The sequence below is a fragment of the Procambarus clarkii genome, chromosome 14 (assembly GCF_040958095.1).
Source record: "Procambarus clarkii isolate CNS0578487 chromosome 14, FALCON_Pclarkii_2.0, whole genome shotgun sequence".
In the NCBI taxonomy this organism is placed as follows: Eukaryota; Metazoa; Arthropoda; class Malacostraca; order Decapoda; family Cambaridae; genus Procambarus; species Procambarus clarkii.
The window spans coordinates 24,546,085-24,618,173 of NC_091163.1; the positions used below are offsets into that span (position 1 = coordinate 24,546,085).

A 72,089-nucleotide genomic window follows, 5' to 3' on the forward strand; every position below is an offset into this window, starting at 1 on the left:
GTTCGAGTCACTTCTGGGGTGTGAGTTTTCAGTTGCATATTGTACTGGGGACCATTCAGGCTTGTTCGCATTTGTGTTCCTCACGTGTGCCCCAAAGAATGAGGTGATTTGGTAAAATTCTATGCCCAAGATTACTATCCGAGTGCCGGCGGTGGGGTGGTTCAAATAGCCTCGGCTATCACCTCATTTTGTCCGGTCGTGATGGTCAAGTGGATTAAGGCGTCTTGTACATACCAGTTGCGAGGCTCCTGGGAGTATGGGTTCGAGTCACTTCTGGGGTGTGAGTTTTCAGTTATATATATATATATATATATATATATATATATATATATATATATGTCGTACCTAGTAGCCAGAACTCACTTTTTGGCCTATTATTCAAGGCCCGATTTGCCTAATAAGCCAAGTTTTCCTGAATTAATATATTTTTTCTAATTTTTTTCCTATGAAATGTTAAAGCTACCCATTTCATTATGTATGAGGTCAATTTTTTTTTATTGGAGTTAAAATTAACGTAGATATATGACCGAACCTAACCAACCCTACCTAACCTAACCTAACCTATCTTTATAGGTTAGGTTTGGTTAGGTAGCCGAAAAAGTTAGGTTAGGTTAGGTAGGTTAGGTAGTCGAAAAACAATTAATTCATGAAAACTTGGCTTATTAGGCAAATCGGGCCTTGCATAGTAGGCTGAGAAGTACGTTCTGGCTACAGAACGTACAGGCTATATATATATATATATATATATATATATATTAGTATATTTTGGTAGCAGTCTTTCCTGTAGACATATATTATTAAATATGACCGAAAAAGTAAGATTAATAATTCTAACACGAATTTTCTCGATCATTCTTATGTTTCTTTTCACTGTTGATGGTAACTGAAAAATCAATTCTCCAAAATTCATTTTTATTTCTAGTCTGAGGCGACACTTGAGCACTTTTCGTAAAACTTATTACATTTTCAAAGAATTTAGTTTACACACACACAACTGAACTATAACTGAATAGAGCTTAAACATCTTTGATTTTTTATACCTGCATTTGGCTGAGGTGATATGTTACAACAGTTTTGGATAAGGTGAAAACAAACTTTCAACACAAGCCAGGACACGAAACAATGGGTATTGAAGGTAAGAATGGAAGTAATTGCAGAGGGCCTATTGGCCCATATTTCTTGATGCCTCTCTATTGAAGCAGAGTCTTGAAGTGGGTAGAATATAGTTGCGCATTAATTGGCTGTTGATTGCTGGTGTTGACTTCTTGATGTGTAGTGCCTCGCTGATGTCAAGCCGCCTGCTATGGCTGTATCTATCGATGATTTCTGTGTTGTTTGCTAAGATTTCTCTGGTGATGGTTTGGTTGTGGGAAGAGATTATATGTTCCTTAATGGAGCCCTGTTGCTTATGCATCGTTAAACGCCTGGAAAGAGATGTTGTTGTCTCGCCTATATACTGAGTTTTTTGAGGCTTACAGTCCCCAAGAGGGCATTTGAAGGCATAGACAACGTTGGTCTCTTTTAAAGCGTTCTGCTTTGTGTCTGGAGAGTTTCTCATGAGTAGGTTGGCCCTTTTTTTGGTTTTATAGTAAATCGTCAGTTGTATCTTCTGATTTTTGTCTGTAGGGATAACGTTTCTATTAACAATATCTTTCAGGACCCTTTCCTCCGTTTTATAAGCTATGGAAAAGAAATTCCTGTAAAATAGTCTAATAGGGGGTATAGGTGTTGAGTTAGTTGTCTCTTCAGAGGTTGCATGGCGTTTCACTTTCCTTCTTATGATGTCTTCAACGAAACCATTGGAGAAGCCGTTGTTGACTAGGACCTGCCTTACCCTACAGAGTTCTTCGTCGACTTGCTTCCATCCTGAGCTGTGGCTGAGAGCACGGTCGACATAAGCGTTAACAACACTCCTCTTATACCTGTCTGGGCAGTCACTGTTGGCATTTAGGCACATTCCTATGTTTGTTTCCTTAGTGTAGACTGCAGTGTGGAAACCTCCACTCCTTTCCATGATTGTTACATCTAGAAAGGGCAGCTTCCCATCCTTCTCCATCTCGTAAGTGAAACGCAACACAGAATTTCGCTCAAATGCCTCCTTCAGCTCCTGCAGATGTCTGACATCAGGTACCTGTGTAAAAATGTCGTCAACATACCTGCAGTATATGGCAGGTTTCAAATTCATGTCAACTAAGACCTTCTGTTCGATGGTACCTATGTAGAAGTTTTTTCTCTTCTTGGCCATTCCATTGTCCTGGTGCCTGCTATGTAGTCTCTGTAACCCTCACAGCCTGGGATAGCGATCCCCTTAAAGCTCCATTCCTTTCTCATGAGTAGGGACACTCCGCCTTCTCCCCTACCTTCCCTCTCTTTCCCTATTACTGTGTACTCCTGGGGAAACACGGCATTCGTTATGATTTCAGAGAGTTTTGTTTCAGAGAGTCCAATAACATCTGGGTTCACTTATGGTGCTCTTTGCCTTAGTTCACTTGCCTTGCTTGTGATCCCATCTATGTTTGAGTACATTACCCTGAAACTGACTCTCTTCTGCTTCTCCTCTGGAAGGGGGGGACCTGTGGGATCTGGGGTGAGCGGGAGCTGGGAGGATCTGGTATGGGGAGACTGATGGAGAAGGGCTTGGGGGGTGGGGGGGAGGGGGGTGAGAGGGGGAGGGTTAGGGGGATGGGTGAGAGGAGGGTTGGGAGGTGAGAGGGGGAGGGTTGAGGGGGGTGAGAGGGGGAGGTTTGGGTGGGTGATAGGGGGAGGGTTCGGGGGTAGTAAAGGGGGGTGGGCTTGGGGGCGTGGGGGGAAAGGGAAGGCTGAGGTGGGTGAGGAAGAGGGGAGGGTTTTGGGGAGTGGTGGAGAGGGGAAGGCTTAGGTGGGGTGAAGGAGAGTGGGGGGCTTAGGGGGGTGGGGGAGAATGGTGGACTTGTGAGTGGAAGAGACGGGAGGGCATATGGGAGAAGGGAAGGCTTGGGGGATGGGGGGTGAAGGGAGGTCCTAGGGGGAGGGGTGAGTGGGAGGAAGGGGATGAGTGGGAGGAGGGGGGTGGGTGGGGAGAGGGTGCCTTAGGTGGGTACTTAGTGGGGGGTTGACAGAGGTTAGGGCAGGTAGGGTGTCTGTTGGGTAGAATGTGTGGGGGGGGGGGTGCTGCACTCCCTGTGGCTATTGCACTGTTTGAGGAGGGTTCCCCACTCTGCTCTGGGATTGTAGGGATCGGGATTGTGGCTCCCTGATTCCTTTCTCTCTCCCTGTACTCCTTCCTCGTGTCAGCTGGCTGCTTTCTCTCTTCCCTTGTCATATCCCTCTGCAGGAATATTTTTTTGAACTTCTCTACATTTGCTAGACAGCTCTTCCTTGCTAACAGTTCCTCTTTCGTGATTTCGCTCATGAATACCACCTTTATCATTCGGTCTCTGTCCTTGTTGTACTTTCCAAGCCTGAAAACCTTTTCAACATTTTGTTCAGTTCCCTCCATCCTTACCTCTTTAGGGATCTCTTTAACCATGTTTTTGTCCTTGTCTCTCCGCTCCTTTGCTCAGGTCCCTGTTTGCTCTTTATTGCCTGCTACTACTATTGCTCTTTTTCTCTCTATCAGCCGGCTAGAACATCTAGCTGCTTCCTGAGAGAAAGCCACTTCCATGGCAACTTCTTTAACTGCAGACCTAGCTTCAGGGCTCCTTTTAAGCATTTCAGCAAATGAGAGCTGAGGTGTGGAGGTCCCCTCCATAGTAGCATTCCTGTCTCCCTGAGGCACGGTTTGTGTCTGGTATTGTGGAGAAGTCTCCTTCAGGCATCTTATCTCCTCCTTTGCTGCCCTTAGTTCATCCTGCAGGTTGGCAACTGTCTCCCTCATTACCCTCAGTCCTTCACTGAATTCATCCCACATTAGCTGGAATACTCCCGTCATCCAGGCTTCCTGTTCCACCCCATCCTCTGCATTTGTTCCAGACGCGATTGTCATCCTGCGTTTGTCACCCCGAGTTCGTGTCCCTTCCATGTTTTCCCTATGAGAGAGAGAGAGAGAGGGAGGGAGAGGGAGAAAGAGAGAGAGAAAGAGAGAGAGAGAGAGGAGAGATGTAGGGGAGAGATATAGAGGGAGAGGGAGAGAGAGAGAGAGGGAGAGAGAGAGATGTAGGGGATATTTATATATATATATATATATATATATATATATATATATATATATATATATATATATATATATATATATATATATATATATATATATATATATATATATATATATATATATATATATATATATATATATATATATATACAGAGAGAGAGAGAGAGAGAGAGAGAGAGAGAGAGAGAGAGAGAGAGAGAGAGAGAGAGAGAGAGAGAGAGAGAGAGAGAGAGAGAGAGAGAGAGAGAGAGAGAGAGAGTTGGGGGGAAGAGGATAGAGGAGGGGAGAGAGAGGTGTGTCTGAATGTGTATTGGGGGGGGGGAGGAGGGGGGTGAGAGGGAGGGGATCGTGAGGTTGTGTGGGGGGATTAGAGTGGGAGGGTTTGGAGAGGGTGTGGACCATATGGTTGGGAGGCCGTGTGTGTACTGTTGTTGCTCTCGTGGGAGGGGGTGAGGGTGAGAGAAGGGGGGGGAGAGTTGTCTCGGTGTAGGCAGTGTTTTTTTCACACTAGGGTGTCACAAACTAGGTCCCACATGAGCCGCACATTTCCCTTGAGATTCGTTTCAGTTTGTTAACTTATATCCAAGACTAACTATTAAAAAGCAATAACACTGTACACCGATTGACTGACTGACTTTGTGAGAGGCCTTACCTTACCGCCAGTTCAAAACATCCCACAGCACAAACAGGTGTTAAGTACTATTGACAGTGGTGTGTAGGCCTGCTGTCTCCATCCACGCCGCTGCCAGGCGTAGGTCCCTCCAACTTGTCGCTATATATCACCAGTACTCTGCTTCTTGTTCCTCTTAGCACCGATATAGTTCTAATGCCACACGTTTATAATCAATCACTTCTTCACTATCCTCTTCACTGTTTGTTATGATCTTCACTATCACATCTAGTTGTGTACACTCTGACCATGCAGTGGCCCACGTGCTTGTCCTGGCATAGATGTTGTACCCCTGATCTTGTCTAATATGCACTATCGGACACTATCCATAAGTTTTCTAGTTTCAAATTGGTGTGTTGCACTTTGTATTATCACTGAACACCGAATTTCCCGTGTAACCCTCTGATGTCCCGAGATATAAAGCCTTATTGGAAAGTGCGGCGTATTGTGTACATAGACCGATGCAAGGCGGTATATATATCACTTTTATTCTATATAATCAGATAGAGTCAGACCGGTCAGTATACCTCACCTGTATACCGCATACACTGGCAGAACTTGGATAGCATATCTAACCGACAAGACACGTTTGAAAGACATTGATTTTTTTTTACAGGAAACCAGATAAGGAATTTTTGGAAAATGTTGGAAAGCCATTTTTTTCGTTGAAAAATATGAATAAATATTAGTTTCGCCCGCAGTGTAGAATTTTTAAAACCTTTCTATAAAAAAAATTATATTGAAAAATAATCCCTTTTACTAAAGACAAATCCTCACAGTTTTGTATTACCAATTAACTGTCGTTGCCTATTATAAGCTGCGTTATTGCCATTTGATCCAACTTATATATGTGAGAATCCATTACTAGTTCTGAAAGGGATATACATTGTTACATATATTATTAATTTGGATGAAAATTCCTCTTTCTTTATGTAAGGATACTAGAGACGGGCACATGCCTGCGTCCGGGTCTCTCTGCTCCTTCCCCCTTCTCTCTCACTGCCTTCTCTCCTCTCCCAATCTTTCTACCTTCTCTCATCTCTTTTTCCCTATCCTTTCTCACCCGCCCCTGCCATCCCCCTTCTCACTCCTCTACCTTCATTTTATCTTTCTCCTCTCTCTCTTCCAGTTTCACAGTGACAGGAAAATAACATGTGATGACACTGACAACGCAGGCCAGACAGGGGGAGCAGACAGTAGACCAGGAGTGAGTCAACAAGGGTGAACAGCCAGTACCTTTGCCCAACACTTCAGGACATAACTCTTGAGACCACACAAGCAAACCTATCATCGGTATAGGTTAAGTAATATATATAATTAAGAAGCAATAAAATGCTTATCTTAACATACTAAGAAGGTTAGGTGAGGTCGGTGTTTTCTATGACGCTTTTCAAGGTAAACTAAAATATTTACAATTAATTAGTATGTCACATATGCACTTATTAAATAAGCCAATATTGACTATAAGCAAGTGCGAGAACGGGTTGCAGGTGGAGTCCAAACATATGTTTCTTTTGAACAAAAATGTATCTTTAATGAGTGAATATACTCATGCTCATGTCCCATCTCCCGTATTATGTTTAGATGGGAATTTGTATATAGGGCTTCTGGGCACGAATGATGTTTTCATATATTTGAATATGGAGCTAAACAATTATATCGTCGTGTGAACAATTTGAAATGAATATGGGTGAGTTTTTTGAGTTTTCAGTCACTCTTTGGGTACGTTAACTTTTACCTCGTAATTACACGCACATACACACACACACACACACGCACATCAGATTAGTAACAATGCCACTCATATGCCAATCCGAATACCCAATCTCGTATGCCACACAGCTGGTCAATTCATTTATACACAGGCCTTACTCAATCACATTCACACGTGATTTACAACCAATAATAATATTTTCAATGCTTATACAAGAGCGAGGAAAATATGGGCATTAAGTAAGGCTCTGTGCCGCCCTCGCTCCCATCACAGTCGACTTGATCATGGTTCCAGGACGGAGCGAAACGTCGTCGTCTCCTCATCTTCTAGTGTGTGGTTTGGTCCTCATATCTTCAGCCCCGTTATTGTGACTCATCGTCTATATGATCATACAGACTTCGTTATCTGTATTTGTATTGTAATATTTTTAGTTATTTATTATTTATTTTTGTGCTAATTATTTGGCAATTATTGCCAAATTGGCTTAACTCTTTCTTCTGCAAATTATTTGTTATTAGTTTTCCGTAAGAAAGACTTATTAATCAATGTCTCCCTAAACTGATGATATTTAAAGAAATTCTGCGTTACAAATTTTTTAATGACACAATAACTTCTAATCTAGAAACATATTGTTTTTCAATTGATGTTTAACTTTACGCTTGAGCTTAAGACTAGTATGCTGGTAATATGTACGGTCTCCATAGAGAATATTACCAAAATAATTATGTACATTAATATTACATTAATGCATTGGTTTACTTTCAATAGTTTTCACATCCTTGGCCTCGTAATGGGCCAGGGATGCGTTGTGTTTGTCCAAAGAGAATGAGACTCTCCAGATTAATTCAGAATAAAAACCCTCGTTGAAACATTCCCTTATCCTCCTCGTCAACACTAAGATCATTACTATTAATTAAATCATAATTTCCCCGGCTAAACTAGAATTCAAGGTGTCTAGAATATTTAAATTAAGTATTTCAGCTTTACTGAATATTAATGGTACCATTTCCTTTGTCTTGGCAAGGACTCCAATTGGGCCTGAAGAACACGATGACTTTATACTGCATTGTTGCAGATACGGCATCTTGTTGTTAGTAAATGTGACACACTCCATATTGTTCACCTGCCCTGGAGCACCAGGTGGAAGTGGAACAGTAACTATGTGCTTGCCATTGTTCCAGGTGGAGGTTGAACAGTCACCTTTGCAATGTGTAACGTAAACAGATATTGATATCATCTCCATAAATCATGAAAAAACTATCTCTGTGGCACTCTGCTTGTAACATCTAATTTATACAAATTTTCCTGTAGGCCCACGTGATTGCATGCCCACTGATGACACAAGCATGCAATCAATATTGTCACGTTTCACGGGGACCAGATTCTATAATCACAATCTTACGGGTCCTCCAACCTTAACAGGAGAGACCCACGTAACTAGGCAGGTAGTCCAACAGTGACCCCCCCCCCCCTATCACAACCTAATGTGAACACTTTTTGCAACTCCCTGCAAGAAGTTGCACTGTAAACAGTAAACAAATCCAGGGAAGGTGGGATTCTGAGACACTACTCCAGTAATCCCCAAGTTACTTTACTCTCGTCACCAGACGATAAACAAAAGAAATTGCCTTAATCAATTACAAGATTGATTATGTGATTAATTACGTTAATTGACTGATCACAGCAGTCAGCAACAATGTACTATCTTAATCACAAACACTTGTCTCTCTTAGACAACAACATGATGGTACTCTACGTTAATCATCAACACTTGTTTCTCTTAACACAAGTCAACTTGTTAACAATAACTCAAGTCTCTTACATTACATCACACTTGACTCCTTGCAAGTATTCAGTGAGTAATTCCTAATTAAGGTCAAACGGACCACTAATTAAATCCCCATCGAGTTACGTTAACTAAGCCTACCACTAACTTGGTAGCTTCTCAACAGTCTGTGTCAAAATTTACTTTAATGAGTGTTAATTACTCTACTTAACCCTGAGCAATTAATTGTCACCAGGACCGATAATTAATCATACATAAATGCGTCTCCCTCCGCACTGCCTAAGCAGGTCTCATCAAAATACAGCATCTGCATTTCATCTGGTCTCATCTGTGAATTCACAGACAAGGAATTAATTACTCCACTAATTAACAAGAGTGCATCTTAATCCACTGTCATCGCACAGGATATGATTAATATAACGAGTTATGCTAGCTCCATGACCTCGCTTTACGGAGTCATCAAGAACTTTGACGTTAATTACTCCACTAGTTAACATGAGCCACTAATTGCTATACCCCAGAAAGGTAATTAGTCTCAAGCCAATTACGTTAACACAAATACTGACAGACTCTGACAGTTCCTCTCCACTATGTGAATTCATGATGAGAATGCTAATTACATAATTAGCTAGAGTGGTCAATTAGTTGTCACAGGGACAATTCATTGCACCCGAAACGTATCTCAACAAGCTCAACACTGTTCCGCTTAACACCTCTCACACTCATCAAGTAATGTGCAACCCCTTATAACGATAATTCACCTTAATTAACTCACTGAATCCTTAAGTCCTCAATACAACTTAAAGAATACAAAGTAACCCCAGGTTACATAGGTCACACTTACAGCGGCTTAACAAATAAATGCACAGCCCACATACGGTTGCAGCCTCTGCAACACGTTAATTACTGGACCCACACAGTAATGACACACGGTTTGGCAACAACAAACGTATACCTACATTACTGCCCCCTCTAATCTTGCAACAGTTGCAAGAGACTACTGTGCACAATCACTACTCCAGCAAACAATTTACGTTAATATCAGACACCGTCGCTACGCTGACAGCTGGCACTAATTCTCATAATTAGGCAATTAACTAATCAATTGCTTGCTCTCATTAAGTACTGTGAATTCCCCTGAATAATCAAAGGGACCTCCTTACATCAACAACACAGCTCCTAGGGCAGTAATATAACGTATACCTGAAACAACACTGCCCAAACCTACAACATAATGATGCCGTCAGCATACCCCCACATGCTAATGACATCATTAGGCAATCAGTCAGCAATCACATTTACTGACTCACCACACAACACCGTATTTATACATAAAAATGAAAATTATACATAATTATACAGACCTCAGGGTGTTCACAGACAATCCTACTAAACTGGCCTGCCTACCTCTGCAATGATATAATTAACATGCGGCAACATACAATACAATACAATACAATTTTATTTAGGTAAGGTACATACATACAATAAATTTTTACAAGGATTGGTTGACTAGATTGGTAGACTAGATTGGTAGACATGACATTAATCTAGACTCTGAACGATTATATAGAATCAACAGACTTGGATCACCTACATGGTAAATCTCTACACTGACCGGTTACATACTCGAGTCAGTCTACACACAAAATATATATCTATACATCTACATGTGTGGTTCTGTGTATAACATCCATCTCCAGGTTCATCACAGTCACCTGGACATCAGTACAGACTGCTGTCTCTCAGCTGCTGCCCTCGCCTGGCAGGTGCTATGGGACAACACAGCTGTTACCAGAATTAACAACAGTCCTGAGACACTGTAACAATCTTATTGTGTACTCACGATTACCACTCTCATTCATCCATTTCCCCAGTCACTACCTCACTTGCTGAAGAACACCTAGCTCGCTCCCACGTGCATCGACTAGGTGTGGCCCTAGGGTGTGAACAGAGCATGTGGCCAAGCGTGGCCCAAGGGGTGACCACGGAGTAGCGCGGGGCGTCGCAACTCCCCACCTGGGATGAGCTGGCACGCAGGGTGGCGAGCAGGGTGGCGCGCGGGGTTGCCCACAGGCGGGTGGCCAGGGTGTGGCCATCACATAGCCCCACTGTGTCTGGCCCCGGAGCGGTGCGGCGCGCACATGGGGGTTTGCCTCAGGCTGGCTGGCGGCCAGCCTGAGGCATACACAACGTGGATGGGAGAGCACCCACACTCACATCACACCAGAGCATGCCTCGCTCGTACACCGGGTGTGATAATGGCAGGCGTCACCACATGGCGGACACAACAAAGTGAAATTTCAAAGTCAAATAGGGGCCTGCAATCTCACCACAATTACACTGGGAGGCCGTGTCCTATTCCACCAATTGTCTGTTAACATAGACAGGATAGCAGATTACATCAGATGTGGGCAAAACATCTGATACACCACGAGGCCTGCCAGCTGCCTCATGGATGAACACTGTCTGAACACTGAGTTTCACAGTTCCTTCCTTACTCTTTGACCCCATTTGAGGCAAATTGAGCCTCGACACAACCCACGATGGCAGGAGTTCAGTGGGGGATGAGTAACAAGGATGACACAGCGATTAATGGTGGTGGAGGTGGCATACACGCCACCCCCACCTGGGACACCTTGTCCTCTCCTCGCCGCTCCCAGTGTGAGGGAATCTAGATTCCCTCAGCTAGTTTTCCTAGTTCCTAGATTAGGCTAGTAGCTCTAGGGACTCTAGAAACTGAAGCTTTCAAACTAACATACACTTGTGGGGTGTTGGATAAAAGCTCTTGCTATGGACTATCATTTGTGAGTAGTCAGCAATCTCAAGACAAAGTAGGCGAGGAGGTATTGGCATTTTGAGTTTCCTTAGCCCGCGAAATCGTCAGTTTGAGCAGGGTAGCAGGTGGACGAGGACGTAGTTGGGTGGAGGGGGGGGGGAGTTTTCCCCCTCCACCCCCCCGTTAATTGTGGACGTTACCGTGTTGTCCAGCAGGGATGGCACTCCTGCTATCCCGGGTTGTGTCTAGGCCCAATTTTCGTGAAATTTGGGGCCGATGAGGTATGGAAGGACCAGTAAAATAACCTCAGAGACAGTGGGCACCCATGAAGCAGCAGGCAGAGCCTCATGGTGTAACAGGTAGTTCAAATAACCTGTCTAGTGTTGATAGACAATTAGCGGAATACGGGCAGGACCTCCTAGTGTAATTGTGGTGAGATTACAGGCCCATGTTGGACTTTGAATTCCGCCAGGTGGCGTCAGTGTGGGGACGCCGCCGGCCATTGTCACCCCAGTGTTAAGCAAGGCAGGCTCTGGTTTGCTGGAGTTGTTGGTGATTCCCCATACACGTGTGTATGCCCGGGGGCCACCCCCAGGCCACCCCGGCCACCCGCCACCTGGCCCGGCCACATGGCCCAGCCAGGTGGCCTGCCCGCGCGCCGGCTACCCCCCCTCCCTCTCAGCTTGGGAGGGGCGCTGTGGGCCACCCCTGGGGCCACTTGGCCACTTTCCCGGGACAGCCTAGGGCCACATCTTGTCGACGCACGAGGAGCAAGCTAAGTTTTGACAGCCCGAGAGTAGTGACCTGGGAAATGAGTGAAATGTGAGGAAAACGTGAGTACAATAGTCAGAGTGTAACAGTGTCTCAGTATTAGGGGAAATTCTCGGTAAAGCTGTGTTGTCTCATAGCCCTGCCAGGCTAGGGAACCAGCTGAGAGACAGCTGTCTTTAGCACGTCCAGGTGACTGGTAGGGCAGTACCTGGAGATGGATGTTGTACACGGGACCACACTGTAGTATCATGATGTATATATGTGTGTAGACTGACTCGAGTATGTACCGGTCAGTGTAGAGATTTACCATATAAGTGATCCAACCTGTCGATTCCATATAATCGTTCAGACTTGATTAATGCCATAGAGTACCGCATATAAATTGTATCATTAGAGGTAGGCAGGCCAGGTTGCAGGGATGTCAGTGGGGACCCCTGAGGTCTGTGTAGTTAGAGATACATTTACCTATTGATATAATTTTCATTGATTATGTGAATGCCATTTCTATGTGTTCATTTGCATGCTTTATGTACTGTGCTGTGTGGTAAGTCAGTAGATGTGATTGCTGACTGATTGCCTAATGATGTCATTAGCATGTGGGGTATGCTGACTGCATCATTATGTTGCAGGTTTGTGCAGTGTTGTTATCAGTTTATACGATATTGCTGCCCTGGGAGCTGTGTTGAGGGTTTAAGGGACCTTTAGGATTATTCAGGGGAATTCACAGTACTTAATGAGAGCAGGCAGTTGATGGGTTAATTGCCTTACTGAGGTAAGTGTGTGTTCACAGTAGTCCTTTGCAACGGTTGCAAGATAAGGGGGGCAGTAATATTGGCATTCTCTTGTGTGTTGCACAACCGTGTGTCATTATTGTGTGGGCACAGTAATTAGCGAGTTGCAGTAGCCGCAACCATATGTGGGCAGTGCATTTGTGTTGTTGCATGCCAGTGTAGTGTGACCTATGTAACACTGGGGTTACTTTGTTTCTTTAAGTTGTGTTGAGGACTTAAGGATTCAGTGAGTTAATAATTGGGGAATTAATCGGATAAGGGGTGCACACTTATTGTGGAGTGAGTGAGGGCTGTTATGAGAGAGAACAGCGTTGAGCTTGAGTGAGATACGTCTCGGGAGCAATTAATTGTCCGTGTGACAACTAATTGACCACTCTAGCTAATTATGTAATTAGCCTTCTCATCATGAATTCATGTAGTGGGAGAGGATCTGTCAGTATTTGTGTTAACGTAATTTGCTCGAAACTAATTACCTTTCTGGGGTATAGCAATTAGTGGCTCATGTTAATTAGTGGAGTAATTAACGTCTGGAGGGCTCAGATGACTCGGTAAAGTGAGGTCATGGAGCTAGCATAAATCGTTGTATTAATCATATCCTGTCTGAGGACAGTGGATTAATGGCACTCTTGTTAATTATGGGTAATTAACTCCTTTCCCGTGAATTCACAGTGTTTGATGAGACCTGCTTAGGCAGTGCGGAGTGAGACGTATTTATGGATGATTAATTATCGGTCCTGGTGACAGTTAATTAATTGCTCGGAGTTAATTAGGGTAATTAACACTCACTAGTAATTTTTTTGACACTGACTGTTGAGAAGCTACCAAGTTAGGGTAGGCTTAGTTAACGTAACTCAATGGGGATGTAATTAGTGGTCCGTTTGACCTTAATTGAGGATTACTCACTGAATACTTGCTAGGAGTCAAGTGTGATGTAATATAAGTTTGAGTTATTGTTAACAAGAGAGACAAGTGTTAATGATTAACGTAGAGTATCATCATGTTGTTGTCTAGTGTGAGACAATTGTTTGTGATTACCGTAGTACTTTGTTGCAGACTGCTGCGATCAGTCAATTAACATAATTAATCACTTAAGGCTTTTGGTTGTCGTCTGGTGACGAGAGTAGAGTAATCTAGGGATTTGTGGAGCTGTGTCCCAGAATCCCGCCTTGCCTGTCTTTGTTACTGTTTACAACAGGGCAACTTCTTGTAGGGAGTTGCAAAGAGTGTTCACACTGGGTTGTGATAGGAGGGGGGGTCACTGTTGGACTCCCGCCTAGTTACGTGGGTCTCTCCTGGGGGGCGGGAGGACCCCTAAGCTTGTGATTATAGTAGCTGTCAGGGAAACCGAGACACTATTGATTGCATTCTTGTGTCTTCAGTGGATATCCTTCATTTGTTCAGTTAGTTCATGTTGTCAGCCCGAAGTGTCAGCAAGATGGAGCCTGCTGTCACTTCTCGAGGGGCTGTTGAATACCTGTGTTGCAAATGCCACTTGATGGACAATATCGTAACCATTCGCTGTGGTGTAACTTAGTCTGTGATATTTTTCTTTGATTTGCAATATTGCATCATCAGTGGGCACACCTGTGTTCAGGTTAGTTCAGTATGCAGCCTCACAGCAAGGGTTGCTATTTAGCTGTTTGTTATCATGCCACTGGATGGACATTAACGTAACGTAAACTCGGTAATGTAGTAGTTAGTCTCATGTTATTAATAAATTGTTGTTATAGAAAACGGTCTTTGTTGTCAACCCTTCAACCATATTATTCCACCATATTTCTGCATATTACGAGTAAATGTTGATGTGATCTTGATATGACGGCTGTTCTTGGGAATTCGTATTCTAATTCATAGCGCCACATCTAATATAAATATTTGATTGTGAGAACCCGTCGGTTACCCTTTATTAGTTTTAACGTCCTGTTTAACTAGGAGGAGCCAGCGGCCTATTGTGGACAGGTTTTCACCCTTAGTGGTGGAGGCCTGGCGGTTTGCTCCCACTTTTCCTTTTTCTATTGGACTCATGCTTAACTGCCGTGAGCAGACTTTAAACTTGTAGTCCACCTCCTAAGGGAGGTAGGAGTAGAAAAAAATCTCACACACAGACTGCCCCTTTCGCGGGCTGAGGAAACTCTAAATGGCCGCCTTCCCCCTCACCTTGTCTTGACCAATCAGTACAAAGCCAGCACAGCCTATAGTGCCGCTACGAATCATCGCCTTTCGCGCCTAAAACTCACCACGAGGGTGAGGTGCCTAGACCAATCACAGACGCCCTCACCATGAGGCGTCCCGTGACGTCACAGGGAGGGGGAGGCCAAGGAGTGTGGCGTCATACCTCACATGGTGGGGGAGGCGACGTTCACCCCCTCTGTACCCCCCCCCACCTCTAAAACCGTTGGCGAGTGGAGTACCCACCTACACCTCACTCACTCTCAAATCCAATTACACAGAAAACAGGAAAAATTCTGTAACTCTCTACAGAACAGTCACAGACTCATTGCTAGTCCTAAACGATGGTCCTTAGCATAAGCTTTCATCTAGCACCATACAAGTGCATGTAGTTTGAAAACTTAAGGAGAAAGCTCTAAGTTCATTTCTATGAACATGTTTTTGCCTTTGCGTCTGAACACATTTCAGACTTCAGTGCTTAGCTATTTTTTACATAATTCATTAATTTTGTTTCCCCAAAGCCTGAATCAATATTATAATGGGATCAGTCCTAAAACACTAAATGATATTAATTTTGTTTTAGTTTAAAGTAAGAAGGACAAATAGTATATATATATATATATATATATATATATATATATATATATATATATATATATATATATATATATATATATATATATATATATTGGGACCCGAGAGCTGCAAGCTTTCTTTTCCAGCGCCTCAGTGTGGCGATACAGAGGGGAAATGCGCACTGCATCCAGGGTTCCTTCCCGCCATCTGAGGAGCTGGAGGAACTCGACAACCTATGACAACCATCTTTGTAACCCATATGTAACTCCTTTTTTGTAACAAACTTCAAATAAAGTAAATATATGTGTACATACAAAAGAATGGGGGTGGTAGGAGAAGATAATATTAGTGTTCAGTGAGAAACCACAAGGTCTCCTCTGAATACTTTTTATTTTCTTCTCCGAGGCTATGGGTCCCCACATTGGCACCAGAGGTGGTACCCTCACAAATTTATATATATATATATATATATATATATATATATATATATATATATATATATATATATATATATATATATATATATATATCAAGCTCAACACTGACTTGTTGTACTAGCGGGTACTAGCTGTACGTGGTCGGGTACTAGCTGTACCTGACCACGCGTTGCTGTGGCTCAAGAATGCATGTGCATTGCTGAGCCACAGCAACCTTTCCCTGTCTTCCAGTCTTCCCCACCATTCCCCCTCCCCGTCCCCTCATCCTTCCCATTATTCCCCACTTCCCCGTCCCCTAGCCCTCTCAACCATTTCTCCCCTCCCCCGTCCCTTTGCCCTTCTCACCAGCGTCTCCTCGTCCTCCTAATAATTCCCCACTTCACCGTCCCCTCGTTTTCCCCCACCATCTACCCCCTCCCCCCAATCGCCTCGTCCTCCCTACCATTCCCCCGTCCCCTTGTCCTCCCCACCATTTTCCATTTCCCTGTCCCCTCATCCCCAACTCCACCATCCCCTCGTCCTTCTCACCATTACCCCTCTTCCCTGTTCCCTCGTCCTCCCCACCATTCCTCAATCCCGTCCCCTCGTCCTCCCCATCATTCTCAACTCTCTTGACCAATGTATTCCCAAATGATCTGAAGTTCCCATCGGAAAATTGGGAACATCAAATGATCTGCTGTTCCCATCACTGAAATGTAGGAAAAACATTTAAAAAAAGCGAAATGAAAAAAATGAAAAAATAAAATAAGAAACTATAATCACGAAATAAACGTTATGGTAAATACCACAGCTCAATTCCATGCAATGTCACACAAAATAATTAAATCAAAATTAAAATAAATAGAAATCTATGAAAATTCAATGTCACTGCAATCGGAAACACTTAAAAAGAATTGTAACATGTTTAGAATTGTGTGTGTTGCTATTAAGTGCAACAGATGTCGCAGTTTTTCAAACAAAGCATGTTTGTGCTTGTCACAGGTGTGACATCTATATAATAGGTATATAAAACCATGCACGTATTCGAATGGAACGTTTTGTCAAAATTTCAATGGAATGGGTGAAGAACTTTCGGAGATTACAGGGTGTGTTGCTCTTTCATCCAACAGATGGCGCTGTTTCTGAAAAAAAATTCCTGTGACAGGTGAGGCATGTATATAGTAGATATATAAAAACATGTGCCTATGCGAATGCAACGTTGTATCAAAATTTCAAAGCAATCGGTAAAGAGGTTTCGAAGATTTCCCTCACATGAAAAACACAGTTTTTCAAAAAAGCATGATTTTTTCCGTCACAGACGTGACATCTATATGGTATGTATATAAAAATCCCTCAGGTTGCGAATGGAACATTGTGTGAATATGTCAAAGCAATCGGTGAAGAACTTTCGGAGATTAGCGATTTTGAACAAACGAATATTTGCATTTATATTTATCTAGAGGTATATATATATATATGAATATATATATATATATATATATATATATATATATATATATATATATATATATATATATATATATATATATATATATATAGTACAATAGAGGTTTAAAGGTTTAAATAGAGGTTTAGCATCACCCAGATAGAGGTTTATATATATATATATATATATATATATATATATATATATATATATATATATATATATATATATATATATATATATATATATATATATATATATATATATATATATATGTATATATTTAAAACATATCCTATGTTTTAAAGCTTTCCGTGTAGGGAATCCTGACATGTTTGTAAAATTAGAAACTCTTACAAAACATAAAATTTAACTTACGTCTTTATCTTATTATATTTTATATTTATCTTTATTCTGTTTATCTTTATATCTTATATAGGAGGCCTGGTCGACGACCGGGCCGCGGGGACACTAAGCCCCGGAAGCACCTCAACGTAACCTCTAGGTATTAAACTTACACTGAATACCTAAGAGAATTTAGCGATAACACTCTACTGCCGAAGCGTGAAACACTTAAAAATTCCCAGGATATTTGAAGTAAGGCAATAAACTTACTGGGAAGGAGATGTAGATTTCTGATAATTTCTTAAATTGTTCCTTTAAGAATCCACGGAATTCTCATCTGAGGTTTTCCGAATCGGTTTTTGAATCTATAATTCAAGCATAGAGGCGTTCCAAGCTCATAAAAATATGCTAAATTAGATTCACCCTCAAAGGCGCATGAATGTATATTTACATTTGAGCAATCATGTGCATTTACATAAGTTTCTCATATGTAGTAAAAGATTTACATATATGTACGAAGAAAACCATTGAAATGGGCACTGAAATGATAGTCAAATGCAACATCCTTACAGCTTCTTAATTTACGGAACTTTCCTTAAGAACTTTCATACAGTATCAAGTTTTTTAGAAAGAACTTCAACTTCAACCATCTATGCAACAATTCCTGGCACTTGAGCAAAAATCCTGTCATCTGTTTAAGAAATCCAGTAATTTAAATATAAAATCCATAGGGAGGCCCCTCATTTTATGGATAAAATCCATATGGGGGCCTCGCGGCTGAGTGGACAGCGCTTGGGGGTCGTATTCGTAATGGCCCGTGTTCGATTCCCGGTGGAAGCGAAAACAAATGGACAGAGTTTCTTCCACCCTGATGTACTTGTTCACCTAGCAGTAAACAGGTACCTGGGAGTTAGACAGCTGCTCCGGGTTGCTTCCTGGGTGTGTGTGTGTGTATGTGTGTGTGTGTGTGTGTGTGTGTGTGTGTGTGTGTGTGTGTGTGTGTGTGTGTGTGTGTGTGTGTGTGTGTGTGTGTGTGTGTGTGTACTCACCTATTTGTGCCTGCAGGATCAAACATGGACTCCTGGATCCCTCCTTACGGGCCATCGGTTGTTTACAGCAATGACTCCGATCCCATTTCCCTATCATAGTTTTAAAATTATGAATATAATTCATAACACACACACACACACACACACGTGTGTGTGTGTGTGTGTGTGTGTGTGTGTGTGTGTGTGTGTGTGTGTGTGTGTGTGTGTGTGTTAGAGAGAAACATATATGTAGTAACTATAATAGAGAAAAAAATAGATTGGGAAGAAAGACGGGGTCCAAGAGCTAATAGCTCGATTCTGCAGACACAAATAGTAAATGCAAAGAGTAAATACGGACACACTCACACGCGCACACACGCACACACACACACACACACACACACACACACACACACACACACACACACACACACACACACACACACACACATACACACACAGTAGTTAGTAAATGGAATGCACTAGGAAGTGATGTAGTGGAGGCTGACTCCATACACAGCTTCAAATATAGATATGATGGAGCTCGAGAAACTCAGGAATCTGTGCACCAGTAGATTAACAGTTGAGAGGCGGGACCGAAGAGCCAAAGCTCATCCCCCGCAAGCACAACTAGATGAGTACAACCGGGTGAGTAAACACACACACACACACACACACACAAGACTTTACGACTAAAAGATTTAAGACTAAAATGGAAACGGTTCAAAGATTTGCCACCAGACTAGTACCCGAGCTGAGAGGTATGAGCTACGAGGTGACACTACGGGAATTAAACCTCACTTCGTTGGAAGACAGAAGAGTTACGGGGGACATGATCACCACATTCAAGATCCTCAGGGGAATCGACAGGGTTGATAAAGACAGGCTGTTTAACACAAGGGGCACACACACTAGGGGACACAGGTGGAAACTGAGTGCCCAAATGAGCCACAGAGATATTAGAAAGAACTTTTTTAGTGTCAGAGTGGTTGACAAATGGAATGCATTAGGAAGTGATGTGGTGGAGGCTGACTCCATACACAGTTTCAAGTGTAGATATGATAGAGCCCAATAGGATCAGGAACCTGTACACCTGTTGATTGACAGTTGAGAGGCGGGACCAAAGAGCTAGAGCTCAACCCCCGCAAGCACAACTAGGTGAGTACAACTAGGTGAGTACACACACACACACACACACACACACACACACACACACACACAGGGACCAGACCAAAGGAGCGGAGAGACAAGGACAAAAACATGGTTAAAGAGATCCTTAAAGAGGTAAGGATGGAGGGAGCTGAACAAAATGTTGAGAAGGTTTTCAGGCTTGGAAAGTACAACAAGGACAGAGACCGAATGATAAAGGTGATATTCATGAGCGAAATCGCGAAAGAGGAACTGTTAGAAAGGAAGAGCTGTCTAGCAAATGGAGAGAAGTTCAAAAGAGTATTCTTGCAGAGGGATATGACAAGGGAAGAGAGAAAGCAGGCAGCAGACGCGAGGAAGGAGCGCAGGGAGAGCGAAAGGAATTGGGGAGCCACAGCCCCGATCCCTACAGTCTCAGAGGGGAATGGGGAACCCCTCCTCAAACAGTGCAACAGCCACAGGGATTGGGGCACCACCCCCACATTCTACCCAACAGATACTCAACCTGCCCCATCCCCTGTCAGCCCCCCACTAAGTACCCACCTAGGGCACCCTCCCCCTACCCACCCCCCTCCTCCCACTCACCTCTCTCCCCAGGACCTCCCTTCTCCCACATCCCTCAAGCCCTCCCCTCTTCCACATGCCTTCCCGTCTCTCCCACCCCCAAGCCCTCCCTTCTCCCCCGCCCCCTAAGCCCCCCACTCTCCCCCACCCCATCTAAGTCTTCCCCCCTCCCCCACTCCCCTAAACCCTCCCCTCTTCCTCACCCACCTCAGCCCTCCTTTTCCCCCACGCCCCCCAAGCCCTCCACCCTTTTTTCCTCCCTTAAGCCCCCCCCCATCTCCCCTATCCCCCACAGCCTCTCCTCCCCCCATGCTTCCCCAACCCTCCCTCTCTTACCCCCCCCCCAACCCTCCCCCTCTCACTCTCCCCCAACCCTCTCCCTCTCACTCTCCCCCCCTACCCTCCCCCTCTTACCCACCCCCTTACCCTCCCCCTCTCCCCCACCACCCCCCTCTCCCCCACCACCCCCCTCTCCCCCACCCCCCAAGCCCTCCCTCCTCCACCAGTCTCCCCGTGCCAGGCGCCCCCAGCTCCCACTCACCCCAGATCCCAATTGTCCCTCCCAGAGAAGAAGCAGAAGAGAGTCAGTTTCAGGGTGATGTACTCGAACATAGATGGGATCACAAGCAAGACAAGTGAACTAAGGGAAAGAGCACAGGAAGTTAACCCAGATGTGATCGGACTCGCTGAAACAAATCTCTCTGGAATCATAACGAATGCCGTGTTTCCCCAGGAGTACACAGTAATAAGGAAAGAGAGGGAAGGTAGGGGAGGAGGCGGAGTGGCCCTACTCATGAGAAAGGAATGGAGTTTTAAGGAGATGGCCATCCCCAGCTGTGAGGAGTTCAGAGACTACATAGCAGGCACCATAACAATGGGAGGACCAAGAATAGTAGTAGCAGTAATATACAACCCTCCACCAAATGACAGAAGACCCAGTCAAGAGTATGAAAACAACAACATGGCAGTTAACATTGTAATTGAGAGAGCAGCCTCTGCTGCCTGTAGAAATAGATCCCACCTGCTCATCATGGGTTTTTTCAATCACGGAATGATTGACTGGGAGAACAAGGAACCGCATGGAGGCGAAGATACGTGGAGAGCCAAACTATTGGAGGTGGTGACAAGAAACTTTTTAACCCAGCATGTCGGAGAACCCACAAGGATGAGAGGCAATGATGAACCAGCGAGACTCGACCTAGTCTTCACTCTGAACGACTCCGACATAAGAAAAATCGGTTTTGAGGACCCAGTAGGAATGAGCGACCACAGTGTACTGGTGTTTGAGTACTTGATTGAAGAAGGGTTATTGAACTCGAGGAGGGATACCGAAACCAAAAGGTTAGCATAGCGAAAGGGAAACTATGAGGGGATAAGAAAATTCCTAACAGATATAGCATGGGAAACAGAGCTCAGGGGAAAGACGGCCCAAGATATGATGGATTATATCACACAGAAGTGCAAGGACGTAGCAAACAAGTTTGTCTCAGTCCAAAAGGAAAACAGGGATATGAAAATGAGAAACCCATGGTTTAATCAGAGATGTGGGCTAGCTAAGCAGCAAAGTAAAAGGGCATGGAGAAACTATAGGAATAACAGGACACTGGAGAGCAGAGAAAGATACCAGAATGCCAGGAATGAATATGTCAGGATGAGAAGAGAGGCAGAAAGACAATACGAAAATGACATCGCAAGCAAGGCAAAGACTCAGCCAAAATTGCTGCATAGCCACATCAGGAGAAAAACAACAGTAAAGGAACAGGTTATGAAATTAAGGATAGAAGGATTCACTACAAATGACAAGGAAGTGTGTGAGGAATTGAATAAGAAGTTCCAGGAGGTCTTCACCTTAGAGCAAGGAGAAATTCCAGAGGTAAGGGTGGGAATAGCTAACCAGGAACCACTGGAAGAGTTTGAGATTACCAGCGGGGAAGTAAGCAAGTGTTTACTAGAGTTGGATATGACATAGGCTATAGGCCCAGATGGAATCTCCCCTTGGGTTCTAAAGGAAGGAGCAGGAGAACTGTGCCTACCACTCTCCATAGTGTATAACAAATCACTGGCAACAGGGGAACTGCCAGATATTTGGAAAGCAGCTAACGTAGTCCCGATATACAAGAAAGGGGATAGACAGGAGGCACTGAACTTAGGGCCTGTGTCCCTAACCTGCATACCATGCAAGTGAAAGGGAAGGTACTCCGGTGGATAGAGGAGTACCTAAGCAACAGGAGACAACGAGTCTGTGTGAGGGGTGAGGTCTCAGATTGGCGAGACGTTACAAGTGGAGTCCCGCAGGGGTCAGTCCTTGGACCTATACTGTTTCTGGTATATGTAAATGATCTCCCAGAGGGTATAGATTCGTTCCTCTCAATGTTTGCCGACGATGCAAAAAATTATGAAGAGGATTGAAACAGAGGATGATAGTAGGAGGCTACAAGATGACCTAGATAGACTGAGTGAATGGTCCAACAAATGGCTGTTGAAGTTCAACCCGAGTAAATGCAAAGTAATGAAACTAGGCAGTGGAAATAGGAGGCCAGACACAGGATACAGAATAGGAGATGAAGTACTTAATGAAACAGACAGAGAGAAAGATCTAGGAGTTGATATCACACCAAACCTGTCTCCTGAAGCCCACATAAAGAGAATAACGTCTGCGGCATATGCGAGGCTGGCTAACATCAGAACGGCGTTCAGGACCCTGTGTAAGGAATCATTCAGAATCTTGTACACCACATATGTAAGACCAATCCTGGAGTATGCGGCGCCAGCATGGAGCCCGTACCTTGTCAAGCACAAGACGAAGCTGGAAAAAGTCCAAAGGTATACTACTAGACTAGTCCCAGAACTAAGAGGCATGAGTTATGAGGAAAGGCTGCGGGAAATGCACCTTACGACACTGGAAGACAGAAGAGTAAGGGGGGACATGATCACAACCTACAAAATCCTCAGAGGAATCGACCGGGTTAACAAGGATGAACTACTCAACACTGGAGGGACGCGAACATGGGGACACAGGTGTAAGCTGAGTACCCAAATGAGCCACAGAGACATTAGAAAGAACTTTTTCAGTGTCAGAGTAGTTAGTAAATGGAATGCACTAGGAAGTGATGTGGTGGAGGCTGACTCCATACACAGTTTCAAATGTAGATATGATAGAGCCCAGTAGGCTCAGGAATCTGTGCACCAGTTGATTGACGGTTGAGAGGCGGGACCAAAGAGCCAAAGCTCAACCCCCGCAAGCACAATTAGGTGAGTACAATTAGGTGTGTACACACAAATCGAATCAAGTGCTGATCAGGTTTCACATTTCTGGAGCATTTTAACTGCATACAGAGAAGGTTGCCATTGTCACAAGCTTTACTGCCAATGGAGACAAAATCTCTGGTTTCATTATCCCGTTCATATTTACATATCTGGAGTTATAGATAAAACCTTTTTCTTGATTAAACAAGAAGTTCTTGCATCAAATTCATTCATTACTATACATCAACTAAGCCATTCCCAAGAGAGAGGTGTCATTGCTGGCCATTTGAGAGTCGGGTAACGATCACTTCACAATTCTGAAATACATCGTAAAAGCTAATTGAATTTGCTGTCTAATACCTAGTTGTTCTGTCTACACGGGCCATTAGACAGGAGAAAATAAATTAACAGCCTGTAATCAGTGCGGCCATTACCACGACCTTAATGTATCCCCCATTGTGACATTTTATTGCATCGATCAGACCAGTGATTGCAAGATATAACAAAAAAAACAGAAATCAGATACCAAAGCCGCAAGGGGTCCTGATTGTCTGATATAGTAGAGGTATTGTGATTATCAGGATAACGTGCTTAGCCAGAATGTCATGATAATACTGGGAAGGCATATGGGAACCAAGCAGCTGGATTATTAGGACGAGGTGAAGGGACCCATCCACACGGACCCTCGGGGATCAAACACAGATCCTGCAAGAAGCAGACAGTCGCTCTATTGACCAGTGTTAACTAATATATAAGCTAATATATTAGAAATAAACTAGTGAAATTATACAATAAATAGATTTGGTGATGAGAAAAGTCATGTTTTAAAATTATGAATAATATGACTCAAGCCTCTGAGAGTAATGAGTAACAACGTTGATATCAATAGTCGTTCATTGTAATAGAGACAGTAATGAGCTTACAATGGTCAGCCCTTGATGTACCAGCTTTCGCAACAACGTTTCCATTATTGTAATTAAAAAGCAAAATAGCTCCAATCAACTCATCATCTCATGACGTTAACCTCAAAATCACGAGTCAAAGTTACCTCGTAGTCTAAAATTGAGTTTGATGCTAGGCTTATAGGCCTAGCATCCTCTGAAGACCCAATTAGTGCCAAGACGAACAAATCCACAAGGGCCGTGATGAGTGTTCGAACTTACGCCCGGGATGATCCCAGACGCTGCCTTAGTCGACTAGGTCACGACATGGTCAAAAGAATCGAATCCTCATTAGTGATATCAGAATTGGTATGTGAATCTCTCTTATGGCGTCATCAAAGAAGCATTAAAAGCACTAATAGGAGTGGAAAGAACTCTGGGAACTTGCTCTCTTGGTATTGGAAGAGACACATTACTGGGCAAATGGTAACTATTGTACGAGGTCATTCAAATGCATAATAGCAATGAATTTCGCATAATGCACGTTAGTTGAGTCACACGATATCAAGGTAAGTAATAATGGAAATTAAGGGTAGAAATATGAATAAGCATTAAAAATATTCCTATTCATTGAATTATTCACAATGAATTATATACAATCAGTAATAATCGTGTATCACTACACTTTATCCATCATCCACTACAGCATGCCACTGTTGTATAAGACCAGGTAAACCAGAATAATGAATTTATTACTACTTATAATGAAGTGAATAACTTATTGACATCATGTATAATCTTATTACACTCAATAAGTCTTCCTTATTCATAATCTATAATAATATCACGCTTGTCAATAGGTATGTCAAATTTGACAACACACGAGAGAATAGTCAATACCTTAATAACACATATTTCAATGCTAGTTAACTTAAAGCCAAACTCCACACACACAGATTACTTTATTATATACATACCTTTACAGGTTAGAGGAAATCACTTAAAAAATGGCCAACACAAACTATGATTACAACGAGTCAATTTGAAGGACTCGTCTCCCATGAACGCTCCACGATCCTTAAAATCCCTTTTTCGAACAAAAGAAAACAAGATAGAAAAATATGAGTTACGAAGTATTTAAACTTTAAAGACCTTTGCACCCACACTGAAAGTGAATTAGCAAAGATGGTCAACATTAATGTGTATTGTCCTGAAGTTCAATTAGTACTTGTCGTATTAGTTCCATCACCCAGTTTGAGCCCCAAACTCTGCTGCAGAGTGTAGTCTCACACACACACGCATGCACACACACACACACACACACACACACACACACACACACACACACACACACACACACACACACACACACACACACACACACACACACACACGCATGCACACTGAAGGTTTCAGTGACTATATAACAGGTACAATAGCAACAGGAGGACAACAAATTGTAGTCGCAGTCATATATAACCCGCCACCAAATGACTGAAGACCCAGACAGGAATATGAGAGAAACAACATGGCCACCATTAACATAATAGAGAGAACAGCGTCTCCAGCTAGTAGGAATGGATCTGGACTACTAATCATGAGGAATTTCAACCACGGGAAGATTGATTGGGAGAACAGAGACCAGAATGAAGGACCAGATACATGGAGAGTCGAGAAGCAAAAGAAGAATCCATGGTTTAACAGGGCATATATGGAAGCAAAGATACTGAACAAAAGGGCGTAGAGGAACTTTCGAAATAACAGAACACCAGAAAGCAGAGAAAGATTCCAGAGTACAGAGAACCAGGAATGAGTATGTTAGTGTGAGAAGGGAAGCAGAGGAAAATTATGAAAATGATATAGCAAGCAAAGCCAAGACCGATCCAAAGCTACTCCACAGTCACATCAGGAGGAAAACAACAGTGAAAGAACAGGTAATGAAACTTAGAAGAGGCGAGGACAGGTATACAGAGAATGACAAAGAGGTGTGTAAGGAACTTAACAAGAGGTTCCAGGTCTTCATAATAGAACATGGTGAGGTCACTGCACTAGGAGAGGGGGCAGTAAACCAGGCGGCCTTGGAAGGGTTCGAAATTACGAGAGATGAGGTCAAGAGACACCTGTTGGATCTGGATGTGAGAAAGGCTGTTGGTCCAGACGGGATATCACCATGGGTATTGAAAGAATGTGCAGAGGCACTCTGCTTGCCACTCTCCATAGTGTATAGTAGATCACTGGAGATGGGAGACCTACCAGAAATATGGAAGGTGGCTAATGTGGTCCCAATATAGTAGAAGGGTGACAGATAAGAGGCACTGAACTACAGGCCAGTGACCTTAACTTGTATACCTTGCAAAGTGATGGAGAAGATCGTGAGAAAAAATCTAGTAACACATCTGGAGAGAAGGGACTTCGTGACAAATCACCAATATGGGTTCAGGGAGGGTAAATCTTGCCCTACTGGCTTAATAGAATTCTACGATCAGGTGACAAAGATTAAGCAAGAAAGAGAAGGCTGGGCAGACTGCATTTTTTGGACTGTCAGAAAGCCTTTGATACAGTCCCCCATAAGAGGCTGATACATAAGCTGGAGATACAGGCAGGAGTAACTGTTAAAGTGCTGCAGTGGATAAGGGAATACCTAAGCAATAGGAAGCAAAGAGTTACAGTGAGGGGTGAGACCTCAGATTGGCGTGAAGTCACCAGTAGAGTCCCACGGGGCTCTGTACTCGGTCCTATCCTGTTTCTGATATACGTGAACGATCTCCCGGAGGGTATAGACTCATTCCTCTCAATGTTTGCTGACGACGCCAAAATTATGAGAAGGATTAAGACAGACGAGGACTGCTTGAGGCTTCAAGAAGACCTAGACAAACTAAAAGAATGGTCGAACAAACGGTTGTTAGAGTTTAACCCAAGCAAATGTAATGTAATGAAGAAAGATGTAGGGAGCAGGAGGCCAATTACAAGGTATCATTTGAGAGATGAAATTCTACACGAGTCAGAGAGAGAGAGAAAAAGACCTGGGGGTTGATATCACGCCACACCTGTCCCCTGAAGCCCATATCAAGAGGATAACATCAGCAGAAAATGCCAGGTTGGCTAACATAAGAACGGCATTTAGACACTTGTGCAAGGAATCATTCAGAACTTTGTATACCATCTATGTCAGACCAATCCTGGAGTATGCAGCCCCAGCATGGAGTTCATATCTAGTCAAGCATAAGACCAAACTGGAAAAAGTTCAAAGGTTTGCCACCAGACTAGTACCCGAACTGAGAGGTATGAGCTACGTGGAGAGACTACGGGAATTAAACCTCACGTCGCTAGAAGACAGAAGATTTAGAGGGGGGTATGATTACCACGTACAAGATTCTCAGAGGAATTAACAGGGTAGATAAAGACAGGCTATTTAACACAAGGGGCACACGCATTAGGGGACACAGGTGGAAACTGAGTGCCCAAATGAGCCACTGAGATATTAGAAAGAATTTTTTTAGTGTCAGAGTGGTTGACAAATGGAATGCATTAGGAAGTGATGTGGTGGAGGCTGACTCCATACACAGTTTCAAGTGTAGATTTGATAGAGCCCAATAGGCTCAGGAACCTGTACACCAGTTGATTGACAGTTGAGAGACGGGACCAAAGAGCCAGAGCTCAACCCCCACAAGCATAAATAGGCGAGTACAAATAGGTGAGTACACACACACACACACACACACACACACACACACACACACACACACAGAAGACACACATATACACAAACGTGTGTGAAATGAAGTGTGGACGTATGTGTGAAGGTGTGAAGTGTGAAGTCTTGAAGTTCAATTGGTTCTTGTCGTATTAGTTCCATCGCCTAGTTTGTGTCCCAAACTCTGTTGCAGAGTGTAGTCTCACACACACACACTTACACACAGGCGTATGTGAAGTGAAGTGAAGTGTGGAGGTGTGTAAAGTGAAGTGTGTGTGAAGACACACACTCTTTCACTTACAGACAGAAGAGAAAGGGGAGACATGATCACTACATACAAAATCCTCAGGGGCATTCACAGGGTAGACAAGGATAAACTATTCAACATTGGTGGTACGTGAAGAAGGGGCACAGGTGAAAACTGTGTACCCAAATGAGCCACAGGGACGTTAGAAAGAACTTTTTCAGTGTCAGAGTAGTTAACAGGTGGAATGCATTAGGCAGTGATGTGGTGGAGGCTGACTCAAAACACAGTTTTTAAATGTAGATATGATAGAGCCCAGTAGGCTCAGTATTCTGTACACAATCTCAACCAGTTGATTGACGGTTGAGAGGCGGCACCAAAGAGCCAAAGCTCAACCCTCGCAAGCATACTTAGGTGAATATAACTAGGTGAATACACACGGTCAAACGACGGATGTTTTGTCACACATTCAATTTCTGTGTGTTTGTGATGTCTTTTTCTTCGCCTCACAAAAGAAGTGGTGTAAGGGAAAAATAAAGCACTAGAGGACGGTAAGGTGAATCACTAGAGGGGGAGGGATGTTGAATGAACCACTAGAGTGAGGGAAGAGGAATCTCTAGAAGAAGAGAAGATGAACTGGGAGTAATTCTTGAGATGGAGGATGAGGAAGAAGACAAGAGAAAATAAAGCACAAACATGGATGGTATTTGGAGAAGAGGTGTAGGATGACCTAACAGCTTTATTAAGAAAAAGAAAAAAAGGTAAGAGAGTTGACAGACTGGAAACTAGTGAGATGAAGGAGGTTGATGAGGAGGTTACAGGGATGGATGAATGGTGTCAAATTCCCATGTCACTGTCACCCTAAGCAACGTGTTGGGACTTGAACGGTGGATCAAACGAAAATTTGAATCAAATTTCGGTTTCCTCAATGAAATATTGAACTTTGTGTTGGCTCCACGAATTATTACATCATTATCTTTTCTCGAATTCAACTCATTATGGAGAGCATGATATCTGTACTCATAAATACTTGTACGCCCTGTACTCATATATACAGTCCGTCCTCCTAGGGTTTCCTAATGTCAAGGAAACGGTCAATGTACAGCGTCCTCTCCTAACCTACCAGAGGACCCAAACCGGAAACCGGGACAGTACGTCACTCTCGCCAGCCGCTTCCCATTTTTTAGTACGACGATTTTGAGCCCTTATGTAACGCATGTGAGCGAAAAGCGACGTTTTTCGTTACGAAGACAGGTTGCACAAATACCTGTACATCTTGTTCTCATAATGTTGGTCCAAATACTATTTTGTAATAGTGTAATACATCCAGAATCAATGTGCTTATAATTTCCTTGAATAAGGAGATGAAAAGCACAAATAATCCTAAATGGTTGAGAGTGGAAAACGGGGCCACACAAGCCAAATACCAAGTGTTACTAAGACGCATGTAAAGTGTTACCAAGACGCAGGTAAAGTGTTACCAAGACGCAGGTAAAGTGTTACCAAGACGCAGGTGAAGTGTTACCAAGACGCAGGTGAAGTGTTAACAAGACGCAGGTAAAGTGTTACCAAGACGCAGGTAAAGTGTTACCAAGACGCAGGTGAAGTGTTACCAAGACGCAGGTGAAGTGTTACCAAGACGCAGGTAAAGTGTTACCAGGACGCAGGTAAAGTGTTACCAAGACGCAGGTAAAGTGTTACCAAGACGCAGGAAAAGTGTTACCAGGATGCAGGTAAAGTGTTACCAAGACGCAGGTAAAGTAACACCATAAAGCCAACAAAGATGTTTCACGATCGCGTAGGATGGAATGACAGATGATGATAAGGATGATGATGATAGGCAAGACGGTTGTGGATTGACACAGCATAAAGACAAGCTGTGTGATGGGTGAGGAATGATACATCTTCAAGACAAGGTGTATAAAATTTAAATAACGATAATAATAATGACCCTAAGCGAAAGATGCTTGAAAAATTATGCTCTAACTAGACAATTGGAAGCATGAAGAAACTGAAATTTAGAGTTGGGTTAAGAAAGGCATAGCTACTGATAAATGAAAAAATCCACAAGGGCCGTGACGAGGATTAGAACCTGCGTCTGCGAGCATCGCAGACACTGCCTTAATCGACTGAGCTACGACAGGGTTAAACCCTGTCTTGTGGATTTGTTCATTTGATGCATCACGTTAGTGTGATCTCTGTGTGTGATAGCTACTGATACATTATATATATATATATATATATATATATATATATATATATATATATATATATATATATATATATATATATATATATATGCGAACAAGCCTGAATGGTCCCCAGGACATATGCAACTGAAAACTCACACCCCAGAAGTGACTCGAACCCATACTCCCAGAAGCAACGCAACTGGTATGTACAAGACGCCTTAATCCACTTGACCATCACGACTTGACCGGATGGTCAAATGGATTAAGGCGTCTTGTACATACCAGTTGCGTTGCTTCTGGGAGTATGGGTTCGAGTCACTTCTGGGGTGTGAGTTTTCAGTTGCATATGTCCTGGGGACCATTCAGGCTTGTTCGCATTTGTGTTCCTCACGTGTGCCCCAAAGAATGAGGTGATTTGGTAAAATGCTATGCCCAAGATAACTATCCGAGTGCCGGCGGTGGGGTGGTTCATATAGCCTCGGCTATCACCTCATTTTGTCCGGTCGTGATGGTCAAGTGGATTAAGGCGTCTTGTACATACCAGTTGCGTTGCTTCTGGGAGTATGGGTTCGAGTCACTTCTGGGGTGTGAGTTTTCAGTTGCATATGTCCTGGGGACCATTCAGGCTTGTTCGCATTTGTGTTCCTCACGTGTGCCCCAAAGAATGAGGTGATTTGGTAAAATGCTATGCCCAAGATAACTATCCGAGTGCCGGCGGTGGGGTGGTTCATATAGCCTCGGCTATCACCTCATTTTGTCCGGTCGTGATGGTCAAGTGGATTAAGGCGTCTTGTACATACCAGTTGCGTTGCTTCTGGGAGTATGGGTTCGAGTCACTTCTGGGGTGTGAGTTTTCAGTTATATATATATATATATATATATATATATATATATATATATATATATATATATATATATATATATATATATATATATATATATATATATATATATATATATATATATTATTAAATATGACCGAAAATGTAAGATTAATAATTCTAACACGAATTTTCTCAATCTTTCGTACATTTCTTTTCACTGTTGGAGGTAAATAAAAAATCAATTCTCCAAAATTCATTTTTATTTCTAGTCTGACGCGACACGAGCGCGTTTCGTAAAACTTATTACATTTTCAAAGACTTTAGTTTACAAATACACAACTGAATAGAACTTACGCATCTCCGATTTTATATCTACATTTTGAGTGAGGTGGAAGGGGTGATGTGGCATTAATCAACACAAGACAGAACAAGGGGTGGCATTAATAGGATATTAATTTCATCAACACAAGACAGAACACGAAACAATGGGTATTGAATAGAAGTGTTTGTAGAAAGCCTATTGGTCCATATTTCTTGATGCTTCTATATTGGAGCGGAGTCTTGAGGTGGGTAGAATATAGTTGTGCAATAATTGGCTGTTGATTGCTGGTGTTGACTTCTTGATGTGTAGTGCCTCGCAAACGTCAAGCCGCCTGCTATCGCTGTATCTATCGATGATTTCTGTGTTGTTTACTAGGATTTCTCTGGCGATGGTTTGGTTGTGGGAAGAGATTATATATTCCTTAATGGAGCCCTGTTGCTTATGCATCGTTAAACGCCTAGAAAGAGATGTTGTTGTCTTGCCTAGATACTGGGTTTTTTGGAGCTTACAGTCCCCAAGAGGGCATTTGAAGGCATAGACGACGTTAGTCTCTTTTAAAGCGTTCTGTTTTGTGTCTGGAGAGTTTCTCATGAGTAGGCTGGCCGTTTTTCTGGTTTTATAGTAAATCGTCAGTTGTATCCTCTGATTTTTGTCTGTAGGGATAACGTTTCTATTAACAATATCTTTCAGGACCCTTTCCTCCGTTTTATGAGCTGTTGAAAAGAAGTTCCTGTAAAATAGTCTAATAGGGGGTATAGGTGTTGTGTTAGTTGTCTCTTCAGAGGTTGCATGGCTTTTCACTTTCCTTCTTATGATGTCTTCGACAAAACCATTGGAGAAGCCGTTGTTGACTAGGACCTGCCTTACCCTACAGAGTTCTTCGTCGACTTGCTTCCATTCTGAGCTGTGGCTGAGAGCACAGTCGACATATGCGTTAACAACACTCCTCTTGTACCTGTCTGGGCAGCCGCTGCTGGCATTTAGGCACATTTCTATGCTCGTTTCCTTAGTGTAGACTGCAGTGTGGAAACCTCCGCTCTTTTCCATGACTGTTACATCTAGAAAGGGCAGCTTCCCATCCTTTTCCATCTCGTAAGTGAAACGCAGTACGGAACTCTGCTCAAATGCCTCCTTCAGCTCCTGCAGATGTCTGACATCAGGTACCTGTGTAAAAATGTCGTCAACATACCTGCAGTATATGGCCGGTTTCAAGTTCATGTCGACTAAGACTTTTTGCTCGATGGTACCCATGTAGAAGTTTGCAAACAGGACACCTAAGGGAGAACCCATGGCGACCCCATCTACTTGCTTATACATGTGCCCATCCGGGCTCAAGAAGGTTGCGTCTTTAGTACAAGCTTGGAGTAGTTTCCTCAGAATATTTTCTGGTATGTCAAGAGGAGTACAGGCTGGATCACGATACACTCTGTCGGCTATCATTCCGATTGTCTCGTCCACAGGTACGTTGGTAAACAGCGATTCTACGTCCAACGAGGCTCTTATCCCTGTGGCCCGTTTGCCCCGCAGTAAGTCAACAAATTCCTTTGGAGACTTCAGGCTGAAGGCGCAAGGAACATAAGGAGTCAGCAGGCCGTTGAGTCGCTTCGCCAGTCTGTACGTGGGTGTGGGTATCTGGCTAATGATTGACCGAAGTGGGTTTCCAGGCTTGTGTGTCTTGACATTTCCATACGCATATCCAGGTTTATATTCCCCAATGATCTTTGGCAGGTGGGGTCCGGATTTCTTGGCGTTCACAGTTTCGATCAGTTTGTTGACCTTTGCTTTTAATTCGGCTGTAGTGTCCTTCGTTACCCTTTGGAACTTAGTTTGGTCAGAGAGTATGATGTTCATTTTCGCCAGATATTCGTCTTTTTTAAGAATGACATATATTGGCGACTTGTCACCTCTCCTGACAACTATCTCCTTGTTCTCACGAAGGCTTTTAGCTGCCGCTTTAAGCTCGGGGGACAGTATGGTGCTTACAGAAGCACCATACTGTCCCCCGAAAAAAGACGAATATCTGGCGAAAATGAACATCATACTCTCTGACCAAACTAAGTTCCAAAGGGTAACGAAGGACGCTACAGCCGAATTAAAAGCAAAGGTCAACAAACTGATCGAAACTGTGAACGCCAAGAAATCCGGACTCCACCTGCCAAAGATCATTGGGGAATATAAACCTGGATATGCGTATGGAAATGTCAAGACACACAAGCCTGGAAACCCACTTCGGCCAATCATTAGCCAGATACCCACACCCATGTACAGACTGGCGAAGCGACTCAACGGCCTGCTGACTCCTTATGTTCCTTGCGCCTTCAGCCTGAAGTCTACAAAGGAATTTGTTGACTTACTGCGGGGCACACGGGCCACAGGGATAAGAGCCTCGTTGGACGTAGAATCGCTGTTTACCAACGTACCTGTGGACGAGACAATCGGAATGATAGCCGACAGAGTGTATCGTGATCCAGCCTGTACTCCTCTTGACATACCAGAAAATATTCTGAGAAAACTACTCCAAGCTTGTACTAAAGAGGCACCCTTCTTGAGCCCGGATGGGCACATGTATAAGCAAGTAGATGGGGTCGCCATGGGTTCTCCCCTAGGTGTCCTGTTTGCAAACTTGTACATGGGTACCATCGAGAAAAAAGTCTTAGTCGACATGAACTTGAAACCGGCCATATACTGCAGGTATGTTGACGACATTTTTACACAGGTACCTGATGTCAGACATCTGCAGGAGCTGAAGGAGGCATTTGAGCAGAGTTCCGTGCTGCGTTTCACTTACGAGATGGAAAAGGATGGGAAGCTGCCCTTTCTAGATGTAACAGTCATGGAAAATAGCGGAGGTTTCCACACTGCAGTCTACACTAAGGAAACGAGCATAGGAATGTGCCTAAATGCCAACAGCGACTTCCCAGACAGGTACAAGAGGAGTGTTGTTAACGCATATGTCGACCGTGCTCTCAGCCACAGCTCAGAATGGAAGCAAGTCGACGAAGAACTCTTTAGGGTAAGGCAGGTCCTAGTCAACAACGGCTTCTCCAATGGTTTCGTCGAAGACATCATAAGAAGGAAAGTGAAAAGCCATGCAACCTCTGAAGAGACAACTAACACAACACCTATACCCCCTATTAGACTATTTTACAGGAACTTCTTTTCAACAGCTCATAAAACGGAGGAAAGGGTCCTGAAAGATATTGTTAATAGAAACGTTATCCCTACAGACAAAAATCAGAGGATACAACTGACGATTTACTATAAAACCAGAAAAACGGCCAGCCTACTCATGAGAAACTCTCCAGACACAAAACAGAACGCTTTAAAAGAGACTAACGTCGTCTATGCCTTCAAATGCCCTCTTGGGGACTGTAAGCTCCAAAAAAAACCCAGTATATAGGCAAGACAACAACATATCTTTCTAGGCGTTTAACGATGCATAAGCAACAGGGCTCCATTAAGGAACATATAATCTCTTCCCACAACCAAACCATCGCCAGAGAAATCCTAGTAAACAACACAGAAATCATCGATAGATACAGCGATAGCAGGCGGCTTGACGTTTGCGAGGCACTACACATCAAGAAGTCAACACCAGCAATCAACAGCCAATTATTGCACAACTATATTCTACCCACCTCAAGACTCCGCTCCAATATAGAAGCATCAAGAAATATGGACCAATAGGCTTTCTACAAACACTTCTATTCAATACCCATTGTTTCGTGTTCTGTCTTGTGTTGATGAAATTAATACCCTATTAATGCCACCCCTTGTTCTGTCTTGTGTTGATGAAATTAATACCCTATTAATGCCACCTCTTGTTCTGTCTTGTGTTGATTAATGCCACATCACCCCTTCCACCTCACTCAAAATGTAGATATAAAATCGGAGATGCGTAAGTTCTATTCAGTTGTGTATTTGTAAACTAAAGTCTTTGAAAATGTAATAAGTTTTACGAAACGCGCTCGTGTTGCGTCAGACTAGAAATAAAAATGAATTTTGGAGAATTGATTTTTGATTTACCTCCAACAGTGAAAAGAAATGTACGAAAGATTGAGAAAATTCGTGTTAGAATTATTAATATTACTTTTTGGGTCATATTTAATAATATATGTCTACAGGAAAGACTGCTACCAAAATAAAAAAAAAAATATATATATATATATATATATATATATATATATATATATATATATATATATATATATATGTCTGAAAACTCACACCCCAGAAGTGACTCGAACCCATACTCCCAGGAGCAACGCAACTGGTAACTACAGGACGCCTTAATCCGCTTGACCATCACGACCGGACATAAGGAAGTGATAGCTGAAGCTATTTCAACCACTTCCCCGCAGGCTCTCGGATGGTAATCTTGGGCATAGTATTTTATCAAATCACCTCATTCTTTGGGGTACACGTGAGGAACAAAAATGCGAACAAGCCTGAATGGTCCCTAGGACTATATGCGACTGAAAACTCGTGAACAAAACTTTCAACACAAGATATAGCAAACTTTCAACACAAGAAAGAACACGGTGCAATGGGTATAAATTGGGTAAATTAAAGAGAAGAATGGAAGTAACTGCAAAGGGCCTATTGGCCCATATTTCTTGATGCTTCTATATTGGTGCGGAGTTTTGAGGTGGGTAGAATATAGTTGTGCATTAATTGGCTGTTGATTTGAATTGCTGTTGACTACCTAACCTACCTAACCTAACCTAACCTAACTTTTTCGGCTACCTAACCTAACCTATAAAGATAGGTTAGGTTAGGTTAGGTAGGGTTGGTTAGGTTCGGTCATATATCTACTTTAATTTTAACTCCAATAAAAAAAAAATGACCATACATAATCAAATGGGTAGCTTTATCATTTCATAAGAAAAAAATTAGAGAAAATATATTAATTCAGGAAAACTTGGCTTATTAGGCAAATCGGGCCATACATAGTAGGCAGAGAAGTGCGTTCTGGCTACTAGGTACGACATATATATATATATATATATATATATATATATATATATATATATATATGTCGTACCTAGTAGCCAGAACGCACTTCTCAGCCTAATATGCAAGACCAAATTTGCCTAATAAGCCAAGTTTTCCTCAATTAATATATTTTCTCTAATTTTTTTCTTATGAAATGATAAAGCTACCCATTTCATTATGTATGATGTCAATTTTGTTTTATTGGAGTTAAAATTAACGTAGATATATGACCAAACCTAACTAACCCTACCTAACCTAACCTAACCTATCTTTATAGGTTAGGTTAGGTTAGGTAGCCGAAAAAGTTAGGTTAGGTTAGGTTAGGTAGGTTAGGTAGTCGAAAAACAATTAATTCATGAAAACTTGGCTTACTAGGCAAATTTGGCCTTGCATAGTAGGCTGAGAAGTGAGTTCTGGCTACTAGGTACGACATATATATATATATATATATATATATATATATATATATATATATATATATATATATATATATAGATATATATATATATATATATATATATATATATATATATATATATATATATATATATATATATATATATATATATATATATGTCGTACCTAATAGCCAGAACGCACTTTTCAGCCTACTATTCAAGGCCCGATTTGCCTAATAAGCCAAGTTTTCATTAATTAATGTTTTTTCGTCTACCTAACCTACCTAACCTAACCTAACCTAGCTTTTTTTGGCTACCTAACCTAACCTTACCTATAAATATAGGTTAGGTTAGGTTAGGTAGGGTTGGTTAGGTTCGGTCATATATCTACGTTAATTTTAACTCCAATAAAAAAAAATTGACCTCATACATAGAGAAAAGGGTTGCTTTATCATTTCATAAGAAAAAAATTATAGTAAATATATTAATTCAGGAAAACTTGGCTTATTAGGCAAATCGGGCCTTGAATAGTAGGCTGAGAAGTGAGTTCTGGCTACTAGGTACGACATATATATATATATATATATATCACCAGGACCTTGCCCCACATCCCCAAGGCTGCCCGTCATCAAGCAGCAGCCAAACTCACCAGTCTGCTGACAAAGGTCAACAATGCTCCCAGAACCTCTGGATCGTGGCACAATCTCCTTCTATTTGGGAATGCATGCCTAGCATTACCGCCCAGGAGAGACAAGTCATTAGCAACCTCTGTAATCAGGGCACTTAATGAATTCCCCAGAGCAGACAACCTGGTCCGCCTCCCCCCTCGTGCCAAGAACACCAGCCGCAGGACCACCAACAATAACTCATCTGAGAACCACAAAATGAGAGCACAGATCACCAGGAAAATAGAAGAGGGCAATACCACAGGTGCCATCAGAGTCATGACCAGCGATGACACTATTGCCCCCAGGAACGCCACGACAGCAGAGGCTCTTCAAGACAAACACCCACCCAGAGCCCCCGACAGCAGCAGGGATCCCCAGGAAAACAATGCTGGCATAGAACCCTTGACTGTTCGAGAATCTGAGGTGTACAAAGCAGCTATGTCTTTCCCAACAGGTTCAGCAAGGGGCTTTACAGGCCTAAGACCGCAGCACATCAAACAAATGCTGAACCCGGTGCTTGGAGATGCTGCAAAGGACCTTCTAGTGGAATTTACCAGATTCTCCAACATGTGTTTGGCTGGCGGCATCCCTGAGGACATCAGGCCTGTCTTTTATGGAGCAGCACTCTGTGCTCTAAAGAAGAAGGATATGGGTATCAGGCCCATTGCCGTTGGCAACACCCTCCGACGCCTTGTAGCTAAGGCTGCAGTGAGATCTATCAGCCAGGAAGCAGCCACCTTGCTGAAACCTCATCAGCTCGGGTTTGGTATTCCCCTAGGTTGTGAAGCTGCAGCACATGCAGCGCGGGCTTACATTGCTGATCTCCCGGACCAGAAGGCACTAGTAAAGCTTGACTTCAAAAATGCCTTCAATCAAGTCAGACGAGACGCTGTCCTCAGGGCTGTACACAACCATTTCCGTCCCCTTTACCCATTCATCCGATCGTGCTACAGTAAGGACTCTAAGCTTCTTTTTGGGGAGCATGAAATAAACTCCTGTGAAGGTGTCCAACAAGGTGACCCCTTAGCACCCCTCCTTTTCTGCCTAGCTATCAAAGAGGTCAATGATAGTCTGATTAGCGAGCTAAACTTCTGGTAGCTGGATGATGGCACTCTAGCTGGAACTCCGGAAACCATTTTGGAGGATATAAGGAAAATCCAGGAGCAGGGAGCAGCCTTAGGCCTCATTCTCAATGCATCCAAATGTGAAATAATCTCCCGCAACCCAGACATCACTGGGCAAATACAAAATGTTATTCCAGACATTCTCGTTGTCGAGCCACCGGACTGCACTCTCCTGGGTGCCCCCATTGGCCCACGAGCAATCGAGGAGGTCCTGGCTGCAAAAATCACTGACCTAAAGAGAATGCTGGACAGGATTGACAAGATTGATGCCCATGATGCTCTCTTTCTCCTCACAAGATGCCTGTCTCTCCCTAAGTTGACCTACTTTCTGAGATGTTCTCCTGGTTGATACCTGGTTGATGGGGCTCTGGGAGTTCTTCTACTCCCCAAGCCCGGCCCGAGGCCAGGCTTGACTTGTGAGAGTTTGGTCCACCAGGCTGTTGCTAGGAGCGGCCCGCAGGCCCACATACCCACCACAACCCGGTTGGTCCGGCACTCCTTGGAGGAATAAATCTAGTTTCCTCTTGAAAATGTCCACGGTTGTTCCGGCAATATTTCTTATGCTTGCTGGGAGGACGTTGAACAACCGCGGACCTCTGATGTTTATACAGTGTTCTCTGATTGTGCCTATGGCACCTCTGTTCTTCACTGGTTCTATTCTACATTTTCTTCCATATCGTTCACTCCAGTACGTTGTTATTTTACTGTGTAGATTTGGTACTTGGCCCTCCAGTATCTTCCAGGTGTATATTATTTGATATCTCTTTCGTCTTCTTTCTAGTGAGTACATTTGGAGGGCTTTGAGACGATCCCAATAATTTAGGTGCTTTATTGCGTCTATGCGTGCCGTATATGTTCTCTGTATTCCCTCTATTTCAGCAATCTCTCCTGCTCTGAAGGGGGAAGTGAGTACTGAGCAGTACTCAAGACGGGACAACACAAGTGACTTGAAGAGTACAACCATTGTGATGGGATCCCTGGATTTGAAAGTTCTCGTAATCCATCCTATCATTTTTCTGGCTGTCGCAATATTTGCTTGGTTATGCTCCTTAAACGTTAGGTCGTCAGACATTATTATTCCCAAATCCTTTACATGCTGTTTTCCTACTATGGGTACATTTGATTGTGTTTTGTACTCTGTATTATATTTAAGGTCCTCATTTTTACCGTACCTGAGTACCTGGAATTTATCACTGTTAAACATCATGTTATTTTCTGATGCCCAGTCGAAAACTTTATTAATATCAGCTTGAAGTTTTTCAATGTCCTCAGCCGAGGTAATTTTCATACTGATTTTTGTGTCATCTGCAAAGGATGATACGAAGCTGTGACTTGTATTTGTGTCTATATCTGATATGAGAATAAGGAAAAGCAGCGGTGCAAGGACTGTACCCTGAGGTACAGAGCTTTTCACTGCACTTGGACTAGATTTTATATGGTTGACCGTTACTCGCTGAGTCCTGTTTGACAGAAAACTGAGTATCCAGCGTCCTACTTTACCGGTTATTCCCATTGACTTCATTTTGTGTGCTATCACGCCATGGTCACATTTATCGAAAGCCTTTGCGAAGTCCGTGTATATCACATCTGCATTCTGTTTTTCTTCTAATGCCTCAGTGACTTTGTCGTAGTGCTCAAGTAGCTGTGAGAGGCACGATCTTCCCGCTCGGAATCCATGTTGGCCTGGGTTGTGAAGGTCATTGGTCTCCATGAAATTGGTGACCTGACTCCTAATCTAGTCCTTGGACTAGATTTTATATGGTTGACCGTTACTCGCTGAGTCCTGTTTGACAGAAAACTGAGTATCCAGCGTCCTACTTTACCGGTTATTCCCATTGACTTCATTTTGTGTGCTATCACGCCATGGTCACATTTATCGAAAGCCTTTGCGAAGTCCGTGTATATCACATCAGCATTCTGTTTTTCTTCTAATGCCTCAGTGACTTTGTCGTAGTGCTCAAGTAGCTGTGAGAGGCACGATCTTCCCGCTCGGAATCCATGTTGGCCTGGGTTGTGAAGGTCATTGGTCTCCATGAAATTGGTGATCTGACTCCTAATCACTCTCTCAAGTACTTTTATGATGTGCGATGTTAGTGCAACTGGTCTATAATTTTTTGCCAATGCTTTGCTCCCTCCCTTGTGCAGAGGGGCTATGTCTGCTACTTTAAGTGCCTTTGGTATCTCCCCCGTGTCCAAGCTCTTCCTCCACACTATACTGAGTGCCTGTGCTACCGGCACTTTGCATTTCTTTATAAATATTGAATTCCATGAGTCTGGACCTGGGGCCGAGTGCATGGGTATGTTTTCAATTTCTTTTTCAAAATTTAGTGCGCTCGTGTTGATATCAGTTATATTTACAGGGGTTTGAATATCCCGCATAAAGAAATTGTCTGGATCTTCCACCTTCATGTTGTTTATTGGAGTGCTAAACATGTCCTCATACTGCTTTTTTAGGATTTCACTAATTTCTTTGTCATCCTCCGTGTATGAACCTTCACTTGTACGAATAGGTCCAATACTGGCAGTGGTTTTTGCTTTTGATTTCTCAAATGAGAAAAAATATTTTGGATTTTTCTTTATTTCCTGAACTGCTTTCTGTTCTAACTGCCTTTCTTCAGTTTCATATGAGTGTTTCAATTTCCGCTCGATTTCTTCAATCTCCCTATTTAAATTATTCCTTCTTTGACGAGAAATTCATGTCTGCATAAGCAGTTCCGTTATTTTTTTTCCTGCGTTTATAGTGTCGTCTGCGTTCTCTTTCTACGTCAGATCTCTTTCTGGCTTTCCTCAAAGGAACATGTTTCAGACAGACTTGATACGCTTCTGAAGTCAGTTTTTCTATTCCTTCAGTAGGACTTGTATTACTTAGAACAGTTCCCCATGGAATGTTTGTAAGTTCCCTGTTTATTATCTCCCAGTCTATCCTTTTATTATTAAAATTGAATTTACTGAATAGCCCCTCTCGCTTTATCAACGTTTTAGGTCTATTCTGAGTATTGATGGTCGTTTGCACTTCAATGAGTTTGTGATCTGAGTATGTGGTATCTGATATCGTAATGTCTCTGATAATGTCTTCATTGTTTGTAAAGACCAGATCTAGAATATTTTCATTTCTCGTTCGCTCCGATATCTGCTGATTGAGTGAAAATTTGTCACAGAATCTAAGTAGTTCTCTAATCTGTGGTTGGTTAGGTCCTGATAGATTTCCTGGTATAATATTATTGTTTGCTATTTTCCACCTGAGACTAGGCAAGTTGTAGTCACCTAGGAAGATAATATCAGGTATCGGGTTCTCCAAATTATCAAGGCTATTCTCTATTTTGCTTATCTGTTCTGTGAATTCCTCAGCCGTTGCATCTGGCGGTTTGTATATTAGAATAATCACTAAATTTATTTTCTCTATTTTTAATCCCAGTACCTCTACCACCTCATTTGTAACGTTTAGGAGCTCCGAGCATACAAGGTCTTCCCTAATATACAGACCCACTCCTCCATGTGACCTAATTTTCCTATCACACCTGTATAGGTTATATCCTGGAATCCAGATCTCACTGTCCAACAATTCCCCTGCATGGGTTTCTGTGAAAGCTCCAAATACTGCATTTGACTCCGTGAGGAGGCCATTTATGAACTGTACCTTGTTGTTTGTTCTTGTTTTCAGTCCTTGTTTGTTGGCAAAGATGAATGAGGTTACTCTATTAGTGATAGTTTGAATGGGAGACTTTTTCGGCAAGCCCATTATTCGTGGACATAATGAGTTTGTTCTGACCAGTACTGATTGTTGTAGGGCAGTTGTCTGTCGTAGTTGTAGTTCCCTTTCGGTGGGTAATTGTATCTGTTGTGACGATAATCTCCTTCAAGAGATTGAGCCTGCTCTTCCCTCCAAAATTACGTCTTCACAATTATATAAAAAGACTATGGAAGAAATGTCCAACAACGACAACAACACCAGCACCAGCAAGGCTTGCAAGGGTGAGCAGAAACGTATGCAGCCCGCCACCTGTTCGGACCCAAATCACCAAACTACCCGTTGATCGCTACGGCTCCGCTGATTGGTCGCCGGTCTGGCTGCACCTGCACTCGCCCCCCAATACTACCCGATGTCTGGGGTCGCCCCAACATCAGTCTTCAGAATGTTCCGTGCTTTCGTAGCCAGCACAACTCCCAGCTAGACTCTAGAGTGTACTGAGAGAGGTGGTGGCTTTAAGCCAATATTCCAGCACCTCCCACTTAACTTTTGTGTTGCACTTCTTATTATTTTGCCTTAACGTAACTTTCATTGTGTCATTTCAGTATTCTTATTATTTTGATTCATTGATTTTATTATACATATTTGTTTGTGCATTATTTTCATGTTTTGATTTATTTAACGTAATTAAAATTTCATTGTTAAAGTTTTACTTGTGTTTTGTGTGTCTTCTCCTTACCTTACCACAGACGAAGTTCCAGTTTTTCTATTTTTTTTTATAACTATGTGACGAGGCCATACCCCTAGCCTTGAACAGCCGAACACCAACGCGTTACCGTCACAAGTTATATGGGGGCCTGTCCTAGGAGCCTCACTCAGGTACTGGTGCCAAGTGGTAATTTATGGTAAGCGTATTTAACTCTGTTAACGTAGCTTTACTATTTTTCATTCAATTTCATTTTTTATAAGGTGCGGTGTATTGTGCATTACGAGAGTAACATATAGTGAAGGTGAGACAACTTTGGATTACGTGGTGACTGTAGGCCGCAGTCATACTCTTAATTGGTCATCTCTCCCTCCATGTTATTACTCGTATTTACCATCTATGTCCCTTGAATATTTCTCATTCTGACAGATCATCATATTGGTACCCTGGTACTGTGGTCTGCCCCGGGTCAAGAGTACCCAATCTTCTGCAATCTGACTGTAGGAGGACAAAGAGGGCCATAGTTCCTCTAGCTCGAACTTTAGTTGCTGAATTGGGACCTCAGCAGCAGTTCTCGTCACCAGTTGACACCTCGCACCCCTACACGTCAGTCAGAGATGATGATACATACAACGGTAGGGAATTAGCTTATTTTTTCAGAGCACAAAAGTTCGCTAATTCTGTAAGTATCATATTAAATTCAGTAGGAAAAACTTGCTTTATGTCCTATAGAGACTTGGCAAGGTATGCCTACATCCTTGGACTACCAATTTTACTTTTGAAGCATTTAACTGTTTCATTTGTTTTCGAAACTTTGTTTCATTTGTTAGTAGGATTTTCTTGCCCTTATTCTCTTACATGAGTACCGGGTACAAGATTTCCTGCGCCCTTGATTTAATTTAATATCTTTCACTTAACGTTAAATTGTTAAAGATCACACAGGATAGGTACCAGTTGCCACGTTGTCCTGTTTCTGACATTTCATTATTGAACATTCGTGTACCTTTATTTGCTAATTTCACCATGTTTCGTCTCCAAACTTTCCGTGCAAATCCAGCAGGTGAAATAGGGACTTTAAGTCGTGCCAAGAGGACTGAACTACAAACTCTTGCACATGAGTATCAACTAGAAGTTCCCTACCAAGCCAACAAAAATGACCTACACAACCTGTTGCTGGATTACTATTTAGAGCAAGGTAAGATAGACTCTGAAACTCATGAAACTTACTATATTGCAGATAAAACTGATTTGGCAACGCTGAAACTCAAACTAGAGCTGGCCAAGATTGAAGAACGAACAGCTGCCATACGGAGGGAAGAACAAGAACGCGAAGCTGCTATGAGGAGAGACGAACGAGAACGCGAAGCTGCTTTGAGGAGAGAAGAACACGAACGCGAGGTCGCATTACTCCGTGAACGTGAACGAGTACAGCTTGAAACCAAACAACGCGAGTTGGAAATACAACGCGAACATGACAAGCAACAAGCGACTCTGGCTCTAGAGTGTCGTCAACGCGAAATCGCCTTGGAAACTTCACACTTCACTCAACGCCAGCAAGCTACTGCCAATCTTCCCGTCAGTTTTAATATATCACATGCAAGTAAGTTAATGCCATCCTTTGTAGAAGCAGAAGTTGATGTGTTCTTTACCACCTTTGAAACCCTTGCTAATCAACTCAGTTGGCCTGTCGACCAATGGGCCACACTTCTCAGAGTCCATCTTACAGGTAGAGCTGCAGTCACACTCAGTACTTTGGCGTCTGAGAATGACTACTACACTCTGAAACTAGCAGTGTTGGACGCCTACCTCCTCTCTACTGAAAGTTATAGAAGGAAATTCCGTGACCACCTGAAGGCAAGTACCACTACCTTCCTCGAGTTTGCTAACACGAAACGGAGGTATTTCATGAAATGGCTGGAAGCAGCACATGTCTCTACTTTTACAGAACTCGTCAACCTGATGCTTGTTGAAGAATTCTTGAGACGTGTGCCGCCTCCTGTCCGCCTCTACTTAGCAGATAAAGAAGAAACCGACTACCTGAAGTGTGCTAAGTCGGCTGACGCTTACAGCCTCATCCACCGGCTGACACCCGAACCATCCTCCAGTAAGAAGTCGTGGTACAGTTACGAGAAGGTGAGCCCCGATCAAGCTGGTTCACAACTGTACTGCAAGTATTGTAGACTCTATGGACATACCATAGACAAGTGTGGTAAGTCTCAATACAAGGGAACCACTGACCAACAACGACCCAAACCAACTCCTCCTAAGTCCGGTAAGCCTGTGATGAATGTTGGTGTTGATGTTAATGATCTTTCTCTTTTCAGTAACCACCTGTATACTGGAACTGTCTCTGCCAACGGTTCAAATCCGGAGGGACGTTTCAAATTGAAGATCTTGAGGGACACAGCGGCTCTACAATCGATCATCTTGAAGTCGGCTGTGCCCAACATAGTCTACACCGGGGAAACGGTCTTCATCACTGACCTCACTGCTACTACTCCATACCCTCTCGCCAGAGTCCACCTGGATTGTCCCTACGTGAACGGGGAAGTCCAAGTCGCCGTCAGGGAAAAGCCTTTTCCCATGCCTGGAGTGCAACTTCTCCTAGGCAACGACTTGGCAGAAGACCTGCAACCGACCAACCTGATCGTCATGGACAAACCCCAGGTGTGTAACTCTGTGCCAAGTAACCCTATTCTTGAGTATGTTCCAGCAGAGGTTCAAGAGAGTGATGAAGTTTCTCCTCCGGTTCTCGTGACCACCCGTGCACAAGCCGCACGTCCACAGCCAGCTGACTCTACTGCTACCGCTGTCCCTCAAGACCCTCAGAAACTACCCCCGCATCTGACCAAGTTGGAGTTCCGTAAGTTGCAGAGGGAAGATCTTACTTTAACACCATTGTTTTTCCAGGCTGAGACTCAACCCGACAGTATTCCTGGGTTCTTCCTAGAGAACGACTTGCTCTACCGCAGATATAGACCCAGTAAACTGAAGGAGGAGGACGATTGGGCCAACACCGAACAACTTGTGATTCCCACCAGCCTGCGGCCCACTATTCTACACCTGGCCCACGGAGCATTCTCCCACTACGGCTTCAACAAGACTTACCATGGGATTCGTCAAGACTACTACTGGCCAGGTATGGTAAATAACGTCAAACAGTACGTAAAACAGTGTCATACATGTCAGATGGCAGGCAAACCGAACGTCTCCATTCCCAGAGCACCACTGATTCCCATACAGGTGCCTGCGGAACCTTTCCACAGACTCATAATAGACTGTGTTGGTCCTTTACCTCGGACCAGTTCAGGTAACGCCTACATCCTAACCATCCTGTGTCCTACCACCAGATTTCCCATAGCAGTTCCAGTGAAGAACATCACGGCTGCTACGGTTATCAAACATCTACTGAAGATCTTCACTCAATACGGATTTCCCAGGGAGATTCAAAGTGACTGTGGCACCAACTTCACCAGTGATCTCTTCAAAAGAACACTGGAGGAGTTCAACATCAAACAGGTATTGTCCAGCCCCTATCATCCTGCTTCACAGGGTTCTCTTGAACGTAGTCATCAGACCATCAAAGCACTCTTGAAAAAGTTTTGTAGTGAAACCTCAAAGGATTGGGATAAGCAGATTGACCTAATAATGTGTATTTTCAGAAGTCTCCCCAATGAGTCCCTAGGAGTATCTCCTTATGAGATGCTCTACGGCCGTAAGTGCCGTACTCCCCTTAAGGCTTTCAAAGACTCTCTCAGAGATGCCACCTTCAGTGAGCATCAGAATGTGCCCCAGTTTCTTCAAAACCTTCAACACATTCTAGAGAGAGTCCACCGCTTTGCTCATGATAATCTATTGAAAGCCCAGGTGAGAATGAAGACTCATTACGACCAGACCAGCAAAGTAAGAAAATTCAAGCCGGGAGACTTCGTCCTTGCTTATTTCCCTATCCCAGGTTCACCTTTACAAAACAGATTTTCAGGACCCTACTGCGTCAAAGAGTGCAGGAATAATAATAATTATGTGATAGAGACTCCAGATAGGCGGCGGAAGACCCAGCTGTGCCACGTCAACCTCCTGAAGCAATATAATGGTACTCCTCCCACTGTCTTGATTAATTGTTCTACCTTCACAGAACCCTACATCCACAGTGAGACCATCCCGGCTTCTTCTCCCGAAAGCACTGACAAGGAGTCGGCGCTTTCTAATTCCAAAATCCTTAATGATCTTCCCAAATGCTTTCAGGATAATAATCGTGCTCCTATGCCCTCTTCTAATTCCACTCTCACCTCGTCAGATAAGCCCTTCATCCTCCATGTCGACGCCAATGGTACCGACGTGGGTGGTGTCGTGATGCAGCAACGAGGCGAGAAGAATACACCTGTCAGCGACTACTGCTACAAGGATCTACGGAACAATTGGCAAGGAGCTACTCTTCCTCATCCTGAAGCTTCAGCACTTCACTCCACACCTGAAAAGTGCTCGGTCCACCATCAATACGGACCACACCACCCTACACCTCCTGCAGCACGCCCACTTCTCATCTCAACGTCTTCTACTATGGGCTTGCTACCTGCAGAAATTCAACCTGGAGACACGCTATACCAAGAGTCTGACAACATCTTAGCCCATGATCTCTCCAGAGTTTATAAAGTAGAAGCAACTCCATCCATTACTCCACCACATAACGACGTACTTCTTCCAGAACCGCAGGCTTCGGGGGAGAGTTGTGACGATAATCTCCTTCAAGAGATTGAGCCTGCTCTTCCCTCCAAAATTACGTCTTCACAATTATATAAAAAGACTATGGAAGAAATGTCCAACAACGACAACAACACCAGCACCAGCAAGGCTTGCAAGGGTGAGCAGAAACGTATGCAGCCCGCCACCTGTTCGGACCCAAATCACCAAACTACCCGTTGATCGCTACGGCTCCGCTGATTGGTCGCCGGTCTGGCTGCACCTGCACTCGCCCCCCAATACTACCCGATGTCTGGGGTCGCCCCAACATCAGTCTTCAGAATGTTCCGTGCTTTCGTAGCCAGCACAACTCCCAGCTAGACTCTAGAGTGTACTGAGAGAGGTGGTGGCTTTAAGCCAATATTCCAGCACCTCCCACTTAACTTTTGTGTTGCACTTCTTATTATTTTGCCTTAACGTAACTTTCATTGTGTCATTTCAGTATTCTTATTATTTTGATTCATTGATTTTATTATACATATTTGTTTGTGCATTATTTTCATGTTTTGATTTATTTAACGTAATTAAAATTTCATTGTTAAAGTTTACTTGTGTTTTGTGTGTCTTCTCCTTACCTTACCACAGACGAAGTTCCAGTTTTTCTATTTTTTTTTTATAACTATGTGACGAGGCCATACCCCTAGCCTTGAACAGCCGAACACCAACGCGTTACCGTCACACTGTAATTCCGGAATGCAAGTGGATCTGGCATCCAGTTCCATACACTCTCCATGCTGCTCCTTTTGAATTCTCTGCCGGTCTGGTATAAAAAATTTATAGAGTTTCCTCCAAATTCATTATCCTGCTTGCCACTCTTTATGTAGCGTTCCGTGCCTTTCACGTGAATGTGTGGACAGCTGAGGTCATAGCATTTTCTGTCCTCCAGTGAGGTTTGGCACATGTCAGGATGGAAAAACCTACATATTGATCCAAATCGACACTCACCTTTCCTAAGCATATTTAAACATTTTTGGGGATGTTGGTAACTGCATTCTAATCCTTTCTTATTACCAGCATATCTATGTCTGCATATGCCCTTTGCATAAAATTTGCACAAGTCTGTCCTTCTGTTCTGAATTGCTCTGTCGGGAACCGTCGTTGTGTCTGTACCTATCGAGCTGTCCGTGCTGTCTGGTATACTTTCTAGTTTACTGTCATCTACATCCTGGCCTACTGAGTCAGAGTTTACAACTTCCTGAGTTTCAGCCTCAGTTTCATCCCTGACTATAGCCTCCGCCCCTTGTATATTAGAATTGTTGTTGTTCCTTTCCCACTCCTTGTGGATGGCTGGTAGGCTTCCAATGAATGATGTTTTCCGATCATGCGTCATGTTATCTAGAAGGTTTTTTAGGATATTCCAAGCTGGCACGTCATTTTTACACACCCAGAGCAAGTGACCAGCTCTCAGTGCCGTAGTGTTACTCACTCCTGTACAAGCTGAATGGAATCTAGTCTTACAGATATAACATTCAATTCCCGTTACCTTCGTCTTTAAGGAGTTGTTACAGTGGCCACAAATTTGTTTATTTACTCCCATTTTGCCTTGTTTTGTTGTATATATCTATATATTTATAATATTATATGTATATTGTATATATGTAACAATATATATGTATATATATTTATATGTTTAATATTTATAATATTATATGTATACCGTATATTTGTAATATTATGTATGTTATTTTGTTCAAACTTTATGGCAAGTACTTAGCGTAGGTAGCGAGACTGGTCCCCGGTCGGTACAGGTGACCTCTTGTGGCCCAGGTTGATGTCACTAGTTTCCAGTTACCCGATTTATAACCACTGATGCCGCCTCTGGCCACTATTCTATATGCACTCCATCCTACAGCAGCCCCAAGTTAAATGTGTATGACACCCTTCTGAGGTCCATGCTGGTGAAAGTCCTGAACCTGCCATTGGACGACTCTCAGTGGGAGCAAGCAACCCTTCCTGTAAGACTCGGCGGCCTTGGTGTCCGCACAGCCTCCCAAATTGCTCTACCAGCCTTCCTTTCCTCCTCCCATGCATCGCACGACCTCGTCAGAGATATTTTACCTGCAACCCTGAGAGATTCAGCAGGAATACACGATCCTGCTTTCACTGAATGTTCAAATCAGTGGGGTGTTCTTGCAGCCCCAGCAACCATTATTGAGCCAACAAAACAACACAAACAGTCCGGCTGGGACCACCCTCTAGTGGAAAAAGTAGCTGATGCCATGCTCAGCGTCGCAACATCAGACAAGGAGAAAGCCCGCCTCAGAGCAGTGCGTGCCCCCCATGCAGGAGACTTCCTCCTGGCAGTACCCATGTCAGCAATGGGCACGCGCCTAGATCCAGAATCCCTTCGTGTAGCAGTGGCCCTCCGCCTTGGTGCCCCAATTCACACTGAATACAAGTGTATTTGCAACAGGGTGGAAGTAGACCAATACGGACTGCATGAGTTGCATTGCGGAAGCACAAAGGGCTGGCATGCAAGACACAACGAGGTCAATGACATCATCAAGAGAAGCCTCGTCTCAGCTAGATGCCCAGCGGAGAGAGAACCTCGCATCCTAGGGGTCCAAAACCCGGATTTCCCCGCACTTCGCCCTGATGGCATCACCATATACTCATGGAAGGAGGGTAGACAGTTGGTGTGGGACTACACAGGTGTATCCACCCTGGCTGACACCTATGTACACTTCGGAGCTGATCAAGCAGGTGGGGCGGCCAATCACAGGGAAACTGCAAAATCACTCAAGTAGAGGCGACTGGAAGGTCAATACCTCTTTGTTCCCATAGCGTCTGAGACGCATGGCCCCTGGGGCAAGAGTGCTTTGGGATTTCTCAAGGAATTGGGTTCCAAGCTCATTGACGTCACCAGAGACCCAAGGGATCCAGTTTTTTGTTTCAGCGTCTCAGTGTTGCGATCCAGAGGGGAAATGCTTGCTGCGTCCTCGGTTCCTGTCCAGAAGCGGAGGAGCTTCAAGAGATCCATAACCTTTAGGCATATATATATATATATATATGAGAGAGAGAGAGAGAGAGAGAGAGAGAGAGAGAGAGAGAGAGAGAGAGAGAGAGAGAGAGAGAGAGAGAGAGAGAGAGAGAGAGAGTATTAAATGTATGTTAATTGTAATTCATATGTTTTCTATTTAAATGAAAAAAATGACGCAAATTGTCAGGTTTCGAATTCGAAATACATTCCAAACATCACTGTCATGATCACAAAAAACAAAGTTTCAGGGGTAATAATTTGGCATTTTCAATACTTTTTAGGCATAAGAAATTAGGAAATACTTACTACACAGTAACAAAAATTGTGTCACATTGTGGACGTTACATAATAATAACGAGACCAGATGGAATTCGTGACTATATGAAACGCTTTAGAAATATATATATATTTTAATAAGCTTATTAACAACTGACTGGATAGTTCTATATATAACGTTAGAGGTGAAGTTATCTTTCCTGTTTTAAAACTTTATAAATTTACACAGATCTTAAAGACTTATTTTATTTGAAATATAAAACAGTGTTTATGATATTTTCCTTGAAGCCAGGTTTAATAGAATTTTAATATTATTTAGTATATTTGTTATTTTAAATGCCATTGTCTGTTTTTTCAGTGTTTCAAGAAAAAGTTATATAAAAAAAGTATATTAACTTCATGACGAGGTGCAAATGTATTACTATCATTCATCAAACAAAAATGTTTGTAAATGTATATATGTAAATGAGATATCAGCGAGGCAGAAGCTCTGGGTTTCTACCAAGCATTAACATTCCCTGGAAGCCCTACCGTACAGAAACATCAAACATGGCTATCTTTGAACATAACTTCACATCGTAACTTTGTAATAAGCTACGTCTTCAGCTCGAAACTTGTCAAGAGATCATGGCACCTAAGTTTTTTTCTGAAGTAAAACTAGTATTAGAACAGACATTTTTTACAAAATATGAATATACACTTGAGTTTGTAGCGATGAAGCAGTAACGAAGCAGGGACTACTTGCTGGATTAATAACGCGAAAATTAACGAAACCGGTTGGTTGGTGAAGAGGTAACAGGACTGACAACTGTGTAAGAGGAGTTCTTTTTCAAGTTGATATGGCTTGAAACACATGAAATGATACTTTCTGAGTGGTGTAAATAATTGAGGTAATTAACAGGAGAAAGTGACACTGAGTCGTTCGTTTGATTAGTGAGTAATTACCAAAAGAAGGCACCAAGTCTTGGAGGCTCACTGTCTTACAAAATATTCGACGGTGTCTTGATATCTTTCCTTATACGCAAACGACTCTAGAAACTCACAGGACTCGTGATATCAAAGGAATCTGGTTCATCGAGGGTTTTATGGTGTGAAGTAGAGAATCTGGCGAGAAGTAGAAATGGCTGAATGAAATACGGTTGTGAAGATGTGAACACCACACTATGTGGTGTGGACGCCACTGTACGTGATAAGAATAAAATTTTCTGCGATATAGATGCTATCCATGTGATGTGGACTTCATCCTATATGACGTGCGTTCTATTCGTTATGACGTGAAAGTTTGCTTTGCAAATTTGAAAATTATTATGTAATCATTGTAAAGTGGTTGAGGGTGAAGAGTCCTATCATGTTACCCTCTGTCAAGTACACATAACCTTAGTGAGTTGTTAATTAAAATGTGGAAGAGGATGTGAAGCAGTTTATATTTCATTTTGAGAAGCAAAAGATTCTCTTAACAGGTGGATATCGATCTTGATTAAGTAGAAGTGACTGGAGATGTGTTTGTCGTTCATTAAGAAGTGACAGGCTAATGCATAATATTGGGTTACTTAATATGATGTGACAGACACATAATTAGACGACACATCATTTCCACATATCATGGAGTGGAGATAAAGAAGCTTTATCTCCTCAGGTGTAATTGGCTCGATGGAGAAGGATGTTTTTACTAGGGAGACAAACAAAGCCATATATCCTTGCCACATAGACTCTGCGGTGTGTGGGACGGTAAAGAACATGAGAACCTAACAATATCCCACCCAACAGAGACGGAACCATCAGTCTCTGATACGTGGGATAACACAAAGTTAAGAACATGAGGACCTAAGAGTGTATGTTTCTCAAGATCATATTGAACCTTGCGAGGCAGTGCAATTGATGCATAATCATGCATCAATTAGTTAACACTTCCTAGTTTTCTTTTTATTTAATTTGAGAATAAAATAACTTGTTTTGAAGCATTTTTCGTATATCTTTCTGAAAGAAAGGTTTCCTTGAAGGTATGGTGATAATGATAAGAAGAACTATGCCCGAATGACTATGTAATATTTGACGCTTCAATATGAAGACGAGGAACTGGATATAACGAGGAGGAGTTGAGATATGAAGACGAGGAGCTGGGATATGAGGAGGAATGTTGTTAGATAAATGTTTTAACTACAGTCATTGGACCAAAGCCTTACAATCACAATCGTCGATGACTAACAGTGATGTTCCTATATCCTAGATATTTAAGACTCATTTTTGGAGACCCACTGTTGATGTTTCATCGTTTCGCCCTTGTTACAGTACCAATAGTCTCTGTTCCAGGAGTTCCAGTACCAACAATCTCTGTTCCAAGTGTTCCAGCACCAATAGTCTCTGTTACAAGTGTTCCAATACCAATAGTCTCGGTTCCAGGTGTTCCAGTACCAATAGTCTCTGTTCCAGGTATTCCAGTACCAGTAGTCTCTGTTCCAGGTGTTCCAGTACCAACAGTCTCTGTTCCAAGTGTTCTAGTTCCAATAGTCTCTCTTCCAGGAGTTCCGGTATCAATAGTCTCTGTTCCAGTACCAATTTAAGATTTAGTTTTATGGACACCTATTTAGTTCTGCCGTTATTGTAATGATGTGTATTATTTATGAATGTAGATTTTGTTTCGGAATTTGACAAATATAATGCCTTTTTAATAATTGGTAAATGTAGTTTCTAAATGTAAACCTTAAGTATACATTATGTAGTTATACATGATACATTAAATCATTATAACTTTGTCTTCTGTTATTGTAAATGTGTGTAAACTATCCCAACTATAAATGAGAAAACATTTATGAATAAAACATTTACTCATGAATTTGAATAAATCACCACATTTTGTAATGTCGATAATTGTTCTTAAGCAATTCATAACGAGGATCACCAAAATAACGTCTTGGGGAGAAGGAGGCAATTGGTAAGGTTTCATCGCCTCCGGATCGACTCAGAATGCGTTGCCAATATCTCACATTGGCAATAAAATCATCATCTCCATGTTTACTGATATTGGAAGACAATTCTCACTCGCCGCCACTGTATCAAATTGAATATTAATGGTGTTGGAAAGTTTCCAATACTAATACATCATTATTGTATTAACCCATAGTAATTACTAACACTACAAATATGTAGAGTTAATTCAGTTAATGTTTCTATTACGAAGCAATATATTTGCCAAATTCTTCCTAGGGAGAGTGACGACGTGAGGAACGACTAGCTAAAACATGAATTCCCTTCACTTTTAGTTTACATCTAGACAGAGTTTAGTTAATTAGATTCCTTTACTAAGGATAATCGTTTATATAGTTGATTATTTACATAGCATATTACTGCTTGCTGAACTCGTTCATTTAGATGTATTGATAACTACAGTGGATATTATTATAGTATAAAATGATTCATATAATATTTCTTAATGCAGTCTCAATAAGCGGACTTGTATTGTGGAAAAATATATTGTACCTTAATACATTTATTAGTGACATAAGCACTTGTCACCAGCCCTTACTTCCCTGATTAATTATAAGTAAAATAGAATACTTTAAGCTCGAGAATACTTTGAGTGGGCTGCGCATGCGTATCGCAGCCAAGGTTGAGGGAGGAATGAGACGCCACTTGTGTGGACGACGCCATATTAGCGGCGTGTTACCAACGTGCAAGCGAGAAGCGCCATTGCAAGGAACTTACGTAGTATCTTTAATTTTCGTTCCTACAGCCACGAGAGCGGTGCCACGTTAATTTCGGCACATCATGGCAGTGTCTAAGGAACCAATCAATTCTCCTGCCCATAATTGACGTCTTATTACTATAAGACGTTGTTTCATAACTGTTCCATGTTATGGAACAGGTGTGGAGTGTTTCAGTGTCTCGCAGGTCGCACATCAGTATTGTGGTTAGAGAGTTTTTAAGATTAATGTGGTTTCGACGACTAGATTAGTGAGAAATGAGGAAAGCTACCGAATTAATCCTTTCAGTTCTAAAGGTGTGGAAGTAATGAACAATGTATTTTACCATATTTAACAAGAGGTGTGAATGATTTTTTTTATTTTCTAATGTAACAAGATAAGAGGTCTTGCAAGAACGTGTTTCATTACCAAGGAAATTGATTAGCATCACCACGGGAGAAATATAAGGCACAGACGGTGATTGTTCCCTTGCACAAGAAAAAAAATTGAACGAGACAGGACAGTTAAAGGCATTACATATGTTTGCATAAATAGAAAAAAAACTAAATTACACACTCTATGTATTTATTGGGATGGCTGATAGCAAAGGACGGGCTGGTATAATATAGCCAGCCTTCACCTCCCATAGTTGAATAATATAGCCAGCCTTCACCTCCCATAGTTGTATAATATAGCCAGCCTTCACCTCCCATAGTTGTATAATATAGCCAGCCTTCACCTCCCATAGTTGTATAATATAGCCAGCCTTCACCTCCCATAGTTGTATAATATAGCCAGCCTTCACCTCCCATAGTTGTATAATATAGCCAGCCTTCACCTCCCATAGTTGAATAATATAGCCAGCCTTCACCTCCCATAGTTGTATAATATAGCCAGCCTTCTCCTCCCATAGTTGTATAATATAGCCAGCCTTCTCCTCCCATAGTTGTATAATATAGCCAGCCTTCACCTCCCATAGTTGTATAATATAGCCAGTCTTCTCCTCCCATTGTTGTATAATATAGCCAGTCTTCACTTCCCATAGTTTTATAATATAGCCAGCCTTCTCCTCCCATAGTTGTATAATATAGCCAGCCTTCACCTCCCATAGTTGTATAATATAGCCAGCCTTCACCTCCCATAGTTGTATAATATAGCCAGCCTTCTCCTCCCATAGTTGTATAATATAGCCAGCCTTCTCCTCCCATAGTTGTATAATATAGCCAGCCTTCACCTCCCATAGTTGTATAATATAGCCAGCCTTCTCCTCCCATAGTTGTATAATATAGCCAGCCTTCACCTCCCATAGTTGTATAATATAGCCAGCCTTCTCCTCCCATAGTTGTATAATATAGCCAGCCTTCACCTCCCATAGTTGTATAATATAGCCAGCCTTCACCTCCCATAGTTGTATAATATAGCCAGTCTTCTCCTCCCATTGTTGTATAATATAGCCAGTCTTCACTTCCCATAGTTTTATAATATAGCCAGCCTTCACCTCCCAAGGGAGTAATATAGCTTGCTTTCACCTCCCATGGTAGTATATTATAGCGAATATTCACGTCCCATGTTTGTATATTATAGCGCATCTTCACCTCCCATGTTTGTATATTATAGCGCATCTTCACCTCCCATGTTTGTATATTATTAACATCCTTCACCTCCCATAGGAATATACTATAGCCAGCCTTCGCCCACCACCTCCCATGGCTGTATATTATAGCTAGCCTCCTCCCACTTCGCACTGGAGTATGTTATGGCATTACTAAATATTTCTGTATAATTTCCTCACTGGAGAACAAAGGTTATGGTTGAATAAGGGTGAATGTAATACCATTCATGAACAGATAATATGACATAAATAGTCTCCATTGTGGGAGAAATAACATCAAATATATTTAAACAAGTAATTGGAAGAATAATTGACACGTCACTTGCTAAATTTCTCGACATTTACTCCAAATTTATGATAAATTATGGGATAATTATGCAGAAATATGCATTGAATTTTAGAATAATGTTGCTGGCGAATGAGATTTTATAATATAGAAGGAGGTAATAAGTTTAATACAACAACGTGGTCACATGTAACTAATGAAGTTTATTAGAATTTACAAAATGTCTGTTGACTTAAAAGCTCTCCTGAAGCGCACATATTCATGAGTAGACTTATTCGTCATATTTTACATAATGAAATAGATATTAAAGGAGAAATGATGTAGACAATGCAAGTAGGTGTGAAAATACCCTCTATGAGAATACTAAGTATTAAACTTGCGACCAATATGAGTTCGTCTGAACCCATCTTGCCTAATAAAATTCTTGAAAAAGTAAAGATATCATCACTTATAAAGCTGTTAATATCTACACTGAACTGGGAGGCTGACCTCAGCTGAGACAGTTGACCTACAAGGACTTGACCTGAAGAGAATGACCTCAGGCGTCACCGTTCGAATTCAAGGACGTCACCCGTAGAAAACGTAAATATTACGATGATTTAAATTAACCTAATTCGATACATTTATAACGACTTGATCGATTCCGTAAAAATTGCGACGTGTTAAGTGAGAGGACGAGTTACTCCTGGACAGAACCATTATACATCCACCATTATTCCTTGACACAACCAGACATCGACCATAACTCGTAGACACAACCTGACATCGACCATAACTCGTAGTCACAACCTGACATCGACCATAACTCGCAGACACAACCAGACATCGACCATAACTCGCAGACACAACCAGACATCGACCATAACTCGCAGACACAACCAGACATCGACCATAACTCGCAGACACAACCTGACATCGACCATAACTCGCAGACACAACCTGACATCGACCATAACTCGCAGACACAACCAGACATCGACCATAACTCGTAGACACAACCAGACATCGACCATAACTCGTAGACACAACCTGACATCGACCATAACTCGTAGACACAACCTGACATCGACCATAACTCGCAGACACAACCTGACATCGACCATAACTCGCAGACACAACCAGACATCGACCATAACTCGTAGACACAACCAGACATCGACCATAACTCGTAGACACAACCTGACATCGACCATAACTCGTAGACACAACCTGACATCGACCATAACTCGCAGACACAACCAGACATCGACCATAACTCGCAGACACAACCTGACATCGACCAAAACTCGCAGACACAACCTGACATCGACCATAACTCGCAGACACAACCAGACATCGACCATAACTCGTAGACACAACCAGACATCGACCATAACTCGTAGACACAACCTGACATCGACCATAACTCGTAGACACAACCTGACATCGACCATAACTCGCAGACTCAACCTGAAATCGACCATAACTCGCAGACACAACCAGACATCGACCATAACTCGCAGACACAACCTGACATCGACCATAACTCGTAGACACAACCTGACATCGACCATAACTCGTAGACACAACACAGACCTCCTATTGACCAGTGTATCAATACAATCACACTATTTGTGTGGTTGTATGGATACACTGTGTGTGGTGTATCTATACAACCACACTATTCTTGCTATCACGACTATCCTCATGACGAGAGTAAAAGTGTGTGGATTTCTGCCACACCTCTTCCAACAGCTGCTACTCTCCAGTGCTAGGTAAAATGTGAGGTTCAATATTATTGAACATTGAAGCATGTCTTATTGAAGATGCTCATCGAGAAGGTCTGGTGTTCAATGAGCAGGTGTAATGCTCACAGAAGTAAGGTCTATTTCCTATAATAGGTTGAGCACTGTTCCTTCACTACATCCAAATACCCAAGCTCTAAATCTCTCCTTGTATACCTTGCTAGTACTACACAGCACTTAGAATGTTGCTGTCAATCTCACCGGTTGATTGACAATTGAGAGGCGGGACCCAAGAGTCGGAGCTCAACCTCCGCAAGCACAACTAGTTGAATACAACTAGGTGAGTATAGCAATGCTTGGTTTCGCCCTTACTCCGAATATTTATCCCAATCTCGGTACTAAATTGTGAAAATAAACTCTACGGTGATGACCAGCCACATTTGATTACATTTACACTTCTCCATATCTCCGGATTAAGGCGCCCTGTAGTTACCAGTTGCGTTGCTCCTGGGAGTATGGGTTCGAGTCACTTCTGGGGTGTGAGTTTTCAGTCGCATATAGTCCTGGGGATCATTCAGGCTTGTTCGCATTTGTGTTCCTCACGTGTGCCCCAAAGAATGAGGTGATTTGGTGAAATGCTATGCCCAAGATTACCATCTGAGTTGCCGGCGGGGAAGTGGTTCAAATAGCTTCGGCTATCACTTCCTTTTGTCCGGCCGTGATGGTCAAGCAGATTAAGGCGCCCTGTAGTTACCAGTTGCGTTGCTCCTGGGAGTATGGGTTCGAGTCACTTCTGCGGTGTGAGTTTTCAGTCATATATATATATATATATATATATATATATATATATATATATATATATATATATATATATATATATATATATATATATATATATGTCGTACCTAGTAGCCAGAACGCACTTCTCAGCCTACTATGCAAGGCCAAATTTGCCTAATAAGCCAAGTTTTCATGAATTATTTGTTTTTCGACTACCTAACCTACCTAACCTAACCTAACCTAACTTTTTCGGCTACCTAACCAAACCTAACCTATAAAGATAGGTTAGGTTAGGTTAGGTAGGGTTGGTTAGGTTCAGTCATATAACTACGTTAATTTTAACTCCAATAAAAAAAATTGACCTCATACATAATGAAACCATTGGAGAAGCCGTTGTTGACTAGGACCTGCCTTACCCTACAGAGTTCTTCAGATGAAGAACTCTGATGAGTTCTTCAGATGAAGGCAGGTCCTAGTCAACAACGGCTTCTCCAATGGTTTCGTCGAAGACATCATAAGAAGGAAAGTGAAAAGCCATGCAACCTCTGAAAAGACAACTAACACAACACCTATACCCCCTATTAGACTATTTTACAGGAACTTCTTTTCCACAGCTCATAAAACGGAGGAAAGGGTCCTGAAAGATATTGTTAATAGAAACGTTATCCCTACAGACAAAAATCAGAGGATACAACTGACGATTTACTATAAAACCAGAAAAACGGCCAGCCTACTCATGAGAAACTCTCCAGACACAAAACAGAACGCTTTAAAAGAGACTAACGTCGTCTATGCCTTCAAATGCCCTCTTGGGGACTGTAAGCTCCAAAAAAACCAGAATATAGGCAAGACAACAACATCTCTTTCTAGGCGTTTAACGATGCATAAACAACAGGGCTCCATTAAGGAACATATATTCTCTTCCCACAACCAAACCATCGCCAGAGAAATCCTAGTAAACAACACAGAAATCATCGATAGATACAGCGATAGCAGGCGGCTTGACGTTTGCGAGGCACTACACATCAAGAAGTCAACACCAGCAATCAACAGCCAATTATTGCACAACTATATTCTACCCACCTCAAGACTCCGCTCCAATATAGAAGCATCAAGAAATATGGACCAATAGGCTTTCTACAAACACTTCTATTCAATACCCATTGTTTCGTGTTCTGTCTTGTGTTGATGAAATTAATACCCTATTAATGCCACCCCTTGTTCTGTCTTGTGTTGATGAAATTAATACCCTATTAATGCCACTTCTTGTTCTGTCTTGTGTTGATTAATGCCACATCACCCCTTCCACCTCACTCAAATGTAGATATAAAATCGGAGATGCGTAAGTTCTATTCAGTTGTGTATTTGGAAACTAAAGTCTTTGAAAATGTAATAAGTTTTACGAAACGCGCTCGTGTCGCGTCAGACTAGAAATAAAAATGAATTTTGGAGAATTGATTTTTGATTTACCTCCAACAGTGAAAAGAAATGTACGAAAGATTGAGAAAATTCGTGTTAGAATTATTAATCTTACTTTTTCGGTCATATTTAATAATATATGTCTACAGGAAAGACTGCTACCAAAATATACTAATATATATATATATATATATAAACAATCTTTGGACAACACCCACCAGTGGGACTCGAACCCAGAAAGCACAACTACCTTCCAGTAGCTGGCATAACTAGTATGCTTTAACCCACTACGCCATCAGACCTTACAAAAGTCTGATGGCTGACCTTATTGACCTTGACCAATAATTGGCTGACCTTACAAAACTCGTGTCCAGCTTATAAGCTGGACACGAGTTCTCTCACATTGACAGTGGCTTGACGAAAATTGCAGACTGACCCCTCACTCATCTGGTGCCTTCGGGAGGTAGAGATGTTTGAGATATATATATCTCGAACTATCTACTTCTTTTGTAAGGTCTGATGGCGTAGTGGGTTAAAGCATACTAGTTATGCCAGCTACTGGAAGGTAGTTGTGCTTTCTGGGTTCGAGTCCCACTGGTGGGTGTTGTCCAAAGATTGTTTATCTTCACTTGTGGTTTATGCAAGTATAGGCTTATAAGCTGGACACGAGTTCTCTCACATTGACAGTGGCTTGACGAAAATTGCAGACTGACCCCTCACTCATCTGGTGCCTTCGGGAGGTAGAGATGTTTGAGATATATATATCTCGAACTATCTACTTCTTTTGTAAGGTCTGATGGCGTAGTGGGTTAAAGCATACTAGTTATGCCAGCTACTGGAAGGTAGTTGTGCTTTCTGGGTTCGAGTCCCACTGGTGGGTGTTGTCCAAAGATTGTTTATCTTCACTTGTGGTTTATGCAAGTATAGGCTTATAAGCTGGACACGAGTTCTCTCACATTGACAGTGGCTTGACGAAAATTGCAGACTGACCCCTCACTCATCTGGTGCCTTCGGGAGGTAGAGATGTTTGAGATATATATATCTCGAACTATCTACTTCTTTTGTAAGGTCTGATGGCGTAGTGGGTTAAAGCATACTAGTTATGCCAGCTACTGGAAGGTAGTTGTGCTTTCTGGGTTCGAGTCCCACTGGTGGGTGTTGTCCAAAGATTGTTTATCTTCACTTGTGGTTTATGCAAGTATAGGCTTATAAGCTGGACACGAGTTCTCTCACATTGACAGTGGCTTGACGAAAATTGCAGACTGACCCCTCACTCATCTGGTTCCTTCGGGAGGTAGAGATGTTTGAGATATATATATCTCGAACTATCTACTTCTTTTGTAAGGTCTGATGGCGTAGTGGGTTAAAGCATACTAGTTATGCCAGCTACTGGAAGGTAGTTGTGCTTTCTGGGTTCGAGTCCCACTGGTGGGTGTTGTCCAAAGATTGTTTATCTTCACTTGTGGTTTATGCAAGTATAGGCTTATAAGCTGGACACGAGTTCTCTCACATTGACAGTGGCTTGACGAAAATTGCAGACTGACCCCTCACTCATCTGGTGCCTTCGGGAGGTAGAGATGTTTGAGATATATATATCTCGAACTATCTACTTCTTTTGTAAGGTCTGATGGCGTAGTGGGTTAAAGCATACTAGTTATGCCAGCTACTGGAAGGTAGTTGTGCTTTCTGGGTTCGAGTCCCACTGGTGGGTGTTGTCCAAAGATTGTTTATCTTCACTTGTGGTTTATGCAAGTATAGGCTTATAAGCTGGACACGAGTTCTCTCACATTGACAGTGGCTTGACGAAAATTGCAGACTGACCCCTCACTCATCTGGTGCCTTCGGGAGGTAGAGATGTTTGAGATATATATATCTCGAACTATCTACTTCTTTTGTAAGGTCTGATGGCGTAGTGGGTTAAAGCATACTAGTTATGCCAGCTACTGGAAGGTAGTTGTGCTTTCTGGGTTCGAGTCCCACTGGTGGGTGTTGTCCAAAGATTGTTTATCTTCACTTGTGGTTTATGCAAGTATAGGCTTATAAGCTGGACACGAGTTCTCTCACATTGACAGTGGCTTGACGAAAATTGCAGACTGACCCCTCACTCATCTGGTGCCTTCGGGAGGTAGAGATGTTTGAGATATATATATCTCGAACTATCTACTTCTTTTGTAAGGTCTGATGGCGTAGTGGGTTAAAGCATACTAGTTATGCCAGCTACTGGAAGGTAGTTGTGCTTTCTGGGTTCGAGTCCCACTGGTGGGTGTTGTCCAAAGATTGTTTATCTTCACTTGTGGTTTATGCAAGTATAGGCATATATATATATATATATATATATATATATATATATATATATATATATATATATATGTATATATATATATATATATATATATATATATATATATATATATATATATATATATATACATAAATACCGAAAAATTAAGATTAATAATTCTAACACGAATTTTCTCAATTTTTCTTATATTTCTTTTCACTGTTGATGGTAACTGAAAAGTCAATTCTCCAATTTTTTTTTTTTATTTCTAGTCTGACACGATACCTGAACGCGTTTCGTAAAACTTATTACATTTTCAAAGACTTTAGTTTACACACACACAACTATAACTAAACAGAGTTTAAACAGCTTTGATTTTATACCTGCATTTGGGTGAGGTGATATGTTACAACAGTTTTGGATGAGGTGAAAACAAACTTTCAACACAAGACAGAACGCGAAACAAAAGGTATAATATTTTGTAAGTTAAAGGGAAGAATGGAAGTAACTGCAAAGGGCCTCTTGGCCCATATTTCTTGATGCTTCTATATTGGTGAGGAGTCTTGAAGTGGGTAGAATATAGTTGTGCATTAATTGGCTGTTGATTGCTGGTGTCGACTTCTTAATGTGTAGTGCCTCACAGATATCAAGCCGCCTGGTATCGCTGTATCTATCGATGATTTCCGTGTTTTTTGTTAAGACTTCTCTGGTGATGGTCTGATTGTGGGAAGAGATTATATGTTCCTTAATGGAGCCCTGTTGCTTATGCATCGTTAATCGCTTGGAAAGAGATGTTGTCTTGCCTATATACTGAATTCTTAGAGGCTTACAGTCCCCAAGTGGGCATTTGAAGGCTTAGACGACATTTGTCTCTTTTAAAGCGTTCTGCTTTGTGTCTGGAGAGTTTCTCATGAGTAGGTTGGCCATTTTCTTGGTTTTATAGTAAATCATCAATTGTATCTTCTGATTTTTGTCTGTAGGGATAACGTTTCTATTAACAATATCTTTCAGGACCCCTTTCCTCCGTTTTATGAGCTGTGGAAAAGAAGTTCCTGTAAAATAGTCTAATAGGGGGTACAAGTGTTGTGTTAGTTGTCTCTTCAGAGGTTGCATGGCGTTACACCTTCCATCTTAAGATGTCTTCAACGAAACCATTGGTGAAGCCGTTGTTGACTAGGACCTGCCTTACCCTACAGAGTTCTTCATCGACTTGCTTCCATCCTGAGCTGTGGCTGAGAGCACGGTCGACATATACGTTAGCGACACTCCTCTTGTACCTGTCTGGGCAGTCACTGTTGGCATTGAGGCAAATTCCTATGTTTGTTTCCTTAGTGTAGACTGCAGTGTGGAAACCTCCGCTCCTTTCCATGACTGTTACATCTAGAAAAGGCAGCTTCTCGTCCTTCTCCATCTCGTAAGTGAAACGCAACACAGAATTCCGCTCAAATGCCTCCTTCAGCTCCTGCAGATGTCTGACATCAGGTACCTGTATAAAAATGTCGTCAACATACCTGCAGTATATGGCCGGTTTCAAGTTCATGTCGACTAAGACCTTTCGTTGGATGGTACCCATGTAGAAGTTCGCAAACAGGGCACATAGGGGAAAACCCATGGCGACCCCATATACTTGCTTATACATGTGCCCATCCGGGCTCAAGAAGGGTGCCTCTTTAGTACAAGATTGGATTAGTTTCCTTAGAATGTTTTCTGGTATATCAAGAGGAGTACAGGCCGGATCGCGATACACTCTGTCCGTTATCATCCCGATTGTAAGTTAACAGCCCTAAACGGTGGACAGTTAAAGATCCCTCGTCCTAAAGATGGCTACATTAACATAACTTCTTATGATCTTACCCAGGACCAACGAGACCTCTTAAATCTTGGTCTAAATTGTCAATTCTTATCTAAACCAAAGATGCATCAAAAACGCCTGGAAATCGAAATGCTTCTGGACGATATCCATAAGCTAGAAGACAACAAAAAAGTCATCACCACTGACACACTTCAAGCTGGACTACTTGCAGAAGCAGGGAAAAAACGAGGAACATATTCATCTACAATCTTAACCCCACGACTCAAAGAAGCAGCAAAACAACTAAAAAATCTGAATGACGTAACAATAAGAAAAGCCGACAAGACAGCAGCATATGTATTGATTCCTACCCAAGAATACATGAACAAAATTAGCGACATCCTTAGTGACGACTCCAAATTTCAACGAATCACGAGGAACCCCGTAGAAGACCTTAAGCGGAAAGTAAACAAAACAATTAAAGCAATCAACGCAAAGAAAGGTAGTGTGCATTTCAATAAACTTCAAGGCGACTATGTCTTAGGATATGCCTACGGCAATGTTAAGCTGCATAAACCAGGTAACCCACTACGCCCTATAATCAGCCAAATACCAACCCCAACTTATCACCTGGCAAAGAAACTCAATGAAATCCTAACTCCATACACTCCAAGTAAGTTTAGTCTACAATCATCAGCAGATTTCCTAGAATTTATCAAATCTACCCAGCCCGATGGAATCATCGCATCCCTGGACGTTGAATCCCTATTTACCAACGTCCCAGTCGACACAACCATAGGAATGATACTGGACAGAGTATACAGAGACGAGAGCACCCCCAAATTAGATACACCTGAGCCACACTTGAAGAGTCTTCTCGAAGCATGTACAAAGGAAGCCCCTTTCATCACTTCACAAGGAGACATGTATTTACAAATAGACGGAGTAGCAATGGGCTCTCCTTAAGAGTTTTATTTGCTAATTTTTATATGGGAACCATCGAAGACAGGGTCTTCAGTAGCAGACAAAAACCAACTGTATATTGCTGTTATGTAGATGACATATTCGTAATAGTAAAAGACTCAGATGAACTAATTGACCTAAAAAGACATCTAGAGAGAGAGAGTCGGTACTCCGATTTACACATGAAAATAGTGAAAATAACAGTCTGCCATTCCCGGATGTACTAATAACAAAAACTGGAACCTCTTTAAGCACCAACGTATATACCAAGCCCACCAACATAGGATTATGCCTGAACGGTAGAAGTGAGTGCCCCCAAAGATACAAAGCTAGTGTTCTCAATGCTTATATTTGCCGAGCGCTTACCCACTGCTCTGAATGGAGCAACGTGAGTAGAGAGTTTGAAAGAGTAACTCAGGTATTGGTGAACAACGGATATAGCAACGCGGAAATAATCGCTGCTATAAGAAGACACTTGGACCGTTGGTATAATCCAGAACCTAGAACAGAAACCACAACACCTCCAATAAAATTATATTACAAATCAACCATGCACAGTGAACATATAAAAGAGGAAATAATATTGAAAGAAATAATCCGTAAAGGAGTAAAAATTACTACTCCTAACCAAAACATAAACCTGATAATATTCTACAAAACCAAGAAGACTTCCGAACTCCTTATCAAAAACAGCCCGAAACCGACGGAGAACCCTCTACAGCAGTCAAGCGTTGTATACATGTACACTTGCCCCCACGAAGGATGTAACCTTCAATCTAAGTACATAGGTATGGCGTCGACCAAGCTGACGAGGCGTTTGACATGCCATCTTCAATCCGGAGCCCCTAAGAATCACATGAGACAAGCCCATGACATCACTCTAACAAGAGAAATGTTGAACAAGAATACCTGCATAATAGACAAAATCCAAGATGCAAGAAGATTACAAATTCTTGAGGCAATTCACATAAGAATAGAACAACCTACCATGAACACCCAAATCACGGAACTATTTACTCTACCCACCATGAGAGTAAGGACAAGACCAGAACATAACGATGCCAACACAGAAGACAATGTCCAACATAACAGGCCAATTACACTGGATTAATCTTTGTGTTTAGATAGGAGCTGCCTCGTATGGGCCAATAAGCCTTCTGCAGCCTCTATGTTACACCTCACATTTATCCCTTATGTATCCCCCCATGTTTTCACCTTTATTGTATTATAACCTGACCCAGTGCGGGTATAAAATCAACCAGCATTGTAAGATCTGTTCACTTGAGAATGAACCATGGAGTTCGAAACGTTGTGCAAATTGTATAAATAAGTGTAATACACTCTATAGTAAATCACTTCTTTTCTTCACCTTAATAGTACGAAAATGAGTTTTGGAGAACTCCTATTTCAACTAAGCCCTGATGCTAAGAAAATAGTTAGAGGGATAGAAGCCCTAAACCAGAAAATAATAAATACAGAATATGCGGACATATTCAATGAAACATATATATATATATATATATATATATATATATATATATATATATATATATATATATATATATATATATATATATATATATATATATATATATATATATGACTGAAAACTCACACCCCAGAAGTGACTCGAACCCATACTCCCAGGAGCAACGCAACTGGTAACTACAGGGCGCCTTAATCCGCTTGACCATCACGGCCGGGTGTGAGTTTTCAGTCGCATATAGTCCTGGGGACCATTCAGGCTTGTTTGCATATATATATATATATATATATATATATATATATATATATATATATATATATATATATATATAATAGGAAGGGAGTACCACCTCTAGCTGGAAGAAGGGGGACCCATATCCTCGGAGTAAACCACGCATAACGCATTAGAGGGAAAGTTTAGATCCCCTCCAATACAGTTTCTGTGTGCTTTTCTCCTACCACCCCCTTCCTTTTTTATTTTTTGTGCTTTATTATGCATTTGATGGTTACAAGATATACATGGGTTGATACCTATATATATATATATATATATATATATATATATATATATATATATATATATATATATACCTATATATATATATATATATAAATATATATATATATATATATATATATATATATATATATATATATATATATATATACCTATATATATATATATATATATATATATATATATATATATATATATATATAAATATATATATATATATATAAATATATATATATATATATATATATATATATATATATATATATATATATATATATATATATATATATATATATATATATATATATATATATGTCGTAGCCAGAACGCACTTCTCATCCTACTATGCAAGGCCCGATTTGCCTAATAAGAGAAGTTTTCCTGAATTAATATATTTTCTCTAAATTTTTTCTTATGAAATGATAAAGCTATCCATTTCATTATGTATGAGGTCAATTTTTTTTTATTGGAGTTAAAATTAACGTAGATATATGACCGAACCTAACCAACCCTACCTAAGTTGACCAGACCACACACTAGAAATTGAAGGGACGACGACGTTTCGGTCCGTCCTGGACCATTCTCAAGTCGATTGTGAGAATGGTCCTTTCACAATCGACTTGAGAACGGTCCAGGACGGACCGAAACGTCGTCGTCCCATCAATTTCTAGTGTGTGGTCTGGTCAACATACTTCAGCCACGTTATTGTGACTCATCGCCTGCAACCCTACCTAACCTAACCTAACCTATCTTTATAGGTTAGGTTAGGTTAGGTAGCCGAAAACGTTAGGTTAGGTTAGGTTAGGTAGGTTAGGTAGTCGAAAAACAATTAATTCATGAAAACTTGGCTTATTAGGCAAATCGGGCCTTGCATAGTAGGCTGAGAAGTGCGTTCTGGCTATTAGGTACGACATATATATATATATATATATATATATATATATATATATATATATATATATATATATATATATATATATATATATATATATGTATATATATATATATATATATATATATATATATATGTCGTACCTAGTAGCCAGAACGCACTTCTCAGCCTACTATGCAAGGCCTGATTTGCCTAATAAGCCAAGTTTTCATGAATAAATATATTTTCTCTATTTTTTTTCTTATGAAATGATAAAGCTTCCCATTTCATTATGTATGAGGTCAATTTTTTTTATTGGAGTTAAAAATAACGTAGATATATGACCGAACCTAACCAACCCTACCTAACCTAACCTAACCTATCTTTATAGGTTAGGTTAGGTTAGGTAGCCGAAAAAGTTAGATTAGGTTAGGTTAGGAAGGTTAGGTAGTCGAAAAACAATTAATTCATGAAAACTTGGCTTATTAGGCAAATCGGGCCTTGAATAGTAGGCATAGAAGTGAGTTCTGGCTATTAGGTACGACATATATATATATATATATATATATATATATATATATATATATATATATATATATATATATATATATATATATATATATATATATATATATATATATATATATGGACTCTGAATAATAAGGTACTATCTACAATGAAAAATTGATTAAATCTCAGCTGTGACAGAGGGACGCAGATGCAGTCCACTGTACGCCAGTCTGGAAACAGTTTGTGATAGTGATACTTGTTGCACCATGCTGCAATAATGATAATTCCGTAATTTCCAACCCAAACTAGTATTCACGCACATATAAGGTAATATCTAAATATTTGGAGGGGAAAGAGTTACACTTACATGGGATTATTTTTTACGCCCGCAGCATAACGACATGGCACCTACATGATCTTATTTAGGAGCTCGTTAAATAGAACAAATGTGGTTAAAATGCCTGCCGAACTGGTGTCCGTGATTCTAGTAAGCTGCGTCCTCAATCCAGCATTTAGGGATGTAAGGATGCCGTCAGGATGGTAAGATTTGTTGGACCGCCTCGGAGCACCTTCACGCTTGTTGATCGAATATGGCGAGAGTCTTTCTTCTCCTTCCCGAAAGTCGCGCATGCGCAACCGCTCACCGTGAGGATTCGAGCATAAATTATATTTATTTATTAAAGCTAAATAGGGAAGGAGGCGTTTATGAACACTCCTGATGGTTTAGATTAATTCTATATGTGGTGATGTTTTAATTCTCACAGTGCAAGTCAGTTAATATAGACTGCACATATAACTTTGTGGTGGAAATAATTTTAGATTATAATGTTATTTACTGGAACAGCGATCAAGCTGGTTACAGGAATTCCAGTAAACTGTTGTATACTAAAAGTAAATCTATTACTAAATAATTATTCCTAATAAAGGAAAGTAAATGGTTACATCTGTGTTAGATCTACAGGTATGTGGAAATTTAGTCTCCGAGTGGCTGACGCAACACTACACAATTCTTGGAGAAATTATATGATGTTCCACATCCTAATACAGTAAATTCTACAATACTAAACTACATATTAGTAGTATTATTTAATTATTACACTTAATATAGGAAATACATCCTGTGGTATTAAGGATTAGTAAATAAATATTATATGTGTGTGAAGCCTAATACAGAAAATACATCCTGTTGTATTAGGGATGAGAATATCTGTTGGAATTTTCCAACAATCAGTTTTTCTTCTGTCGTGATGGTCAAGTGGATTAAGGCGTCCTGTACATACCAGTTGCGTTGCTCCTGGCAGTATGGGTTCGAGTCACTTCTGGGGTGTGAGTTTTCAGTTGCATATAGTCCTGGGGACCATTCAGGCTTGTTCGCATATTATATATATATATATATATATATATATATATATATATATATATATATATATATATATATATATATATATATATATATATCATATGTCTGTAGTTTGCTTTTGAGTAAACTTTATTATTTTATTATTGCTTTTGGTGTCACCTCCATCTCAATGAGCATTGTGAGTAGATGATCCAGATTATACCACACTGGTGCTGGCATTATATAGAAAGTGACCCTGGGTTGGTAACACGATATCATATTCGAACGAATTGCGTTGTTAGGACGCAGAGAAGATTACCCAGCTGGAGACCGGAAAGGAACACGTGAATTGAGGTTACGACCGGAAGTCCGGCAAAACTTTGCAGCACAGGTGGGCAGGCCCGGTGAGGGAGTCACACACTGCAGGATTGGGCTCAAGTAGTATGTGAGCTGGGCCTTCTTCTCTCCCCTTTGGGTCCAAGGTCAAATAGTGGTGACTGGTCATGAGGCATGACATGGAGAGCTCCCTGAGGGGATGATGCATGATGTGGAGGGAGCAAAGACCCGTGGCGTGGGGTTACAGGATCAGTAGCATGATCCCCCGCTGTTTACTGTAACCTCACGTAACACAAGGCCAAGGTGAGTGACGCGTGACAATACCCAGAAAAACACTCAAGAAATATTCGTTCAACTAAAACAGCTATTTATTTGTAAAGGCCACCTGCCAGTCGAGAGGTAACCCTGATGTCAGGACCGTTATAGATGAGGTGAAATCCTCACACCGGGTAATCAATGCCATTCATCAGGCTCCAAGGCTATATATATATCAACTGCATGAGTTGCCTTTACCGTCAAATATATCACCGAACCTCGAGAAACACTAGAGCTTGCAAGGAAGATGTTTCCTCGGGTCTGAGCTTACGAGTGCGCCAAAATGGCTCTTTTTTTGCGTTAGACTTCGTGTCTATTATCACCGTGAGAGTTATTACGGTCACACCAACACGTTACTGACGAAGTGTGACTCGTTCGCTTATTTCAAACAGTAGTTCAGTCTTACTAACACTGACAATCAATCTGTTGTGGTTGGGCATAATATCATCAACCCAAAGAGTGTTACCAGACCCACAAGACTGGGAGCGAAGAGCTGGAAGGTATCAGACGGTTCGGAAACATATCAGTCCATGTTGATTTTTTATCGCAATTGGAAGGCATTGGAAGGTTTTTGGAATGTATTAAATAGTGTTTGGCAGCATCATAAATTGCTGTAAAGCAGGAAGTTATCAGAGGGTGTTGGAAAAAGTATTTCACTCCTGCAAGACACCAGACATGGTGGAAGATATCAAACGGTGTTGGTAGATATCACACCGTGGAAACGTAATCATACTTTACTATGATAAAACAGACGGTGCTGAATATATCAAACGTCTATCATGCTCTTCTGAGCTGGTGTGTGTCATGATGTATCTTCCTCATAAGGAAGAGGAAGAGAACTGTAATATTTCCCTCACTTTTACT

At 41.8% G+C, this 72,089-nt stretch overlaps 1 protein-coding gene across 1 annotated transcript; it reads right to left on the reverse strand.

Moving 5' to 3' along the window:
- Window positions 1-5,595: 5,595 nt before the first annotated feature.
- LOC138364758 (uncharacterized) lies at window positions 5,596-54,963 on the reverse strand. The gene is made up of 3 exons (XM_069324727.1): window positions 54,888-54,963; window positions 53,608-53,856; window positions 5,596-5,672 (listed from the first exon to the last, which is right to left on the reverse strand). The coding sequence occupies exons 1-3, from the start codon at window positions 54,961-54,963 to the stop codon at window positions 5,596-5,598; spliced, it is 402 nt and encodes a 133-aa protein (XP_069180828.1).
- Window positions 54,964-72,089: the final 17,126 nt, after the last annotated feature.

What these genes read in the sequence shown, in the direction of transcription:
- LOC138364758 (XM_069324727.1), bottom strand. Translation starts at nt 54,963, where the DNA reads ATGGCGTCGTCCACACAAGTGGCGTCTCATTCCTCCCTCAACCTTGGC. An exon ending in GCATGCGCAGCCCACTCAAA is followed by an intron (nt 53,857 to 54,887) that starts GTATTCTCGAGC and finishes GTACTGGAACAG; the next exon opens with AGACTATTGATACCGGAACT. An exon ending in TCCTGGAACAGAGACTATTG is followed by an intron (nt 5,673 to 53,607) that starts GTACTGTAACAA and finishes TATCCCTTTCAG; the next exon opens with AACTAGTAATGGATTCTCAC.